Genomic DNA, 72,089 nt, shown 5'->3' on the forward strand with positions numbered 1-72,089 from the left:
TTTGCTTGGATATAATCCCAGATATCTTCCAATCATAATGTCTGAGGTGAATGTATTCTTTGATGAAATATCCATAGGTTGGTCAAAGTAGGTTTTTTCTATGTATCCAAGATATCCGAATCACAGGTTTCCATAGCAATTCACAAAATATACCACCTGAACTCTTCAATTTCAATATCAATTTAGTTGGTACTTGGCAGTGCTCAGTTTAGGCTTACTTTAAATATACATTTTAAATCTACAAGCATATTAGTAAGGAACCAATTTGTGAGTGGTATGCACAAAGATAATCTCTTCATAATCACTAATTAAGTAATATTTTTAATCTTCCAAATTTCATAATGGAGATTGTAGTCAATGCAAGTCTCTTTCATTGATTAATTATTGAATTACTGAATTTTCTTTGAATAGTAATAGTAAATAGCAGTAAATCACATGTGTTAAGGCTTACATATAAAATCGTATTACCCTGGAAAACAAAAAAAAAAAAAAATATTTTAACTATTTTTATATTGTTTTGTTACAGAATAGTTTTTCTTCTCAACAACATTATTTTTAGTGGACATACATATTGTTATGTACGCTCTTTCAAATGAGTGGGACTGAATCCTTTTACTAGTCTGTCACATAAACTTTGTGACCTAGAAGCTAAATCTGCCCCCAAAAAAACCTTTTTGTCTAATTTCACAAAAATACTGCATGGACTAGAGGGACTATTTCTTTTTTGCCTGTACTTTACACACACACACACACACACACACACACACACACACTGATATACCTAGCCTAGTTCTCTCATTAGATCAGAAGCCAGCTGTCACAAGTTATGAAGGATTCATTTCTGTTTTCTGTAAAAATATCAGGATGTCTGTATGGCCTGGCCATTAGTTGATGTTGTAGCTGATTGGAATGACTGCCCATGCCCTGAACTCACCCATGTCCGGTTTTCCCTGACCATATAACAACCCTTTCCTAAACCTTAGTGATGCCTCATAAATTCTGGCCTTCCCTGGCCAGAAAACGACCCTCTCTGAGTCTCTAAGATCTCCATAAATTCTGATGCCTGGGCAAGCAAAAATGTAAACTTGTGTTAGGCTCCTCAGAGTGTTGTTATCTGTAACCCCCCCCCCTTGTGTAATTTTTTTTTTTTGGCTATAAAACTGGGCCACAGAGAAGCCTCGCCGCTGTCCTTGGCTCCCACGATTTTGATGGGCAAGGCAGCCCTGCCAGTCGAAATAATAAGCTTGCTTTAATTTGATTTTAATTGGAGTCAGTGGTCTTTTCTTGCGTCGTGGTCTAACAACACACACAGGATGCATCATTTTAATTGCAATATAAGTACACAAACCTTAAATAAGCAGTTTATTATTATTTATTTATTTATTTATTTTTTTTACAAATGAATATGCCTATGTGGATGCACAGTCAGGCTAGTACTTCACCATCACCTGTGCTCTAACTCATCCAGGGTGCCTTCTCCCACATGCAGGCATTGTTCTACCTTGTATCCTCATATCTGTGGCCTGGACTTGAACTTCTGATGAGGAGATTAATAGTTTTTCATTCTTACAAATTTTATGGGAGGTATGTATTTGTATATCAACTTAAAAATATAATTATATGACAACAAAAAGTTCAACTTCATATGTTAAATTATACATATATATTTCAAACCAGCATTGTTTGCTTTGTGATCTAAAAGTTTTAGGATTTTTGTTTTATTCTTGGTCATTTGTTCTTAAAATAAACTCAAATTCAGAAACTGTTGTGAAGTTTTTCTCAGGAAATATCAAAGAAGGTAAACAGGAAACAATGTTTCTAAGGCCATCTTTTAAACTACATCAATGTGAGGATACTCTCAATAGCTGCTGTAGATAGGAAAAAAAATTAGTTATTCAGCAAAACTATTGAAAAAGTATAGCAGATACTAATTGGGTTTCTGTGCTCATTTCAGTTCTCAAAACAAACTGGCTTCAATATTTAAAATTAGGTTCTCTTATAGTCTAAAGAGGTGATAGTAATATTTCCCTTATCAAAATCATCTGAGCCAATATCATATTTACCATAACTTATAATAAAGAGCTCATTTCAGTTCTCAAAACAAACTGGCTTCAATATTTAAAATTAGGTTCTTTTATAGTCTAAAGAGGTGATAGTAATATTTCCCTTATCAAAATCATCTGAGGCAATATCATATTTACCATAACTTATAATAAAGAGCACTAGGAATTCAGTTATGTAGTTGATAAATTATGATAAATCCAAGCTGAGTTTTGTTATTTATAGCTCCAAGTATACTTCTGTGAAGACATGAAGCAAATGTTTGGTCATATAAGAATACAAGCTAAATCATTTTAGTTAATTGCAGAGACAACTTTCCCACCTATAATTTAATATAACATAAGCTCGTAGAGAGTATTGCTATTGGATCTGGAGGAAAGTTGTTTGAATTTAAATGTCAGCTTTGTAGCTAATATCCATGTGAACGTGTGCAATTTGCTCAATTTCTATTAGTTTCATCATCTTTTGCAAAATGGTTGCTATGTGAAAAATACCTATTTCATGTGATTGTTGGAAGCCTTCAATAATTCATGCAAATTAGCACCTGGCCTGAAAGTCATTAATATTAGCTATTATTATTTTCATTGTTGATTTTGCTATTATTACAAATATAGGGGTTTCTAACAATGTGCAACATCAAAACAATAATAATAATATTTTAATACTCACCAGAAGTCTCAATTTTGCTATATTCAATGACTAAGTTGATAAAAATTCCAGAGGAATTGGCAGCCTCTATACATACTACCCATCTGTCTCTCTAGATTCTCTAGGCTTTATGTTGTATCAAGTCAGATCATCAGAATGGAACATACTCGGACTATAATACTTTTGCCCCCTTCAGAAATGTCTTCACAGAGCTCAATTTGGCACTATGCCCTTGGCTTCTTCTCGAAGGTCAGTGTATGAAATGCCTATATAAAGAATGCCTCTGCTCTTTTTGTAAAAGTGCTATTGAAGATACTGTCCATTCTCATGTTTAATGTTTCCTAGACAAAGACTTTGGTTATGAATTCTTCTTAGTGCTAAATTTAATGATTTCAGTATATCTATTCTTTTGTTTTAAAGTACCTCATCCTTTGGGGAAGCAGGAAGTTCTTTAATAATAAATAGAAGATTTCTTTCAACATATACAGTTCTAGAAAATGTTACCAGCTATTTTTTTTTTTACCTTCTTCATCAGGGAAGAACAAAATCAAATAAATTAATTCCCCCTTTTCTGTTTCAAACTTAAAATGTTATCCCAGTAGACAATATTTGCATGTAAAAGGAGAGTCTACTAGAGAGAGAAACAAGTTGTAACACTGATAAATTTTCAGGGCACAGACACCTCTGAAGGCAGAGGGGTTCTCAGATTCTATCAACTCACATCATATGAATCTGAGCTTGGAAAGTGGCAGACCTCTAACTGTTGTTTGCTCTGCACAGTGTTTTAGAAGACATTGTGTGGGGCAGGTGTTACAATTAGCCAAACACAAGCATTCAGGCACCTATTGTCAGTCCCAAGATCCTTTCCCTATTTAATTCTTCTCTATTATCAAGGTCATGTTCATCAATGGTAGAATCTGACATGAAGAGTCCCTATTGCATTACTTTAGGCATAAGAGTTTCTTGCACATTTGCATAAAAGCTTGCAACACTTGGAGCAAATATTTCTGAAGAGCTAAAAAGGGCATAGTAAATAGGTTTATGCAACCATCCCTCAGTACTTTCTTGTTGAGGGCCACAGCGGAGTCAGGATGATGCATGGCATATTACCAGAAGGGAGTGGTTGAGAGGTGACCCCAGCAAGCCTTTGAGATGATGATGGTTATGTTAAGCTGTGTATTCATTGTATATTTGACCTTTACTGTCCGGCAATAGGGCGGCTCTTTCTCTGAAGCCATAAATGTTGACTGCATCTGCTTAATAGTCTTTTATGATTCATCAACCTTAATTTCCCATTTATTTTCTTCTTGCTCCACACTTCTCTGAAGCTTCTGTAAAATTCCTTCTGTTTCTGCAAGGACAGATTTATGTTTTTCACACTCTAGCTGTAAAAGTGTGTGCATTTCATCAATAATTCTTCATGAGGGGGGAAGAAGATACCTGTTAGTAATTTTGTTCCTTAAGCTGCTCAATCTGGGATGGAAACAATTTGTTTTCATCTTGTACCTCCTGTAACAGCTTTGTTTTGCTAGAAAGGTTGCTCTCCCTCTCTTTTAGCACAGCTTCTACTCTCTTCAATTCATTTTCCTTCTCTTTCAACACAATTTACAACATCAGTATTAAAATGTTGAATTTTACATTGTCTTTACCACTTTGATCTTCTGAACAATTTAATTGAGCAAAATGAGGTAAAAGATTACATGTTTATTTCATCTTCAGAAATGTAAAGGTCTGATCATTCAAACAGTTTTTTATTATAAAACTAAACTCTGAATGTGTCTATAGAGTTGGCTTTTTTAATGTTTTTCTTTAAATCAGTAGTCTAACAAGGATTAGAAAAGACAAAACTCTGTTCAGTGTTTCTGACAAAGTAGAAAGGGTGAAAACATAAATAAGGCTTTAATAAAACATAAATAAGGCTTTAATAAGGTGTCGCTGCTGCTGGCCTGTGTTGACCTAACCAGTGAAGAAACAACTGATTCCACTAGTTCAAAAATCCACCCATCTGAAAGTTCTCAGCAAGAAGATGGCAGCATGTTCTTTCTCCTTACCTGGAATATTGATGGGTTGGATTTAAACAGTCTGCAGGAGAGGGCTCATGGGGTGGGTTCCTACTTAACTTTGTACAGCCCAGATGTAATATTTCTACAGGAAGTTATTCCCCCATATTACAGCTATCTGAAGAAGAGAGCAAGGAGTTACGAAGTTATTACAGGTCATGAAGAGGGATATTTCACAGCTATAATGTTGAAGAAATCAAGAGTGAAATTAAAAAGCCAAGAGATTATTCCTTTTCCAAGTACCAAAATAATGAGGAACATTTTGTTTGTTCATGTGAGTTTGTCTGAAAATGACCTTTACCTTATGACTTTCCATTTGGAGAGCACCAGAGGACATGCCCAGGAATGAATGAGTCAGTTACAAATGGTATTAAAGAAAAGGCAAGAGGCTCCAGAGTCACCACGGTGACATTTGCAGGAGGTACAAACTTACGGGATCAGGAAGTTACTAAATGTGGTGGCTTACCTGACAACATCTTGGATGTGTGGGATCCTAAAAGGTCCATCAGATCCAAATTCACCCCGCATGTTAACACCTGAAGCAAGAAAGGCATTAAAAATCATTGAAACACATATGGAAAGTATGCATTTGGATAGAATTGATATGTTTATTTTTCAGAGGAGCAGCAGAAGAGGGCCCCATTATTCCCCTGTAAGGGCCCAGCTAACACCGGAGGAAGAAACCACCAAGAGACTGACTTTATGCAATAAGCAGGAGGGGGTTTATTGAGATTCCAGCATGCTGGGGCTCCGTGCCCATTCGAGAAGGGAGAGCAGTCCAGAGCCGGGGTTGAACAATGCTTAAGTATACTTTTTTGGGGGGAGGGCGGGGACTTTACATACATCACAGTCTCCTTTAACAAATCACCATACACCACGGGAAAGTCAAACAACAATTTTTAGACTTGATTAGTACATACATTGGCTGGAACAGGGCAGGCTGGAGTGATAGGTCATTCCTAAGGAGGCGGTTATATTTAAACTGATTGGTTTAGGCCCTAAGGTGTGTACGTGCTGGACTGCACGGTTTCTGGGGAGGGGGTTGTTTTTACAGAGCAACCAGATGGTTAGGGGAGATTTCAACATACATTTCAGTGGCTTTTCCAGGAGTTGTTTTTAACTTCTACATGAATTGTAGGTTCCAGGAAAACAGAACTTAATTTCACTTCAGGAAATTGCAACTTAACAGAACTTTAAAAACTTCACAGAACTTAAAACAAATCTTAATCTTATCCTTTACATTTTAACTCAGGCTTCGCAGCTTAGAAACTTTACCCTTTCACCCAAAGTTTGGACCTCCTTGGGTTGGAGAAACTGGACTGTGGTAGATTTCCTAGTGATCACGGGGTCTTCTGTGCAACTTAGATGTGATATTGTGAAATGTTTTCACATATGAGTTTAAATGTTTTGAGTAGACTTCTGAACTTTTTGCAAGTATTGTTTCTACCTATGTGGAAAGGTAAGTTTTATATAGATGAATTAATATACTGGAAAATTGTTTCAGAAAAAAAATAGATTTTATAGTATCTAATTGTTCAGTTTATTTAGATAATCTATTCTATTTCATTAATATTATACTTAATTCTTCTAAATAATAAAACATGATTTATTTGGATAATTTAATATAACCAACGTGCTATTAAATGATTATAGATTAACAGACTGTAAATATATTAAATCATCACAGTGAGCCTTTGGCATGCAAATAGCCCTCAGCCATTCTCAGGTACTAGGGGCCTCCAGGACCTGCTGCTTCTTTTCGGCTGGACTCTGAGGGCCTGGGATCCATGCGGGGCCTGGAGTCCAGGGGGACTAACACACCCAGGTGCCCCTCACTTGGCGTCCAAAGGAAGGGTGGCATCCTTGGGATTAGGAGCACCACACGTTGGGCCTCATGCCCAGCCACTCTGCCTGGTGCCAGGCTAGACCCACCCCTTCCCACCCTGGCACCTCGGCCTCCCACCAAGGGCATGCAGCGGCCTCCCCAGAACCCAGGGTAGCTACAGAACCCAGTGCCCACCCTCCTGTAGGTTTTTAGGGCCACATGTCCCCTGTGACAGAACCAGCCTGTGCCAGCAGGCAGCCACGCCCAGCCAGGTGTGGGGACAGAAGCCAGGACATGGTCACTGTATTCACCACCTCTCCTAGGCCTTGTGCTGGGAACTGGACACCCGCTGGGCCACATGGGATGGGTGGCAGGGTGGACAGCCACCAGGGAGACAGGACAGTGCATGTGCGGTCATGGTCCCCCGGCCTGGGAAGGTGGAGGCCCATGTGGGTGGGCATTCCCCCTGTGCCCTACCTCCCTGAGCGCTGGAGACCGGGCCACACATAGGACCTCCAGCCCCGTGAGCCTCTGCTCACCCCGGGGCCACAGCCTGTGCTCCAGAGGGAGGAGAAACTGTCAAACCCTGAAGCTTCAACCAGGAGCCATGGATGGGGAGGCTGAGGCAGGAGGAGTGCAAGGTGGAGGCCAGCCTCAGCAACATTGAGGCCCTGAGCAACTCAAGGAGACCCCGTCTCTAAATAAAACCCAAAACAGGACTGGGGACGGGGCTCAGGGGTCGAGGGCCCCTGAATTCAATCCCAAGCACCAAAAAGAAAAAATATGCAGCTTTCAGGAATGCGATGCGGAGCAGCCATGTGCCACCCCTGTGTTCCTTGTCGGCCTGCTGTGGTCACCGCTTCTCCCTGTGCATGGGAAGAGGCCTGATAGAGTTATCAGGAGGCCACACATGGGCCCTGGGAAATGACAGCTCTGAGCTTTTGTTCAGAAGGGACAGAAGGACCAGAGGCGCCCAGCGCTGGCCCGTGGACCAGCTCTGACTCAGGGCCCTGCTCACGACAACTGTTCCCAATCTTCTGGGGAGCGGAGCACTTGTGGCCCACCCAGGGAACGGCCATGCCCGTCCCTGTGAGGGACCACGATTTATGAGGCCCTCTCCACCCCAATAGGCCCTGATGTCCCGTCCTTTAGGGGGCTGTCTAGTGACATCAGGCTCTGGGCCTTGACTCCCCTCAACCTTCATTTCCTCCAAAGTGGAAGAAATGTCCCTCCATGTCAATACCAAGACTATGGCATCTCCCCTGTGTCCTCAGCATACACACTGGTGACGGTGACACTCGGCTGCAAGGTCCTGCCTTGGTTCAGAGCAAGGCCTGGCCCTCCCATTGATCCTGAGTGGGGATGGTCTGCAGTCTCCAGCCTCCAGGAGTCACATATCTCAATTAAAACCCTCTGGGTTTCATCTGCACAGAACAGGGAAGCCTGCTCTTGAGTGTCCTGAAGAGCTGGAGCCATGCCTACCCCACAGCGGAGGAGGAGATGGAGGGGAGAAGTCTTACCCTCCTTATTAGGAACTCTATGGATGATGTCTAAAACCCGGCTTAACACAGAAAGCCTTACAACAGACATGTTTTCAAAATTATAGAAAAATGATCAACTAAGCCAGGATGATGGGGAGGCTGAGGCAGGAGATCCCAGCAGCTGGGGAGGCTGAGACAGGAGGAACACAAGGTGGAGGCCAGCCTCTGCCACTTAGCAAGGCCCTAAGCAACTCAGCGAGACCCTGTCTCTAAATAAAATATAGAAAGGGCTGGGGACGGGGCTCAGGGGTTGAGAACCCCTGGGTTCAGTCCCTGGGACCAAAAAGTAATCACCAACGACCACCCCCTCAGTTGGGGGAGGGCTGTCCCCTCCATTAACATGGCGCCTGGCACCGGGTGGCCATTTGGGAAGCGCTGATACAACACAGAACAGACAGACAGACGCAGGCCAGAGCCATTCCCTCAGACCCCAGACCCCAGGCTCTGGCCACGTGCCCAGAGGATGCCCGAGAACCAGCTCCCACCCAGAGCCAGTGCCTGGGGAGGCCCCTCCAGCCGGAAGCCAGCCCAGGAAGGAGGCCTCATCTGTGGGTTTAAAGCAACTCAAACAAAATCTGCTTCAAGTCTCAGCTGGTGTCTGGGCGCTCCGTGGAGCACTTAAGATCTAGAGCTGATTGTTTTTCTGGCAATGACAAAGGCAGGTGGGGAGAGGGGGGTGTCCTGTTTCCAGCTGTTTCTGGAACCTTCTGGAATGGTCTGGCGGGAGCTGGAGCCAAGGTGGGAGGGGGCTGCCGGGGCCTCAGGGCTTTGTCATCCTTTCCTCCCTGAGACCTGCTCACCTGGGTCAGGAAGGGCACAGCCCAGGGGAGAGGCCTGTCCCCTCATCCCTGCACATAGGCACTGAAGCACTCAGACAGGACACGTTCACCGGCCTCTCTGGCTCCACTAGGGTTTGGTGGGTTGACGTGGGAGTGGACCCAAGGTCAGCTCCTCTGGCCCTGCAGGGAGGCCTGGAGCTGGTGTCCCCATCCAGAGAACTGGATGGTAGAATGTGCCTGTGGGACGCAGTGAAAATCACGCCTGCACATGGCCAGCCCAGGACATAGTAGGTGCTCACTAAATGGAAGAGGCTCCAGATTTGGCTGGTTCTCCACAGGGACAGGGTCCCCTCCCTGGGGTGCTGTGCTTCCTCCTGTGGCCTGTGTCCAGGATGACGACCACAGCGAGGGTGAGAAGATTCAGCCAGAGTGACGCCTTGTGCACCCTGGGGGTGGGGACCTGCCACCTGTCACTCTCTCAGGGAGTCATCTCATCCAAACTCCTCCAGGCTGCCCTGGTATAGCCACGAGCCCCCTTCTGTGGAGAGCAGGAGGGACATGACATCCTTGTTTATTTCTGTTGTGACAGTGATGCAGAGTGGTGGCCAGGAAGCCACTTCTACCCCAAGAGGTTCCCACACAGGTGACCCTGAGTGACACGTACATCGGCGCTTTATGTACCTGCCTCATGGGCCAGGTGCCCTTTCACAACCTCCCTGGCCACTGCCACCTGCCTTCTGTCCCAAGGAGATGGGGACTGTGTCGCAGAACTGCTACAGGAATCCAGCCAGAGTGTGTAGAAAGCCCTCAGAGAGCAGCTGATAGGAAGCAGAGGCCACCAGAATGCCAGCTCTTGTCACTGAGATCTGTGGAGATGACGCTGTGGGTCATTTCTATCTTCCTCATTTTCACTTTTGTCCTCTTGGTTTCTCTGGTCCAGGGGATCAGACCTGAGGGTGCTGGGCACTGAGCCCCACCACAGCCCTTTTTCTATTTTATTTAAAGACAGGGTCTCGCTGAGTTGCTGAGGATCTCGTTAAGTTGCTGGGGCTGGCTTTGAACTCGAGATTCTCAGCCACATCAATGTGCACAGCAGCTCAATTCACAACAGCTAAGCGATGGAGCCAGCCTAGGTGCCCTTCAACTGATAAATGGATAAAGAAACTGTGGTCCGTATACACAGTGGAATATTACACAGCCTTAAAGAGGGATGAAATGATGGCATTTGCTGGTAAATGGATGGAGCTGGAGACAATCATGCTGAGTGAAATAAGCCAGTCCCCAAAACCAAAGGCTGAGTGTCCTCTCTGATATGGGGACAATGACTCAAAATGGGGGGGGGGGAGAATAGAAGTTCACTGGATGAGATGCAGAGGAGTGAAGGAGGGAAGGGGAGGGGACTGGGAGAGACAGGGGAATGAATAGAAGTCACTTTCCCATGTTCACATAGGAATACATGACCAGGGATACCCCACAGCAGGTCCAGCCACAGGAGTGTGATGTGACACCCCATGTAGTTGTGACATGGCAGGATGCATGCTGCTGTCATGGATAATTAAAAAAGAACAAATATAAAACAAAGAAAAGAGATTAAATTTTTAAAAATAAAAGAAATCACAATCCTACTGCGTAAGCATCGCCGGCCACTGGGGTTCCAGGCGGGCCCAGCAGGCCCAACTCTCCTTTTTCTGTTATCTTCCCAACTGGACTGAGACGGTTATTTGATGATAAATTTTAAAAACTCCATAATAAGAATCATCGTGTCCTAAAATACTCAGGTAAGAAACCTGCAGAGTCTCCACCCACCAGTTCACCATCTCAAACCACCTCATAGATGAGCCTCGCCTGGTGACCAAAGAGTGTCCCCACCTGCCCTGTGAGGAAAGGACTCTTGACCTGTCTGTGGTCCCCACTGCCTGCCACCAGTCACAACTGTCATGATGACACTGGGTTGTCCCTAAGGGTGACCTGTTCAGAAACTAGCCACAGATGGGTGACCTCTGTGAGCTGGCTGACCAGGCTCCCTGAGGGCTTGGGGAGTAATTCCATGGGAAATGGGGCCAGCGGGCTGGGCACTGGGGTGAAGGGTGTAATCCCAACATCTGGGGAGCCCTGGGGACCAGTTATAGGTGTGAGTGGGCTGGTCCAGGAGGACACATGGAGGAGGTCAAATGCCTAGGCCAAAGCCAGGCACAGTGCTACACGCCTGTAATCCAGCAGTTTTGGAGGCTGAGGCAGGAGGATCGAAAGGTGGAGGCCAGCCTCAGCAACTCAGCAAAGCCCTAAGCAACTCAGCGAGACCCTGTCTCTAAATAAACAATAAAAAGGGCTGGGGACTGGGATCAGGGGTTAAGGGTTCCTGGGTTCAATCCCTGGGACCAAAAAAAAAAAATTCAAATCTGCGGTCCCCAAGGCCAGGCAAGGCAGGCTCCACAGGCCAAGCTGGGGAAACGCTAACCAACTCCAAGAAGTAATTTTCAAAAGAAGAAAAAGTCAGGTTTATCTTTAGGTATCACCTGTGCACGCCACCAAATCAATATCCTCAGAAAGTAGGTTAGAGACAAAGGAAAAAATTTGACTCTTCCTGGAGGCCCCAGACTGGAAAAGGGATATCTCAACACCAGAGATATTGGGAAGAGAAAGTCAATTGTCCCCACAGCCTAGCGGTTTTTCCTTCTGCCAAGAGAGGATCCCCCCATTCCTGGAGTCCTCCCTACCCGCCCAACCAGGGCCACTTCAAAGTGGCAGGAGCCTAATCGCACAGCACAAGAAAATAAAAGACCTAATTAACCAAAACAAAAAGTCAAATAATCCAGGGGAGAATGGAAGCAGAAATCTCTATTTTCAACCATTCGATTTCCTGTATGTGTATAAACTGTTCCTCGCCAGTGCCAGTTTTCTTCCAGTGCAGGTGTGGCTCAGGCCAGGCAAGGCCGTGGCTTCTGGAATCAGAAAAGGTGGGCAGGGTGGCCCCCATCTGTCATTCCATCCGCTTGTGAGGCTGAGGCAGGAGGATTGCAAGGTGGAGGCCGGCCTCAGCCACGTAGTGAGACTGTGTCTCTAAATAAAATAAAAAAATAGGGCTGGGGATGGGGGGTCAGGGGTTGAGGGCCTGTGGGTTCAATTCCCCCAAATCCTCAAGGTCAAGAGAAATATGGCATCAAGCTCTAAGGCAAGAAAGCCTCAGGCCCAACCTGGTGGAGACTCCATTCATCAGGGCTTCAATTATGGGCTGTTTCCGGGGGACACCTGCCCAGATCCTCCTCCAACCTGCATGGAGTGATCTTGGGAAACCCAGGAGATGAGGATGGCAGACCAAGAAGCTGCTGGGGAAAAAGCTGAAAAACAACTAATTTTAAATGATCACAGCTTTGCCCCAAGTTGGGCCCATAGCTTCCGACTTTGGTCCTGACCTTCCAGCCAAGTGGGGGCCTCCACCACAGAGGCTGTGCATTCTTTTTGATTCCTAGCAGGACTCCAAAAATATTCTTTGATTGAACATTTGATATGTTCTGTTCTCAAGGTCGAAACCCAGGGAGAAGAAAAATAGGCTGCAACAGGATTAAATATGACTACCTGAGTCCATTTGTCTTTCCTGTGGCTTCCTGATGGAATATTCTGCAGGAATTGAGACTCAAGGCTGCAGTGGGGACATGGGGCTACTCCCACACTGTCACCCAAAACAAAGCAAAGCAAAGTCACCCGCTGTGCAGTGCCTGGAGAAAGTGCTGCCCAGGAAACTCGATTGCAGTCTCCTAGGGACAGTGGAAGACACCCTACTTGGGAAGGATGACGGTGGTGGGCAGAGTGTGATCAGGTGCCAGAAAACTCACTCAGGTTTGGAGGGGCAACTGCAGGAGGCTGCCTCCAGGACAGGGAGGCCCTGGAGCAAGTGACTCTAGGGTCAGGCCTTGTGACGCTTGATGGTGGAGAACATCACAGAAATGACACTGGAGAAAAGAAGCTTCTGGTTATGGAGGTACCTTTTTAAGATATTTTTTGTACCAGGGATGGAACCCAGGGGTGCTTAACCCCTGAGCCCCATCCCCAGCCCTATTTTGGATTTTATTTAGAGACAGGGTCTCACTGAGTTGCTCAGGGCCTCTATAAGTTGCTGAGGCTCGCCTCCAACTTTCAATCCTCCCCCCTAAGCCTCCCAAAATGCTGGGATGACAGGTATTTGCCACCCAGCCAGGCTCCTTTCTGTTCTTGAGCCTCAGTTTCCCCATCTGTAAGATGGGCCTCTGTCTCCTATCACTGGAGGTGTGTGACCATATCCCATGGACCTGGGAGGTGATGTGTGACCAGCCACCCAAGCAGCCTGGATTGAGAGGAGCCCCCAAGCCCGGTCCCTCCAGGAAGAGGACTTGGCAGTCTGTCAACAAGGAGACCCCCTGGCCGGTTCCCCTCCCAACCTGATTTTCTCTCAAAATTGGGAGCCATCTTGCCACAAAGCCATGAAAAGCTAATTTCAGCTTTACAATAGATTACTGCAAATTCTGAACCTGCTTGGAATGCCTGCCTGTGCCTTGAACTCACCCATGTCTGGCTCGCTGACAGGATAGCAGCCTTCTCTGAAACTTTAGTGACCCTCACAAATCTTGGCCTTCCCTGGCCAGATAACGACCCTCTCTGAGGCTCTAATGACCTTCATAAATTCTGATGTCGGGGCCAGCAAAAAATGTAAACTACCATTTGTGTTCTGCTCCTCAGAGTTCTGTTATCTGTAACCCCCCTTCGTGGAACTTTCTGGGCTATAAAGCTGGGCTGCAGGAAAGCTGTGAGGCTCTTGTTCCCACGGTTTTGGGTGGGAGAGGCAGCCCGGCCAGTGGAAATAATAAGCTTGCTTTAATTTGACTTTAATTGGAGTCACTGCTCTTTTCTTTTGTCCTGGTCTAACTCCACGTTATTCACATGGCTTCTGACCTTCAAATTCCCTGTGTACTCTAGCCCTTGTGATTAAATTTTCCTGTAGTTTACAACAAGTCTAGTCCCATTATTATTTTTCTTTACATCACCACATAAATGTTTGCTGGAATGTTCAGAATGATTCTACAGGTCATTATAATAAAGTGGTCTCACATAGAGGGGAAAAAATCTTTAATTGGGACACCTTAACTATACTATTTTACTTAGAAGAGAGTCATTATTTTTTAATGTCACCTGATTTCCTAATTTTTCCTTTTTTTATTCTTACGTGAAAGACTCGCAAGGGTAAAGCGAAATCTTTTAAAACTGGCCTCCAGTTTTTGGAGATAAAAACTACAAATAAGGCACTCCTTCAAAATTAAACATGGGAACAAATAATCAATCATTTTGAAACTGGAGTTTTGAGATGAAACTTAATTCCCCATATAACCAGTCTTCTCTGGGATCCTGACTCACAAATTTTGAAGAATAAAATCTATGGACACTCAGTGAAAACAAGAGTAAAAAGAATATGATTTATTTAAGCAGGATAAAATAGAACTCCATGATGTGAGAGAGGACATAATTGCTGAAACACCCATTTTGGTGTGGCAGCTTTGGAAAATAGGTATGGTTTTGAGAAGAGCATGAGGCAAAATCTACTTAGAAGAGATATTGAAAAAAGCATCCTGGCTACCACCTGGGTTTACATCTGTTTTTTTCTGTTTCTCATACTTCTTCCTGTAACTTCCACCTAGGCTCATCCCTGGGACAAATGATTTGGTTGAAGGTATTCCCACAAGTGAGCCTCAAGGTTTTTTTACATTTGAAATAGGCCTTAACGATGCTCATTAACATATCTATCCATGAGCCTCCAGGTGTGGTTGGCAGCTCTCCATTATCTGCTTGATCATTTTACTATCCATTCAATTTATTTATTTATTTATTTATTTATTTATTTTTAAATTTTGCTCTTTAATTGGTAACTATGTAGAGTAAGAAAGACAGTTCACTCATGAGGTGTTGGAGAAGTAAACCATAATAATAATAACCCACTTGAATCAAAGTGAGAAATATGATATATCAAGAACTATGTAATGTTTTGAACAACCAACAATAAAAATTAAAAAAAAATTAGAATAACTTAACTTGTACAATGACACCAGGTGAAGATATTATTCATAATTGGCTAAAGAGACAATAATCAATATAGGAAGCAGAAGGGAAATAAGTGACAGAACTTCAATTATTATTATTGACTCAATTTATCCTCAATCCAGGTGAGCAGGGAACTCTGGCTTTGGGAATGTGAAGTGAGAGCTGAAAATTTAGAGATTTATTCTCTGACCTATGAATAGCTAAACCAGAATTCTGGATATCAGACAGCTGTTCTGGACTTTAAATACTGCTCACCCTAGATATAGAGAATTCAGGTGGCATGAGAATGGTGAGTTCAAAGCCAGCCTTACAACTTACTGGGGCCCTAAGCCACCCAGTGTGACCTTGTCTCTAAATAAAAATATAAAAATGGGCTGGGGTTGGGTGTCAGTAGATAAACATTTCTGGGATTAATTACTGGTCACAAACAAACAGTCATATGTATAAAAACAAAAACAAACAAACAAACAAAAAAAAAACCCAAATCAAACAAACAAAAAAACTCAGGAGGAGCAAAACCATGGGTTCTTAAAATCACAGCTTCTTTCCTGAAGAAACACAGGCAATGGAGTAGGTCTCCTATCTTGATGACTCTTTCTGTCTTCACCACACAATCTGGGGTCAGGCCAGGCTAGTGGCACATCACAAGTGGCACAGAGATTCCCATGTAGGAATTCAGGAAGACCCTGAAAACACCATACAGTGATGAGAAAGAATGCCAGGGGACTCCAATGCTGATATGAGCTCCATAGACTAGTCAGAGCCAACTGAAGACTGAGTTGCCACAGAGAGTCCTTCTGGCCACCAGACACTGGAGAGAACTCTGAGGAGCACCTGGCCACCAATTCCAGTTCCCACCATTGCCAGTCCCACTGGCTCCATATAGCCTCACTACCCAGTCTCAGAATGTGAACACACCCTTACCATTTCCTGGCTTCCAGTGTGCTTACTTCATTTTTCTTGATAGTTTCTTTCATCTGCTGTGCAGTGCAGAAACCTGGGGCTCCTGATCTAGGACTGGAAGCATAGAAATGGTTTCAAAAAATGGCAGGCTCCAGAAACAGGAGAAACAGAAGATGGTGGAAGCCCACCCCTCATCACTGGCTGTATGAGGACTGGACAGTTCTCACCTAAGAGACAGATTGGAAAGGGCTCAGGCAGTTCCTCCAAACAGAGCCTAGTAGGCCAACTGTTTGAGTGACATTAAACTGGATCCAACACAGAAACAATTGATGTCAGAAAGACAGGGTCTTGGCTGCTCTTTTTTTCTGTAGATAAAAGACTGGGGGGGGGCTAGGGATGTGGCTCAAGTGGTAATGTGCTCGCCTGGCATGCGCAGGATGCTGGGTTCGATTCTCAGCACCACATAAATAAAGATGTTGTGTCCGCAAAAACTGAAAAATAAATATTAAAAAATTCTCTCTCTCTCTCTCTCTCTCTCTCTCTCTCTCTCTCTCTCTCTCTCTCTTAAAAAAAAGACTGGGGATCAACCATGTGCAGTGGTGCATGCCTGTAATCCCAGCAACTGGAGAGGCTGAGGAAGGAGGATTGTGAGTTCAAAGCCAGCTTCAGCAATGGTTAAGAATTTGGTGAAACACTCTCTACATAAAATACAAATATGGCTCAGGATGTGACTCAGTGGTCATGTGACACTGAGTTAAATCCCAAGTAGTAAAAATGAATAAATAAATAAATAAATAACACTGGGATCAGAAACATGGATACTCACTACAGAGCCTGATGAATACAGATTGATGGATGGATTGATGGATGGATAGAAACATAGATAGATTCCTGGGGCAGCTCCTCTAAATCTCCTGAGATTGATTTTCAACTGATATTACAATAATGCTCCACAGTCCTGAAATATATATATTTTTTTATTTGTTGTGAATTGCAATAAGTGTCTTAGGATGGAATTCGTTCATGGCAGTGTTTTCTCACAATACACAGACCCACCTAGACAGAAGTTCATTTAAATTTATCAATGTATATATGGTTAAATCAATTTGTGAATACATATGTATATATTTTTATTTAAAATTCACAATTTCAAAATTTTCTTTAATATTTCTGTTCTCTGGTATTATGAGAAAATATCTTGAGATTTCTACTCATAAGTAATTCCCTGAGGCAGCCATATCCCTACTCCCCTAAAAAAATGAGGCTCAAATAAATTTTAATGTTTCTAGTATTAATTTTAAAATGAAAAAAAGATGTGCGGTGCCAGGTCTCTAGATCTGTCAGTGTCCCAGACTGTGGAGTATAAGCAATAAAAAAAAATTATTTGCAATTTTGCCTTGAGACTAATGGGAGGATAATGCTCTCCCCCCCCCCCTTGGTATGGGGTACTATGAGAATATGAACACAAATTACAGGCATAGATATAGATATAGATAAAGATAGAGATAGAGATAGATATTTTTCTGTAGCTCAATACAGCCCATCAAGAGAGTCAACTTTAAATTTAAATTAAAATAAATGAAATCTGTATTTCTGGGGTCAAGCCCTAGCAGAGATCCAGGGGTCCTGAAGGATGAGTGGCTTAGGCGGAAGAAGAGGAGACAGAACTAGAGTTGCAAGTGACAAGGGGCCTTCAGAAGTGTGTGCCGCCCCTAGAGGGCCCTTTATTTTATACCTTTTTACAGGTGTTTTTTTTAATGTAGTCAATGGATAGCTTGAAAGCTCAAAATTTCTTTGATTTATATAATTTCTGAGAGTTACAATCTTTTCAGACATATATTAATTACCTAAGATGTTGAGTATATTGTTTAAAATACTTTCCTATAACATTTGACAATCATGATTAAGCTTTTATATTTTCACCTCAATCACTAGACTACACAACTGGACTACAGGTAACTTGATCTACTATTAATTTTTAACTTTAAAACATACCTATAATCGTATCATTAACCTTTAACTTTAAAGCTTACCTATGACTATTGGTAAGATTTCTTACTTCTAAAGTCCCAATATAACACACTTAAAATAGTGAAATTCTATTACTTAAAAGCCTACTACTCTGAATTGCCTCTAAAATATATGTATATTAATTTTATATTATTCTATTTTTAATTTCCAAGACAATTTCCTTTTTTTCATATGACCTATTTAACTGCTTTCTTAAACAGTTTCTTTGATCCTTGATCAAAGTGCAATGATTCTTATGTCTTTGTAATCTTTAACAAAAGAGCAGGGTATTCACCTCAACCCATTTGCCATTAATATTAACTATGTGTTTCCCATTTTTATCATGAATTCCTGTGTAAGGCCAAGGGGGGTCTGTTAGTGGGGGGAATGTATGTTGCACAGGTTGTAGCTTTAGAATGGGGGGCTTAGTGTAAATTGTTAAGCTTTTCTCAAGAACCTTAATTTACAATGTTTCCTGGTATATTTCTTGAGGAATAACACTATCGTTTGTATCCTGAGAGATATCAAAACACATCTCCAGGCATGTCTTAATTGTATCCTTAGTCTCATTCTGGGAATTTTCCTGCAATTTCAGACAACACATGGTTTTATTATTGATTGATGTGTACCCTATTATCCATATCATGAGTATCATAAAAAACACACATAACCGTCTCCATGGTTCCAGTTTCCAGATGGTGCATCCCTGCCACATTGTCCCCCATGCTGTGACCCTGTCAGATGGAGGGAACATCTTCACCACACTATCTATGATAAATCATCTGTTTTCCATATGACTTCTGTGCAACTTGTGGTTAAATCTTGGCATCCAGTCTATAGTGAGTCAATTCGTTGTCACTGGATAACAAGTCATTCTACAACTTATTGGCTCACTCGACCCCTGAGCCAAATCCCCAGCAATACTTTATATTTTATTTAAAGAAAGACTTTCACTGATTTGCTTAGCACTTCTCCCTTGCTGAAGCTGGCACTGAGTGCACGATCCTCTTGCTTCAGTCTTCCAGGACTCTGGGCTTACAGGAGGGCACCCCTGCATTCAGCTCTGTTCACATTTTTAATGCCAGCATTCCTTTTGCCTTATCAACTATTTTTATGCTATATTTCAAATGGATGCAGTATTTCTTATTTTTCTCCAAGAACTCGATGGCAGTTTCAAGATTTTTTGCTTTCTCTTTGTGAGCATTACACATGAGAGAAAAGCAGATACGATAAGTTTATTAGAAGTTATGTGAAGGAGGGAAAATGTGACACTTTGAAGGGAGAGAATGTGTGCTCTCTGTAAAGAGAAGAGCATGGCTCTCTTGCACTCCAGTTTTATTGGAGATCTAAAATAAAAAGATTCCAAAGAGTCCTGTCCAGATACACTTCTTAACTTTGGACTGACAGCAGGATGACATCAAACTCTCAAGTATCCACTGCCATGACAACTTTAGCTTAATTAGCCTCATGTTTATGATTTTTAATTGCATTCTTAAGAATAAACTCTTGCAGATTTTATGGTTAGTAGGAATTATCTTTATTTCTATGAGTTCCAGAATCTGGTCTGTAACAGGGTCTCAAAATTCTCTCCTTCAGGGTGATGTGTGTTCCCCTTATGAACATTATTTTGAAACTGCATTTCTCCTGCACATAATAGTTTGATAAAGAATGTGACACATCCTGTCCAGTTAATCCAGAAGGGTGCAAGTAAGTTGCTTCTTGGAAAATAAAGTATAGAATCAATATGTTGTGCCTATTATTTATTCATTTATTTATTGTACTGTGTGTTGAAATCAGAGCTAGTCAACCACTGAGTTACATCACAAGCTCCTTTTTTATATTTTATTTAGATAAAAGACTCATTGATTTGCTTAGTGCCTCACTGATAAGTTGCAGAGACTGGCTCTAAATTCATGATTCTCCTGTGTCACCCTCCCAAGCTGATGAGAATACAGGCATGTGGCACCATGTGCAACCTACCATTTACCTTAAAGGTAATTTAGTTCTTTTACCAAGTTCAGTGAAAAATACTACAATGAAAATATAAATGTAGTGTTTTCTGTGATGTAATTACTCCAATATTTTTAGATACATACCCAGAATTACTAGTACTGAATCATATGGTGCCGCAGTCTGGCTGGGCACAAAATCACGAGCCACCACACAGCTTGTAGATTCAAACAGCAACTCTTTATTCCCAAACTCACACCAGCCATCTACAATCATGTTCTGGGGAAATCCACGTTCTCTGCCCAAATCCACCACCACTGGGCTCTGTCTCCCAAAAAATACTGTCTGAATCCCGTGAGAACTCAAGGGGAACTCAGGCAGCAGGATACACCCTATTCCCAGCAGGAATAACCTTAAACCTGGAACCACCCTAAACCCGGATAGTCCTAAACCGGGAACGCCCTAAACCCGGATTATCCTAAACCGGGAACACCCTAAACCCGGATCCACCCTGGTCCTTGAGCAAGGTCACCTTAGATGCACTGTCACTGCAAAATGTCCTATTTCCACGAGTCCTTCCACTAAGCAACATGGGGTATGCTGGCAAGGAAATTGTCATACCTACTTGGCTAATGGCTCCCAGCAATATGGTATTTTCATTTTAAGATATTGAAGAACCTTAATACCATTTTTAAAAATAGCTTTATACAATTTATATTCTCACTATCATTTTTAAAAATAAGTCTTTATATCCATGCTCATATGCTCTGGAGTACTTACTATCTTTCAGATTTTTATTTTTTGCTCCTAAATATTTTTTTATCTGTTTATTTATTTGTCATAGATAAATTACTTTTATTTATTTATTTTTATGTGATTCTGATAGTTAAACACAGTGCCTCCCATGTGCTAGGCAAGCACTTGACTACTGAGCCCGAACCCCAGCCCCTATCTTTCAGATTTTTACCATAGGCATTCTGACAAAACTGCATAGGGTGTAGGAAATCTTTCATTTGACTGATACATTAAATTTCTGATGTAACTGTTTTATATTCTAGGCTGTCAAGTAGCCAGAGGAAGATTGTGCTGTGAACATTTTCTGTGATGAAACAGGAATCAGTGATTTCTAACACATTTTAACACTACTGCTGAAAATTTTATTTTTTGAAAGTAGTTACAAACAATGTAAATCCAGCTGTTTATAATGTATGAATATTTGCACAAGCTCAGTCTCTATTGCTTATAGAAATTAGAAGTTTAAGATACACTCCCTGGAACAGAAGTCCCTAATTTTAGATGCTCAGTACATGGAGAAAGTCCTTCTGAAAACAAATGGTAGGCCTGGAATTATGACGGGTGAACAAGTGTAGGTCAGGGCTCCGAAAGCGCTCAAATCTTATTGAGTCTATCAGTAGTTTGCTTAATTTGCCCCTTTTGTACTAATAACTGAATAGAGAGAGAAGTAATTCTTCCCACAAGAGAAGTTAGCAAAACCACTGGGAAATCTCTTTTTTGGGACAAATTGACATCTTTGATATTTAACTTCACTGCCCTGACTTCAGGTAGTGAAGTAAATGAAAACACACCAAGTAGAAGATGACCACTTTGTCGTTTTTATACTTATATATTATTTCTTCTCTAACCACTGGGTAAATTAAGAAGAAAATCACAGAAAATTTTAAAGTCAGCTTATATATGATCTCAATCTCTTCTTATTTAAGGTGACCCTTGACTTTGGGGGGATTTTTCTCACATATGTGGCACTCTACTCAACAACTCAAATGCCTAGGTGTATCCCAGCAATTTCCACTCATTTTGCTGTAGGTATTGTTTTCAATTGTCCAAAGTATCTAAATCTTAATTGTCCAATGTATCTGAACTTATTGATGACTTTGTCAAAGAAGGACCCATACCATGAGTAGATGTGCAATCAATGAATCAGTAGAGGGAGGGAGGGTTAAAAGCCTCATATTCTGCTATATTTCTGTTATGGTCCAGTTGTTGGTGTCCCCCAAAATCTCACATGTGAGACAATGAAGAAAGGTTAGCAGAAGAAACGATTTGATCATAGCCTTAAACGCATTAGTGAACTAATCCCTGAATGAATTAACTGTGGTAACTGAAGTGATACTGTGTCACTGGAGGAAGTGGAAATTGGGGATTTGGCTCTGGAGTATAAATTTGTATATTCCCCCCAAACAGAGTCTCTCTTTACTTCATGATCACCATGTAAGTTTCTTCCCTCTGCTACACCTTTCTGCCATATTCTGCCTCACCTTGAGCCCTGAGAAATGGAGCAGTCGTCCATAGACTAAGACCTCTGAAACCCTAAGTCTGCAAATAAACTATTATTCCTCTACTATTTCTATGGTCAATTTATTTAGTCACAGTGGTGAAAAAGACTGATTAAAACAACTTGTAACTTCACCTCATCTGAACATCTGCTTTTTGTGATGAATTTGAATGCATTACCTTACATATTCTGCATGCAAACTCTCAGGGAACTGTGACCCAAGCTCAAATATCTAACTTTAAATTGTATCATCCACTTACTTCTAGTGTTATTTTGGACATGGTTAGGCTTAGACCATTCAATTGCTCTTAACAATACAAAAAAATTACATGTATATGAGTTTATCTTTGTGTTTGGTTCATACTATGACTCCTTGCTCTTCATTATTGTATTAGAGTTTTTTAATATACATCAGTGTCTCTTAATGATGCTACTAGTTTACTTTCTTCTCTGAAGCAGAGGTTTTGGGGGTATTTCATATATACTTTTCCTCCAAAGTATTTTTTTCTTTAGTCTCTTTCCTTTAAAAGAGAAGCATGCTAAAATTTCTTTGTTAACATTTTTTTTTCATAGTTGTAGTTATAAATAATACCTTTATTTTATTTATTTATTTTTATGTGGTGCTGATGATTGAACTCAGTGCCTCCCATGTGCTAGGTGAGCACAATACCACTGAGAAAAACCCCAGGCCCACATGCTAAAATTTTGATGAAAAATAGTACAGATTACATTCATGGAAAATTGTTTTCTTTCTAATGATGAGTCATATCTAAAGACATGTGTGTAATTGGGCCTTTTGTGTCCTTGTTCAAGTTTTTATATTCTGATAAGTTCTACATATTGTCTTTTAAAACATATATGCACTTGTGTAAAGTAGTATACGATGTGACATTCATATAATACTGATGTGGTGTTTTGTCCTGCTGGTTAGGCTGAATGTAGTGTGGACAAAATGTGTGTCAACCTTAGAAACCATTTGACTCACACTTTATTATTTGTATCTTCTTATGTGCACATCATCTTTTCATTCAACTTACAGATTTCTACTCTATGGACCATTCAGCTCTCCTTTTTATGTATTTTGTCTTATAAGGGCCATCATTTCTCTATTTTAATACTACTGGTGGGGAAGAATCCTGTCCTTCAATAGGCACACAGATTATAGTGGAGGCTGCAGCCTGGCGCAGGCCAGAGGTGAGCGCGAGGCCCAGCGGGTAGACGGAAGGGGGCGGGTGTCTAGGGCGTGGCCCCCACTGGAGGAGAGAGTGCCTGCCGCCCAGACCCGTGGGGGTGAGAGAGAGGCTCCTGCTCTCCTTAGGGCAGCGGCTGAGCTGGGCAGGTGGCTCCGAGAAGGTGCATTCTTTGAGGGAAACGCTTTGCAGCTGCAGCGCAGGTGGGAGACGGGTGAGGGGAGGCAGGACTCGGGAAGTGCCTGGAGTGTGTGGGGGTGAAGCCCAGAGGGTCCAAACCGCGGGCTAAGCCTCCCGGAGGAGGAGGTGGAGAAGAGGGGGAGGACATCCCCAGCCCATGTCAGCGCCTGGGGCAGAGGGTGAGGGGTGCTGCAGGACCAGGGGCTGAAGGGAAGGAGCTGCCCCAGGCAGGGCGGCGGAGACGTGCTTGGGGCCAGCTGGCCAGGCCACGGAGGGCGCTGGGAGTCAGGGGCCAGGCCGCAGAGGAGGCTGGGAGTCGGGGCCTGGCCGCAGTGGGGATGGGACCTGGGGCTTGGTCGTGTAGGGGGCAGAGAGCCCCGGTCAATCCGAGGAGGGGGCAGAGGGGGCGGGGAGCCGTGTCCTGGTGTGGGAGGGGAGCCAGGGGCCTGGCTGTGGTGGGGGCGTGGAGCCAAGGGGCCCGCGCCACGGTGGGCCAGGGAGATGGGGCCTGTCACAGCGGGGGCGGGGAGCCTGGGGGCCGTGGCTGGAGGGGGCTGTGGGGGCGGGGAGTGGGGGAGCCCTGGCGGAGGTGGGAGCAGGGAGCTGGCAGGGCCTTGTTGGGGGCTGAGAGCCAGGGGCCGGGCCGTGGTGTGGGCAAGGAGCTGGGGGCCTGACCGCCATGGAGGCGGGGAGCTTGCAGGGCCGTGCCCTGGTGGGCCAGGGAGATGAGGCCTTGCTGCTGTGTGGGCGGGGAGCAGGGGGGGGCGGCCAGGGCCTGGGCTGGGTGGAGGCGGGGACTGGGGGCCAGTCCCATAGGGTGCAGGGGCCTGGGGCAGGGCTGCAGGCGGGGCGGGGAGCCAGGGGGCGGGGCTGCTGTGGGGATGGGTACTTTGTTACTTTGCTGAACTCTTAAGATCTTTTCAGCTCAAAATTGTATTTATGGAGTTTTTGATGTCTAAAAACTGTTTCTTATGAAAAGAACCAATTACTCTCAACTTATCTTTTATTATAATTATTCCTTTTTACATGGGATAGAAAAAGAAATTATTAAACTTATTTGAAGACTTCCGAATAACATTTGGTTATGCAGTCTGCCTATTTTAATGTTACTATCACTTGCAAAATTGAAAACTGTGGAGGAATTCTAAGTTAATGGAAAAATCTCTAAACTTCTTTAAGGATGTTCATCTAAAAATGTGGTTTTAAAATTAGGCATTTCACCATCTGACACAAGAAGAGAAAGAAACCAAATTGTAGAGAATCGGATGTGATTACTGTCCTTGATGGCATCTGCCTGCAAATGGGATATTCTGTCAAGGTAACAGCGGATATGATTGAAAACAAGATGTCTGCTGCCCTTGGGAGGACTTACTCACAAATGGGATGTTCTGCCAAGTGCGCTAGGAGGGCGCTGAGAAAAATTTTATTATCTGTTCTTAACAAAGAGCAGAGTTCAGCATGCTCCAGGCCGAGAGTAGATTAGCCATGAAAAGGGGGTCACTTCTGATTAGAAAGTAAAACTTCTGTGTGCTATGTTTAATTAGCTGAAAGACCTGGTTTATTACTGTTGGGAGGCTGCCTTCTTTGTTCACAATACTATAAAAGGATTGCTTGTATACAATAAAGGACTTTTTTCTTCTGCTGCTTGGCTTGCTCTGCTGCTTCTTTCTCATGCTGACCTGCAAGTGAATTACTGCAACACCTAATAAAATACTAGCAAACTCTGACAGAAACTCTTTCCAAAATTAGACTTACTAATCTTCACATGAGAGACTCCATTTTCTACAGAGGGCTTATTCTTTAATATACAAGACTCCCTCTCCTCCCCACTAAACTTACTTATAAAATTACACTGGTTTCTTGGGGCTTCTGCCCAAGTTTCTTCCTTATGAACCACTGACATTTCTGCAAACCTCCTCTAAATATTGTGAGAGATAGAAGTGGCTTTTTATTTGGAAAAGTATTCGTGATTGAGGATTATCAGTGAAACCCCTTGAGGCTTTATTGAATCATGTCAACAGCTGTCTGTAATAATGCATACTTTGCTGGCCACAACAGAATGTATAAAACAATGTTATGAATTGGAAAAAAATGTTTTTTTCATAATTTATCAGCATTATTATGCCACAGAATAATGCACTCTTATCAATAATACAAAGCTCTTTGTGAGCATTATGTGTTGTAGGTAATAATTCAGTCTGTTCTCTGGCCTGCCAGGAGAGTTGTAAAGCAGAATGTATTAGCTCACCTTGTGATAATAAATCACTTTAGTATGTCCGTAGTCGCTAGCTAACATTCACTTCTGAGGTCTTAAAGAACAGTGCTCTAAATGGTTCCGGAAGTGTTTATACTGGCTCTGACTCTCCTGGGTAATATTTCAGTGAGTGATATGATCAGATAACAAGTGGCACTATTTCTCAAGTATCCATATTGTGATATCTCCTGTAGTTTTATTGCCTGGAGTAGTTGATTTTGTCTTAATTGGATCTGGAGTTCTTTGTGTCTATTTTTAATATGATTTTTTAAAAATGGTTTATAAACTTGTGCACTTGTTCTAAGTGATATCACCCTTTTTTCTTAGTTATCTTTGCATGGATCAGAAATCAATAAGTCCTCACTGTTCTTGTTTTATCCTCTTGAAAAAATACAGACACCCGTATAGGAAATGTTTCTCTTGAAACTGAAATAGCCATCAATTCATCACCACTTCATATGTTCCAAATGGTAACAAGACATCTGCATTGGTAGCAAATCACAATTGATTATATAAATAGAATTTAGAGCAACATGTTTACATAAACTTTGTGAGAATAACCAAGCTGTGTGTATTAATTTCTCCTATAATAACAGTAAAGGTGGTGATTTGTGCATAGGAAGAAAATCTCTGACATTAAATCATTCTTTTGGCTGAGAACATACAACTGAATTTTAACGTGTTACAATTTTCTCACAGGAAAACAAGAAATAAATTTATAAGAAGCACTTTATTGAAGGTAATAGCTTTTCTAAAAGAGGTAAAACATTTCATTTTGTTTATATTTTCTTAAAACTGCGTAGACTAATTCTGATAATGTACTTAAGCACTTTCTTTTTTTATATACATTTTTGGATGTTGATGGGCCTTTATTTTGTGCATTTATTTATATGAAGTACTTAGATGGAAACATGTGCCTCAAACATGCTAAGCAAGTGTTCTACCACTGAGTTACAATCCCAGCTCCAGGCACAACCCCAGGTCTTTCAGCTCTTTCTTGATGTGTAGAATTTCTCACCCATGCCTCTGCTGTCTTGATCTAAGTATCCATACATTTACTTCACACTGATACAGTGATTGGATTCACAAACACAGTACCATTTACTGCAGCATAACAGCATGGTTTATGACTTAGTCCATTTTAAGCATTCAAGCTAATTAGAGTCACACAACTATTATAATAGTGCCTTTTAATCCACTGGTATATTAACCTATATAAGAGGGGTGGGCTTTTTATATACAAAAAAATCCTGAAAAATAGTTGGACTGAAACAGGTGGAAAATAATAGTTGAGGCCCACTGCTCTTTTGTGTTGCACTAATATTAATGCAGAGACCATTAGGAGCAGCACACTAGCTGAGCTGAATAAAGTTGGCCAATTTCTGAGAAAATCAGAATTCATATAATACAGGGCCTTCTAGACCACATCAGGTTGACTCATTTGGAAAGCAAATGTGTAAGCCATGCAGCTCACAAGACATGACATGGCTCAGTCACATTCCACATGGCTTGTGTGGCCTCTGTTCAGCACCAGAAGACCCTCAACACTGGCTCCCACAGAAGAGATTGCTGCAGTGAATTATTGGGATTAGTAAAGTGTAGTGAACTATGGTGACAGCAATTTTGAAGAGAGATTCCTTCTGTTTGCTTCCAGCAAAAAGACAGTAAGGAAAATATGAGTGAAAAAGTCCTTTTCCATGAACTCCTCCTTGTTTTGCTTTGTGAACATACCCTATAGAAGGAAATAGAATTCTGACTGTGGGGGAAAATCTGGACCTCCAGTGATTGTTATAGAAGAATAGGAAATGTTGACACCAAGGGAATGCTATTGAATACTTAGCATAGAACTGCCTACTTCTTTGAGAGAAGGCTCTGTGGTAAATAGAAAATGCTGGTCATATCCTTTCTTTTGGATTCATGAAGCCTAGAGTTTTATTTGATGTTTGAGATCCATTGTGCTTTGAAATGTAATGCTCTTAGCATCCCTGCCATAGGTTAATATGAAAGGTGATTTAAAATACTGTGGTGGGCTAACCTCCATTGATTATTTTGATGGGAAACATTTTGTAATAAAAAAAATTAAAATACAAATACTCTTTAGTAGGGAATTTTATACACCATTGAGTGGAGGCTTTCTTAAAATGATTTTTGTCGGACTGCCCTCCGACAGAAGTTGAGGAGAATCACTAGACCAGCTAGTGAGTGTCTATGGGCTGAGGGAGAGGGTGAGTGTCGCGACCCAGCCCGCCACCCTGCTGGCAAAAATCACACCCAGTTGGGAGTTGAGGACTTATATAGAGAGAGGAGAAGGAGGGGGGGCAAAGGCAGGGGCCAATCAGAGATTGGAGAGTCCCCCAGGTTGGGGTAGCCTAGGCACCCCAGTTACAGAAACAGAGCCCCGTTACCCTAGTTACAGAAACAATACCCCATTAGGTATGTGTGCCCCGTTGCTGGGGAGTTATTCTTTGTGTTTGTGGAAGCCATATCTTGGGGCCATTCAGGCACGTATATGGAAGCCATTTCTCAAGCTCTAACTGTCATGTACATGGAGAATCACAAAACCAGAATCACAAGACTGGGGATTTCTTTTTCCCCAGCGATTGCACTTCCATGGTCAGCAGAGGTCCCAACAGATTTTATTCAAACACATCTTTTATTTCAAATATATAAATAACTGGCTTTTTAAAGTCCATCATGTAAAAAAAATTCAGATACTTTAAAATAAAAGTAAACAGGTAATTCACACCATATTTTCTACAAAAATTTTTATTTACCATTGTGTTTAGAAAAAATGTAAAAGAATTAAATTATTTCACATACATATAAAAAGTTAACCTTAGGTAAAACATATATACATTTATACATAGTGTTCTGGAGTGTACACACACATTCTAAAATATATAAAAGATTTCATCAACTTGGAGAAAAATTCCGTAAAGTATCTAGTATTGATATTATTTAATGAACTTTCATGGAAAAGTAATTACAAAATCATGTCTAAACTTATGAGAAATAGTTTCATGTGTTGATCTCTATCCCAAGAAAATAAGTTTTCAGAAGTTTTTAGGAGGATAAATAACCTGTGATTCTTCACAGTCTTATCATGCATTCACTACTTTTCTTATTTCTAGCCTGGATACTGTCTCTAGTACTTAAGACATTTTCTTCATATGTAAATTACTTTTCCACTTCTACCTATTTTGATTTAATTTCTTAAACACTCTTTGTATTCTGTTTTACTCTCTCTCACTCAAAAAATTGATTTAAATGAGAGAATATATTAGTTTTTAACAAATTTATATATTTTACTTGCTTCAAAAGTACTTGCTTTTTTTCATAATATGTTACAGTTATTACAAACTCCACAGTGGGATATATAAAACGTTTTCAACATATACAAATATGCTTTTAATATATTTTTTGATTTTTAAATATTTTATTTCCTCTGCATTCGCTCACAGTCTTTTATATATTAACTTTTTAGATTTTATTTTAATTTGTTACATATGATAGTAGAATGCATTGTAATTCATATTACACATATAAAGTACAATTTTTCATATCTCTTGTACACAACATAGAGTCACACCATTCGTGTCTTCATACATGTACTTAGGGAAGTGACATCCATCTCATTCCTCTGCTTTCCTATTGCCATGGCCACTTTCTTGCCCTTCTTCCCCACTGCCTTATCTAGTGTTTGTCTATTCCTCCCATGCTTCTCCCTCCTCTCCATTACAAATCAGAAATTTTATTAACAGAGAAAATATTCAGCATTTGGTTTTTTGGGGAGGGACTTACTTCACTTAGCATTATACTCTTAAACCTCCATCCATTTACCTGCATATGCTATGATTTGATTCTCTTTTAATAATGAGCGACCTTCCATTTTGTATAAAAATGACATTTTCTTTATCAATTCACCTACTGAAGGGCATCACAGCATAGTACAAAGATGCGGCTACATCAATGTTTATAGAAGCACACTTCAAAAAATGCTTTTAACTACCAGGTTATATATGAATTTTCTAAAAATCTGATATAAAGATATAAAAATTCTACTTTACATGGTTTCTATTGAACATTGTGGATGTGTAACGTGTTGAATATTTTCTTATACATTTGTTATCAGAAATACTATTATTTCTTCTAATAAAATGCTTCTAAAATGAAAATACTAAATGGAGAAGCCAATAAAGTAATAGCCTTGCCTCATAACTTATTAGGTGTAAGACTTTGTGAATATTTTAGTATTTTTTTAGGTGTAAAATCATAGCTAGATTTTAGTTTAACCTAATGTTAGCTTTTCTCACTTAGTAACTTTATAAACTATGTTAAACTCTGGGAATCTTATCAATTTGATCATCTATCAATCATTAATAATTGCTCTCAGATTTCCTGGAAAACTTGAACATGCCCAATATGATTTTCCTAACTTATATGTTATGAAAGGATTATTCAGTTTCCTAATATAAAGTAGCCTTTAAAAACAGCAAGAGCTCTATACCATGTAGACATGTAGTGGTCATAACTATTGAGAACAGAACTACATGAAGCTTGGTTTGTATACTCCATCAGTTCAAGTTTTATTAACAAGGAATAAGACAAAGTTTTTGTACCATGAAGAAGATCTCATAGCAGGACAGGTAGACACTGCAGTCACTTATCTCCATGAAGTCGCAATATCACATCTGCTTATCACATCCACTACATTTGCAAAAAGGCATCTCATTACATCAAAACTGGTATATGAGATGTAACCTCACTGAGAGTCTCACCAAGCCCAAAAAATTTTGAACACCATACATGGGAGGAAGGAAGCCAGGACCAGACCAAACAGAAACTGCTTGCATTAAGACCTGTAACCACCCTGGTGATGTAGCTGAACCCAAAGAAAGATCAAAGCACGAGTATTAGGGTTTAGAGATAAGCCTGCAAAAGGCTTAATTGTTCTAAGGCAAGGAAGCAATGTAAACCATAATTGTAACTATGCAGTTATAAACCACAATTTTGAAGAGAAGGACAGAAAAACAGGCAGAAGAACAGAATTAAAGAACAGGATAGAGTTTTTAACTCATAATAGAAGGCTTGACAATCCTTACCAAAGGGGTGAAGATGTTCCAGAAATTGTCCGTTATGAAGATAATTTATGGAAGGAGTGAGTTTTTTTGTTTCTGGAGAAAATTTGGGCAGAAAGTGTAGAATAAGAGAAGGACCAGCAAAAGCACAAAAGTCACAGAAGGAAGTCTAGTAAGATGTTCAGTTATAGGGCTGGGGATGTAGGTCAGTTGGTAGAGTGCTTGCCTCACATGCACAAGGCCCTGGGTTCAATCCCCAGTACCACCAAAAAAGGAAAAAGATCTTCAGTTACTAATTTTTATTGTGTTTATCATGATGTCATGTAGAATTACTATTAGTATTATTAAAATCAGGAATTGAACCCACAGGTGCTTAACTACTGAGCCAAACCCCAGCTTTTTTTTCTTTGATACTGAATCTTGCAGAATTTCTGAGACTGGTTTTGAGCTTGCAATTCTCATGCCTTATCCCCTAGAGCCAACCAATACTACAGGCATTCGCCACCATATCCAGCTTAAAATTTTATTAACTGATTTTATTTTTATATATCAGGACTTCATCTGACAATGATTGTATTTTCTTTTACTAATGTTTGAACTCACTCTTTTTGTAAATATTATATCATCTTGGCATGAGTGGAATGACTCTACAGTTCTTGAAGTGACTCCCTAAGTATGGTCAAGCATAATATCAAATCTTTGATATTGTTCCTTAAGAAATTTGGAAAAGAATGTGGCACATTAAGTGAATATTTTAATAAAATTAAAAAGCCTTGAAAAATATGTCCCAGAGACTTGTGCTTCAATCCACTAGGAGTAATATTTTAGATTGTATAGTTGAGAAAATAAATGCTGTTTAGAACCCACATCTCAATGATTTATTTAATCAGTGTTTATTTCCCACTCTAAAAAGTCTAAAGTGAACAAAATCTAATGGTCACACAGGTCTCCTGGGTGGCTTACATCTCAGGTAGTTCTCAAAACTCTGGGATTCCTGCATTTTATGGGTTTTATGGATCATTTTCCCTCTACAATTTGTTAGTATCACAAGAGTACATGTCCCTATTAAAAATATCCATGTTAGTCTCCCAGGCCTTAGAAACCTTCAATTCCTGGTGGTGTGCTCTGGGAGAGGCATGCACCTTCAGGGTCAATTACAGCCTTCAGCAAACTTGTTTGTGCTACTTTCCATCTTGAAGACTTTTTCCCATCATAAATTATACTCAGAAAGTTATTTTGTGTATGGAGAAAAACTTGAATTTTTCTTTAACTTGCCTCTTGGCTGACTGATGTCTCTTAACCAGTGATGAATTTCTATTAATAATTTACATGAATAATAAATGACAAAGCATATTTCATAAGATAAAATTATAAGAAGAATAGAATGAGTCATTATGCCTTCATTAAGATTGCCAAATGAGAAAGAAAATTAATGTGTTTTAAATATTTGTCATTTAAAATTATTGTACTTAAAATATAGCAAATTGGGTAATTTTATAACTAAGTTTCTTTATCTTAATACATATGATTGAAACTTTATAACTTAAAGATTATTTTTTCAAACCTGAGCTCAATGAATTACAACTCACTAGGTGCAAAAATCAAAAATTAGGCAGAGAATTTGTATATTAAAAACAAGAATAGGGCTGGGGATGTGGCTCAAGTGGTAGCACATTTGCCTGGCATGTGCACAGCACTGGGTTCGATCCTCAGTACCACATACAAAATAAAAGATTTTGTGTCCACAGAAAACTAATAAATAAATAAATACTAAAATTTCTCTCTCTCTCTCAAAAAAGCTTAAAAATAATTTAAAATAATAGATGGCTATTATAAAACCTGGAAGATAATGTTGAAATGATTCTTCAGAGAGAAAACAGAAGATAAGTCCAGAAGAATAAATTTCCCTAACATATTCTAAAATGAGAATATGTAAGAGGGGAAATAAAACATGAAAAAGGAGAATTTCCTACTGCTGAGTGGAAATGTAAATCTTCAAAGAGTTTAGTCTTCCAGAAAGGAAAAAGTGGTCATGAGTAGTGGTGCCAAACCCACAGTTGTCCCTAAGTTACCATCAGTCTCCCTGTCTAAAGACACGGGAGAAGTTCTTTCAAGTTTTTTGAGATAAGGTTTCAAACTAAAATTCCAAGCCAGTCAACCTTTCTTTAAACTAGGAGGTAAACATAAAGACCATGGTGTCTACACAGACTTCATATCCTGTGATATTACTGTGTATGTGTTTTAAACAATTTCATCTGTTGCCTTATAAATTTTTAAAAATGACTGTATTCTGTAATGGAGTCCTTTGTAAATTACCTGATAAATATTGAATAAGAAAAAGTTATCCACCATAGCTAGAATATCAATTAGGACATGGTGAAAGGCATTAAAATTAGCTAATCTAGTGAACTAGAGGTGAAAGGGTCCCAGAAATGAATGTAAATATGCTAGTTTACATTTAACTTCTGGATTCTTACCATGTATCCATTAAAATATAAGATTTGAAGAAAAATAATTCCCTAGACAGTGTGTACTAGTCTGCCCTTTGTCTTGGCTAAGGGAGGTCAGACCTCATAGACCACCTCCATTCCTCCTTGAGATAGCCCTGCATGCTGTGTGGTCCTGCACTGGCTTTGGCCTTGTTCTTCAGTTCCTACTGCCCTGTAGCACTTTTTGCTCTGACATTATTCAAATAGTGCTTTTCAAAGCCTCATTCTGGGTGGTTCTACACATTCTATATTATGAGCAACAAACAAACGGTGATCACTAATTATTGATGAACTTCTAAGGCAAATTACTACTAAAAATAGACAAAAAGAGATTTTCTTTAACTGTTTTAAGACCTAAATATAATTACTCAAAAATTTGTTCTTCATTGTTTTTGTTTTTGGTGTCACAGTGGAAAGATGTGAGAGAGACACATGGACAGACACAGGGGATGTATAAAATTTTCTGAGGTTAAACCTTGTTGTGCACACCCATTTCTCAAGTCTTTCCTTGGAATTCTGATTTCTTTTCTCCAATATACTAAATCATTAAGATTTGGTAAATTAGAATACTTATTAGTTTTGACTTTACATCAAAATTGATTCTAGATATTTTCTTGCCAAGAATTTATTTATTTCATGATCCTCAGATTTTTGAGGCTTACTTAATATTCTTATCATCTTTCTCTTATGCTTGCATTACTCAGAGACAAAATTGCTGTAGTCTTTCATATGTATTTCTTAAGGGTAAAAACTTCAGTGTATTTGTTGGGTATCAAAAGTATTTTAATTTAATCTCATGGTAAAGTAACTCTAAATACTCCTTTCAATGTTTCTACATTTTCAAATTGAGGTTTCTTTAGAGCATATTTTACTGAGTATGTGTGTTTCACAATAACAGACTCAGAAATTTCAGTCACTAAAAGCCATTTATTTACTGAGATATGTACAATTTGAATTTTTAATTTTTGTGCAGCTACAATAATATTTGATAATAATATTTATGATACTTTCATGAATAAACATATATTACAAAAATAGATGTATTTCACTATTCCTTAATAAAAAATGTACATTGTATCATTATTTAAATGTTTGTTTTCACCTGAGTATATATTACCAACATTATTATAAAATAAATCATATAAGATTTATTATTTTATATTTATTTGTGACATATTTTGTTATTATGTTATTGTTATATACATATTGATGGTTAATATATTCTTAAAAGGAAAATGCTATGTAATAACTGTAGCATTCATACTTTAATTTTAAAGAGATTTTTTAACTACTCTTTTAAGACATATTTTCTTTTATCTTCCTAAAACCTTCTAGAATGTGTAAATTTATAAATATATACATTAAAGAACAAGATTACTATGGCAATAAGTAATATATCAAAGTGACAAAACCTGATAAATTCAGTGCTAGAATTAACACTGTTTTCCTGAATTGTAGGTCAATGATGTCTCTAATGCAGATAGTAGCAAAACATTAAAATAACTAAATAATTGTAATTGAAATGATTCAGCAAATTATTTGACATGCCCATATATGTCCTCAATTTTAATCAAATATATATTAGATTTACTTCATAATATCTAGGTTAATTTATTCCTTTATGATCATTATCTCTTCTTTGAGAAATGATCTCTAATAAAGATCCTCATTTGGCCTCAGGATATGTGTACAGTAAGAAAAAAAATCTCAAGAGTTCTCCCTATTATATTCATAATAAGTTTTTTACATATCCCCAAGCCTTTCACATACTGGTCAGTCACACACAGCAAGCAATATGAAAGTTCATGAAGTTTTGCAGTATAACATTGTTATCCTTCCAAGCTATTTCTAAGACTTCCTTGTGCTTTATTGAAAACATCAAGGAAAATAAATATGTCTTTTTAGACCCAGAACTTGAAATGACACTGGACTCAAGAGATCAAGTTTATGAAGACAAAAGTTATGTGTTTTGGCTTCTATTTATCTGCAGAAGAGCTGTCAAGGTGAAAGGGATTGTGTGAGAATGGCCTTAGGCCTGAGCCTAAGCAACTCCTGTAATGCCAGATTCATAGGACCCCAATAGACGTGCAGGAGCTGAATCTGATGCAATTACACAACAATGTTTATATTAAGCTCAAGCCTGGACTCACAACCATTTCAGATGCAATGGTCCCAAAGAGTGAGTTGTGACCCTTTGTCCAGTGAGGATTAATAAGATTTTTGGGGATACCGTATTCATCACAACATCACACAGCCAATCATTTCACATCACAGGAAAGTCAAACAACAACTCTTAACATTGATTAGCACAGTCATTGGCAGGAACAAGTTGGGTAAGGGTGATTGGTTAGTTCAAGTGGTGGATGCATTTGAATTGATTGGTTTAGGCCATGAGGGGTTGCAAGAGTGCATATGATAAGCTTGCCTAATCATGTTACTAATCACCAAAACTACTGGGAAGATCACCTGGTATTTCAGGTATTTTCTCTGTCTCACACGTTTTGTGGTAGCTAGGGGGTTGCTATGGGTCCTAACCTAGTGTAACTGAGTCAGGGTCACCTGGCATGGAAGTTCTCTCCAGTTATTTACAGAAAAACAACTCAGCAGGGTGGGTATGTGCCTAGGAGCACTATGGGTTTTTCCAAGGACAAGGGAACTCCCCCATTTGGACAGGCTTTGCTCTCAGGTAGAGGCTGATTTCTCAAAGATGGAGTCACATTAGTTTCTCACTCCATTTAAAAAACTCCAGTTTGAAACCTGAGGTCATTATTAGAGGTCATTTATCACCAGGCACACCCACAGAGCCCTCTAATATGGCCTCAGACAAATTACTTCCCCTAACCCTGATAAACTGAGTAAAGCCTCTGGCAGGCTTTCCTCTGCTGATAAGAGTGAAAAGTGAGACTATCAGGATGGAGACCACCAGACCAGATATTTCTGACCTCAGGGTAAATGATGTCATGGAGCAATCTGTTGGCACCTGATAAGAATTACAAGGGGTGGTCAAAAACCCCCAAAATTTAGTATAAAAAAATAGAGTGAATAAACAGGCATTCAGCCAGCCTAAACAAGTATGCACTCGAGCTGGAGAGCCTGATGAGAACCTGCACTGACATCCCATCACTTGCTATCATTCTCCTGATTCTTTGTGTGATCCTCACTGCTCTCAAACTCTACCACCTTGTCTGGAACTTTGTGAGAGATGCAGCTTCTCCCTGTGACCCTCTCCTCAACTGGTCATCCACTCCACACCAAAAAAAGCCTGTTTTGTTTCAGGACTTGATCACTGCTTTCTGAGTGAGTGTGCATCTGCAGGACATAAAGCCTAAGGCTTGAGACTTTTGAACTTAGCATTCAGAGGAAATGTCTGTCACTAGCCTGTCATAATTAAATGTGTTTTTCTTTTTTTTAAATGTGTTTTTCAATGCTCAGAATTAATCTAAAATTATTTTCTGTGAATTAATTAATCTAGAATTGCTTGCTGTTAATTGATTGTCTCTATTGAAGTGCCTATTATTAAGGATTGTCATTTTCCTCATTAAGAACCTATAGAGTAAAATGGTATTAAGTAATTTGAGTGAATAAAGAATTGAAAGCAGCAGAAGCATGTGGACATTCTTTATTTGTCCCCTTGACTGCATATGTCACAAATTTGCCCCCCTGGTGATAGGTTGTTATTATTTTTAAAGTATCAAATTAAGGAATTCTTATCACTAAAGATTATTTTTATCTTCAATTCTAAATGTTGAGTTAATTTTTGGCATTATCTCTGTCCTTTTACTGTTATTGTTACCACTTTTTACTGGTAATGAGGCCTTGCTTCCCCCATGCTGAAATATAATACAAGAGAAGCACACCAAGGCATGTTTAGAGTGGAGAATTGAAGCATTATTAAAGGACAGCAGAAAACACTTCTCCCTGGAGAAAGAAGAGGACTCAATGAAGTGACACCTCCTTTCTCCACAGAAAAGCCCTCTTCACCATGGCTTATTTGGGGACTGTCAGTCAAAGAGTCTCTGCAAAAAAGTTCAATGTAGATAAGCCCTATTTTTGTGTCACCCTGTTTACTTGGCCACTGGCCTAGAAGATACCAGCACTCCAGGTACTGCACACCCCCTTACTAGTTTTTCACAAAAGTATCCAGTAGAGTACTTTGAAGAAATTTGCAAACAAGGCATCTGTCCATTGAGCTGAGCTTCACAGAGATGTCTACATTTTTAAGATAAGTTACAAATGGGCTCCATGGTAACAGCTGGTAGGGGAGGGAAGAAAGGGGAGAAGAAGCTCTCCCCTTCTCAAGTGTTGTCCTTGAAGGGTTAATTTGCCCAGAACAGTGAAAGAAAAAGCTGCTTTTATGTGAATTTCTGCAGACTGTGAACTTCTGAGCCCCTTCCCTTACATGCTGGGTATAAAACTCTGAAACTCCCTGAACTCGGGGTTCAGGGGATTGATTGATTACAACAAAAACTGTGCCCTCTGAACCTGGTTGCAGCCAAATAAAACTGTTTCCTGCTATCCTCAGTGCCTTGCCTCGTTTTTCCCTACAACAAACTGGGGCACAGTGCTGGAGGGAGTTCTGTCACATGTGGTGAGTCAGGGTCTGCAGGAGAAAACACCAACTGGGCTGTTACCACATACATCTTTCCCATTTCAGGGTAGCAACCTGATTCTGAGCATTGCCTCGAAACCTCTTCCCACAACAAAATGCCTATACATATAAGAGTCTACAGGCTGCACCATGTCAGTCACATGTCATTTTGAAGCCAATGGCAGATCCACATATCCCCACCACAGATGTTTTATCACACACTTGCACTCTACTGCTCCAGGCCCAGTTCCCAGCGGGGTCCAACTCACTGGCATCTCTGTTCTACACCATTTTCATGAACTCCAGTCAAAAAAGGCACTCTCTGGCTCAGTCATGATGAGCAACAGGAGATCCTAAGGTTCTCCAGTGCTTCCTGGTAATGGGAATTTCAAAAATTTCATGGTGTCATGTAGCCATCATTCAGGGATGAAGTAGGTGGCACTGTGGGTTTTGATTCATTCAGGAACCAGTAAGTGGTGAGGAATCTCCTTTCAATGAAAGCTCTGAAGAAGTCACAAAGGCAAGGCTTCCCAAAAAGCAGCCAAAAGTTCACGTGAAGCCAGGCCCATTGGGATCTAAAATGTGAGATCCATGTGTGTTTTGGCTCTCAACTATGGCTGACAAGGCTTTCACAAAAAAATCATATGATTCCCCGTTCTGTGGAGAAAGCCACCCTGGGCCTAAATCTCAGTTTCCAAGGGCACCTCTCATGCTTGGCCTTCCCAAATCCCAACACAATTCATGGCAATACTTCTCTGAGGTCAGTTCCAGAACTCAGTCTCTAATGGGAATCACACCAGACATCAAGCTGAGGTTGGCCCAGTCATCTCTTCCAACCACCACAAAAATGATCACAATTCCAACAAAAAACACTCCCAAAAGTCCCTCATCTTCTTCCATATAAACACTCATCATAACATTCTGGCTGGAGGTTTCCATATGGGAAGCAGTCCTAGATGGTGTCCAAAGTAAGCTCCCATGCCCTCATTTGCCTAAAGCCATGGTGGGCTAGACACCCTTCTTGAGAACCATAATAGATAAAATGAGCCTGCAGTTAATACTGCTCTGCTTCTCAAATTAGATGCCTACTGACTGCTGGGGATAGATTCTTTATGTGTACTGGAGTCATAGAATAAACCAACCACCTCTGTTCTAGGTACTGCAGGGCTTGGAACAAACCATATGACCCAAAGGATTCCTATTCTCACTTCAAGGAGGTCAGGAGTCTTACCAGAGGAAGGCAAGAGACTTCTTCCAAAATTACTGCTTTTATTTTGTCATTTTAGTTTTGCATGGACACATGGCATCTTTATTTAGTTTCATGAGGTGCTGAGAATCTAAGCCACAGCCTCACACATGACCAAGAGGCTGATTAAGACATATTCCCTTACAGAACACTTTACCTAAAAGCCACAGATGAGGCCTCTTCATTTCCGATTGAAACTGTTTTCTTGAGGATTCATAAAGGGGTGGCCTGAGACAAAGACCTTCCTGACATTCAGGGGAACAGATCAATAGGTAAGAAAAAAGCCTGGGGACAGACTTTTCCACAAGATGAACACTATGGCACTGACAGCTCCTGATCATGCTACTTGGGTTCCTATATAGTCAAGCAGGGTTTCTCCACTGAGAGCCTTACCAGTCACAATGATTTCTGAGTTTTCTGAGATGCTTGGAATTCCATTCAGCAATCCAGTGCATGGCTATGTCACAGAGCTTGGAGGTGATACATATCTTGGACACAAAACTACAAGCCCCTTCTGAAGAGTGGCCAAAATTCAGAAAGAATACAGAAACTTAGGAACATAGTAGGTGTTGCTTATCTGCAAGGCAAACAGCAATCCATTCATATATTCACCAGGAGGAGTTCTGGGAAGCTTTCATTTAGACAGGCACATACACTGATGCATTTTTTTTTTTTTACTGTCTACTACCACACACACAGTGGGATACATTGACATAGAAACACTCACCTTTAACAAAAGGACTCACTAGTAAATTCACTGTTTACTATTGAATACCAAACAAACTGTATTTCCTCTGTATTCTCAGAACATGAGACAAAACCAGAAATTCAAACACACACCCACAAAGACACACATACACCACTCTGGAGTTAGTCTGCCTCTATCCAAAGTGTCCTCTGACTAGTGGGAGACAGTATGTTCCCCAAGAGTGGCCTGTCCTGTGTTAGCTCTGGTCTTCTTGGCCAACTCTGTGAAGTTGTCAGGAGCCAGCAATGAGCCAGTACCTTCCTTCTTAGGAAAGGCCCCTCTTCAGAGCTTTCCTGGTATTTGGCCATCCCCACATCAGTAGGTGCCAAGAAAGAATGAATGACTCTGTCCTTGGTAAATCCAAACAAGTGAGCCCACAGGGATGGGACTGGCTCTGGGTGCCTCGCTACATGGATCCCAAGTAGAGAGTTCTATCACCAAGGAAGTGAGGTGAGGTCACTTCCTTCAAGGAAATAAATGAGGTCACTGCCTTGGCAACCACTTTGTTTTAACAGTGGTTTTCAAGAGTCCCATGAGATGGAGGCTGCCCCATCCTCCTGTGACATTTTCACAAGTTATAAAAGTATATATACCATTAGCACCTGGGATCAGCTATTCCCACAGGCCTGGTTTGGTCCATATTGCCTTCATTGAGAAGAGAGAGGCTGATTCAGACACATCCCTTCATCCTGACTGGGTTAATTGCCATGGAAGATGACTTTACACCTCTCAGGTCCTACATAGCTGTCTACATCTTCTGCAGGGATCATTTTTACATCTACCTTTGAGGTTCTCAACAGGTGTAGCATCTTGTACATACCTGTATTGCAAGATCAACTCTGTACTTGCTCTTACATGAAATTAGATTGAGGAAGCAGAGTATGTTTAGGGTTAATATCATGTTCAATTTGGGTTAGGAGTCATTCTGCTGGATGAGAATACTGGTATTGAGAAACTGAGATTTTTATCAGAATGTATAGGTGAAATGTAAGTACAAAACAGAAAACTAGGTAAGATCTGAAGCACAGAAAGGCATTGGGCCCTTGATTTGGATACATAGTTTTGAATTCACTTCTGCACAGATATATCATATAAATCAATATACAATGGCATAGGATCTGGCAGTTTGGATTATTGAATATAGAAGAGAACATCCATTGAAATAGGGATAGTAGTGTTAGCATTGCAGTGTAGGTTTAGGATGAAGAGTGAGTTTAGCATTTGGAAAAAAATTTCTTTTGCAATAGGGTTTCTGTTAGAGAATGAATGTAAATATCAGCACACAGGAAGAGTCAGCCACAAGAATGGACTTGGGAAACTGTAGGAAAATAGATATCAATATAGATGTAAGGTGATCGGGAAAAGTATAAAGTGAGTGATAGGATTAGGGATATATTCAACAGGGGGGAGGTTGAATATATAATCTTAGGAAGAAACAAATATATAGTCACCATTAGGATTGAAATTTGAAAGCATTAGACAACATAGATATGGATGTTTTTAGTAATCCATGCTGTCATTAAAATTAAATCATTAAATCATTAAAATTCTTTGGTAGAATCATAAGACTGGATTCCCCCTATAGTACATATTCTTCATCTCATTTTTGAATTTCCCTGTGAAATGTTCCAGTGTCCATTCATTGTATTCAAGATAAAACTCAAAGAATTTATCTTGTTCTGAAAAGGTTTTCTGAGCATATTCCTTGACATGAACTGAATCGTCCATTACCACTAGTCGACACCAGTGCTGAATTAGATAAGCTGGCTTCACAGGCTCTGACCTGGAGCACCCAGGCCTTAGACAATTTTGTTTAACTGCTGGGCCGGTTTCATCCTTTTTCTTCTATGTCTGCCTCTCAAAATTGACTCTTCATTTGTGACCAAATTCAAAATCCATCTTCTTGAATTGGCTTTGTAAAACTACAGAGGCAAAAGGAGCTTCCCCCTTTCTTCCCTCCTGCTAGCAGATTGCTAGAAACTCTGCTCAACAAATACATCCATTCAAGCCCCACGTGCTTTGGGGATTTTACCTCTTAAGGCACAGAATGATTGTTGGCTCCTATTAAATGTTCACAAACTATTTGTTGAATGACAGGTTAATATGTTTGAAATTATGTTATCTTTCCCCAAACTGACACTGCTGACAGGTTCCATCTTCTCACATAATCACAAAACAGGTCCCCATCAGGGCATAAAGCCTGAAGTCTTTCCTCCCCTACACTGTTGTCATAATGATCTCTCTGAAACAGAAATATGGATGTGCCATGCCATTTTAAAAATTGCCATCATCCCTCCCTCATTTAAAGGCTGAATTCCATAGGATTCATGTGACTTCTAAGGTCTCATGATTTTCTCTTTTTTCTGCAGCCAATTATCTGCAACTTGGAATTATGTGCTTCCCATCAACATCAGGGAGTTGCTTCTTACACAAGTGCCCCAAAGTCCTGCATCATTCAAAAGTTTCATTATTTAATAAAATTTCTTCCCTGTGAATAAATCTAAACTGTATAGATGTCATGGCATTCTGGAACAGTAGATTCACCTTGGAGGAACACATTTCACTCCACATGCCTCTGCCCAGAAGCTCTGTTATTAGTTAATAGCAGACATTTTCTTAAATCTACAGAAGAACATGTGATAGTGGATTGGTGAATTTCTTCCTTTTATTTTATTACATTCAAATCCTGTTTCAAAGTTTGAGATTTGGAAACATTACCCCAGACATTTGCCTGAGCCCTAGTAGCACTATTTAATAAAGATTTTAGTTATGTTTTTATAGTGTACAGGAAATTTGTAGAGTCATGATTATGATTCACATGCCCCACCAAAATTCATGTTGAAATTTAATACCCATTGTGGGTTATTAAAAAGATAGAAATTTAATCCTTGTATGGGATTCGGGAGGTAATTAAGGTTAAATGAGGTAATAGGAGTAGAATTGTAACAAATGGGACTCTTCTTTTAACAAAAAAAGAGGCAGAGAAACCTGAAATGGTACATTCTCCCTCATCCTGTGATGCCCTACACCACTTTTAGAATCTACAAAAAGGCTCCAACAAAATGAATAACTTTTCCATTTGATTCCCAAAACCATGAGCTGGGAAAAAAAAATAAAAAACTTTACTCTTTTTATAAATTACTTTGTCTGTGGTATTCAGTAATAGCAACAGAAAATGGACTAAGATAATTATGCACACTAAAATTATAGAAAAAAATTCAACAAATGCATTCACAGAAGTTTGAAGATAAACTTTGAAAAAGGAAAGGAGAAATTTCTCTGAATCAGCTAAAGTGGTAACATGAAATTGTAGAAACTGTTAACAAGGTTAAAGTTAATAATCTTTTACATTTAGGAAATTTTTCACCTTTCAAATTCTATACATAAAGTAATAATTTATTAATACTTCTTAAACTTTGTTACTTTAAGTCTGCATGTCTGGATTTATAGAAAATAAAATGGCATTGTGTTTATATTTTCCTAGTACTTCTTGCTGTGACGTTGTTCCCTACTGCCTGGGGTTCATCTCAAACATCCCACTATGCCACATGTCATCCACATTTCCTGTGATTCCTCTGTCACTCAGCAGGTTTTCTTCTCCATGCTGGGTCCGTTATTTGTTCTTGTGTAATGTTTCCCCATGCATAGCTTTGCCATTAGCTTCACACCCACCCTACAGTGAGGATCATTCACTCCTTCTTGCTCTTTCCATGGTGAATGCAGTGTGTGGACATATGGATTCAGATAACACTGTTCCATAATAGAGGTCGCTTGATACAAATGTGTTAGTCAGATTTTCCTAACTGTGGAAAACCCTGAAATAGCATCGCTTGCTGGCTTGGGGCCACTGGGGTGTGTGGGGCGCAGAGCCTCAGAGCCAGTGAGGGCGGAGGGCGAGATGCGCTGGAGGCCATGGCAGGTCCAGGCGGGCAGGTGGGCTTGGTGAGGAGTGTCAGTGGCTGCCACCATGTCCAAGGTATGTGTGCTCCGGAGGGCCGGTGGTGGCAGGAGGGAATGAGAAGTGCTCCCTCAGCAAGGGGTGTTCTGGAGTGGCCGGCGGTCGCGCCCTCCTCGCCCTCTTTGGTGCGTTTGGTGGGCAGCTTCCAAGCTGTGTCCTCAAGATGCTGTCCATGCTCTGGCACCTTTGCTTCCAGGGCAAAGCCCGGACCACAGCAGCCTTCACAGCTGCTTCCGGCCAGGGCCCACAACTCGCCCGCCAGCCCACCTGCACCAGGAGCCAGTGCCCAGAGTGAGGGGGCTGCAACCACACAACGCCTGCTCTGAACGCTGTGCTGCAACGCCTCAGCAGCACCGAGCTCTTCCCAACCACCTGGGCTGGGCCAGTACCGGGCGGTGCAGACTGAGCCCTACCAGACGTGCACAAAGGGGCCACGGCGAGGTCACAGAGCAGCTGGCGCACCGGGTACACCCCTAGAGTACACCCCGCAGCACAGCTGTGATGTCAAGAGTACTAGGTCAAAGAACGCACTGCAGGATTGGGAAATCCGAGCATGATGCTCAGGAGTCTCTGCTGTGGCTTTTATACCTAGTTCATGAAGACCTCAATCCTTCTGTAAATCACAGTGGCCATCCTTCTCTGAAGCCTCCATAAGAGACTGATGTCATACCCTAGGGACCATCTTTTCCTGAGTGTAGCACTTTTGTACAAGAACTTTTTCAAGCCCAGTGCAGATCTTCTTTGACATGTACTCATTGTCAGAAACAGAGCAACACTTTAGATCTTTTCCTGTGCATTTCTTTGCCAATTTCTCTAACCCACATAAGACCTCTCCATTTCACTGTAGTGTATCAAGGGAAATGTCCTCATTACATGAGGATTGCTGTGGCTGTGCCTCTGTTTGGGACTGTTGCCAGACTTCAGGAAGCAATATCTATGAAAACAAAGATCCCCACTGATCAGATTGTGTTCACAATCTATGATGGATTCCACCTTTCCTTTTGTGTTACAGATGACATGGAGACAGGCCATGAAAGTGAAGGCATTTTTGCTTTGAGACTCCAGAAATATTTCGACCTGAAGGAATTCTCAAATAGGAATTCACTTAAACAACAATCTCAATCACTTGAAGTTTGGCTTGGATCATCAGACTGTCTTCCTGCACATAAACAGCAGCAAAGCAGGGGAAATTGGATCTGCCCACCACCAGAGCAGGCAGTGACAAGATTGTCCTGCTGGTGTGTAACTGAGCCTGCATTGGGCAGCACAGGAAGACTGTCTTTTATGCTGCATTTAGAGAAGATGATAGCATGGGACCTTCTGCAGAAGAAAATTTTGGAGAAGATGAAGTATTTCCTGTTTGCACTCAAGTGTGTCCATTCAGTTTGCATGTGGTCAGTTTTGTGGGAATTACATACTTGCTGCCCCAGGAGGAACAACCCCTGTGCCACCCAACAGTAGAAAGAGCATTAAAACCTTGTGGACCAGGTGGAACTGCTCATGTGAAGTTAGTGGTAGGATGGGACAAGGAGACAAAAATTTCTTATTTGTACACACTGAAGATGAGTATATCCCAGATGCAGAAAGTGTCTGCCTGCAGAGGGAGCGGCATCAAACCTCAAACCTGCACTTTATCCCAGTGTTTCCAACTGTAAGCCAAAGAGGAATGACTGGCCCCAGATGATGCCTGGTGTTGCACACACTGCAAGCAGCTGCAGAAGGGGAGCATCACACGGAGCCTGTGCACTCTGCCTGATGTGCTATACACCTCAAGAGCTTTCGAAAGGAAGGAGACAGAAATGTGAAACTTCAGAACATGGTCAAGTTCCCCTTGACTGGCCTGGACATGACTCTTCATGTGGTCAAGAGAAGCCAGAGCAGCTAGAGTTTGCTATCCCATTGGTCCCCATGGAGGCAGCCCTATGGACTCAGGAGGGACCCTGAGGACAACATCTATGACCTGTATGCTGTGTGAAATCACCATGGCACCATGCAAGGGGGGCACTACCCAGCATACTGGAAGAACTCCATGGATGGCCTCTGATATTGACAGTGGCTTCAATGACAGTGATGTGCAGCAGCTCTTGGAGAACAAGGTGTGCACGCAGACAGCCTATATAATCTTCTACAAAAGCAGACAGCCATCCCATTATGGTTGGCTAACAGCTCAGTAGCCGGCTCCACAAGTTCTTCCCTGTGCAAGCACTGGGTGAGCCAGCTTCCAGGGAGCAAGCAAGCCAGTGTGACTTCAGCGGCCTCCTCCAGAGGCACCTCCCTGCCTCGCTCTTCAAGTCCATGGAAATGACCGGGGAAAGGAGTGAACATGATGGTGGCTTTTCAAGTGATCCATTTTTGAGGAGTGTCCAGTGCCAGAGCTTATCCTCCAGATCATCTGTGACCAGCCCCTTGGCTGTTAATGAAAATTGTGTGACACCTTCTTGGTCCCTGTCTGTGAAGCTGCAGATGTGCTCCAATTCTCCTTCCCACTTCTCAGGTTGAAGCCAGATTTAAAGATAGGTAGTTAGTGTAGTTAGGTAAATCGGGTCTAATATTGAGTAAAATTGAAAATGAAGGCCATGTAGAGAATGGAGCCACAGAAAGCAGAGCAGCACTTGGGAAATTGAAATGTTAATGTTCCCAAGGCCCAGATCCCATCCCAAGGAAATGTTAATGAAGCAGCTCCAAGCAAACAGGGAGATGCTAATCCAAACGTCCTTCCTGGCCAGATTACTCCTTTGGCCCACCTGCTCCCCACCCTTTGGGCCTTCCCACCTACAATCCATCACTGAAAGGTAATAGAACAAAGGACAGGAATGCTGACAGAAATGTGGGAAAGCTGAATGAAGACCTTAGTTATAAAAGAGGGAAGACCTCCCCTCTTCCATGGATTCCACCTCTTGGGTCTCCTTCTTCCTCTGGGAGAAGTCTTTTCTGCTGTCCTTATTTAAGCTTCTACTTTCCACTCTAAACTTGCCTCAGCGTGCTTCTCTGGTGTTATACTTCAGCATTGGGGAAGCAAGGACTCATCACCAGTAAACAGCGGTAACAAGGGGACTCTCCAATTCATAGCTCTGCCTCCACCTTAGAGAAGATCCGGGAGGCAGTGGATGACAAGGTCTCCATCTCTTGCCTTGGCAGCTTGAGGAACCTTTCCAACAGTTACCAGGAAACAAGTGATAGTCGCAGTTGACAAGAGCACAAGGCTGTGAGCTGAGTCCACCTGGCTGTCAAGGAGGGCGTGTTTAGAGATGAGTCAGATACCCAAAAATTGAACTCCAGTGTTCAATTTTAGATACACAGAGCAAAAACTTAGCCCAAGGGGATCACTTACCACCTGTCTCCAATGCATTTGATAACAATAACCAGATTGCTTACATGGATCATAGTGATCTCATGGACTGCTCTCCAGTCAAAGAAGTGAAACCCCCAGGCCACCCAGGCTTACTCAAAAATAGAACCAGAGAGCACAACCAAGAGGTCTCCCAGCTCCAAAGGCATTTCTGAGCCAGGTCAAAGCTTGCAAAGGGGAGAGCATCTTTGGCAAGCCAAGAATCATCTCTTTCAAGTACATCCCCTTTTTCTCCTGTTCCTTCCAAAGATTCTCTAAAGCCTTCTTGCTCTTGAAGCAAAGCAGGTTCTTCCAGGGCCCATGGAAGGCATTCACGCCCTGCTTCTACCCAGCCTAAAAAGAAGTTATCCCCCCAATCCCATGATTCCTCACCATCTCCCTCACCACAGAAGCAGAAGTCAGCTTCTGCCCTCGATTACACTGTCGCCTCTACATCTGCCAAAAAAGCCTCATGCTCTGCCAGCAGGGGCCCCTTCCCTTCTGGGAAGAACAGGACTTCAGAGTGAACCGTGAGTAGGGAGGGCTCCAGACAAAGCCTGGGTTCCCACAGAGCCAGTGTCACCTCCATCTCCAAACCCAGCTCCTCTTGGGTGAGTCAGGCCAGAGCCGGGGAGGGCAGAGGTGAAGGCAAACATGTACAGAGCTCCTCTGTGGCCACCCTGCACCTTGCCCCCCCAGCCCAAGTGTGCAGTCTGGTCTGAATAGGAACAGCAAGTCTGAGGATAAGTGGCTGTCCTCCTTCAAGTCAGCCTTGAGATACAGGAGACTAGGTGGTCGATGGACCTTGGCAAGACAACCTTGCTGTCTAAAAAGACACGTGGGAGCCCTGTCAAGTCGGACAGTAAGAGTGCCAGGGATGACAATGCTGAAAAAGGCCACCAGCCTCCGGGCCCCCAGCAGCCAAATGCACATGCAGTTGGAAAGGAGCAGCTTGTCTCCAAGGACCCTGCCCCCACTGAACATTCTCTGCTCTCTGCTCACAAGGCCATGTCTTCCCAGCTATATTACAGACTTTCCCATCTCCCAGCAGCAAGCAGCCTGATGAGGAAGACTCCAAAAAGTTTCCTTCTAGCACGCAGACCTCTGCATGGACTTCTCAGAAACCTCAAGGTCGTTTCTGCAGCCTAAGTGTTCTGTCTGTAAAGATGTTTATTTATTTAGCAGCCCTCCTCTCCCACCAAAGCCCTCTATGCATTTGTTTTGTTACTTTTTGGTTATGTGCCTGATTGCGTGTGCATGCATGTGTGCGTGCGTGAGTGTATGTTTGTATACAAGAAGAAGTAAGTTGTAAATTGTTAAAAGAGTCACCTTATTCTGCCATTGAACCAAGTAACAGCCATAGACAAAACATTGATACCAGGCTAACTTGAGTCATTATAGACAATGCCTGGACAGTCCCTTTACCAATTGTATATATTTCTTTCTAAAGAACTCTAATGGCTCTCACTGGACACTAGGGTCTTGAAACCTGTGAACCAGTTAAGCTATCATTAGTGTTTGGAAGGGTGGATTATTTGACTTGGGTTTCATCTGAGCAGCATTTGTCCACACTGTGGATTGTCGAGTAGCACCAGGAGCACTAAAAACTGGGACAATAACATATTAAACAAACCGAGGGAAAAACTGTTGCTTTCAGCACTTGCACTCCGTTTACCAGTCTTTGTAAAGGGAAATATTTTATCACTAATGTTTCTCAGGTATTTACACTCAGCTAGTCCAGGATGGATGTGTATCAGTAAATGGATTAAAGAGAAAAAAACCTGAAATAAATCAATTTAGAGGAGAAAATTTTCAATGTGGTTCATGGTTTCAAAGTTGACAGACCATGGTCAGTTGGCGCTGTGGCTTTTGAGTCTATGATGAAGCACAGAACGTCATGATATGGAAGACATCAGGAAGCAAAGCTGTTCATGGCAGCTGGGGAAGCAGAGAGAGGAAGAGGAGCCATCAGGCTCCTAATATTTCCTTTAAGGGCGTGCTCCAAATAACCTGACTTTCTCCCACTAGGCCCCACCTCCTAAAGGTTCCACCATATCCCAATAGCACCACTGGCTGGAGACCTGTGGACATTCAAGATCCAAAATATAGCAACGGGTATTTTGTACTTAAATATTTGCTAACTCTAGAGGTGGAGATCATGGAGAAGAGGAACTGGTACCCTAGGTCTATAACGAAAAGCTTTGTACATAACTATGCCCAATGTATGTCAAAAAAGTGCAATTTGCCTTATGCAAAAAAGACCTCTTCATTTATGTCATACTTCTTTTAACTCCCAGGTTACATATCTTTGGGCTAACGTACTCAACCAGAAGAAAGTGGATTTTTTTTAATGCTAGATTAGTTAAGTACTGATATAATTAGAATGTAAAGATATTTTTATTTGGGGTTCAGTTGTTTCAAGTTAGATGGCTTGCCCAGGAAAACAATGCAGGAGATTTTGTCCTCCACTTCACCCCAATTGTATGGAAAAAAAATATTATTTTTTAAATTAAAAGTTGAACCAACAGGCAATCTACAGCAGGTATTGAAAAGTCATGATGAGACACAAAATTGCAGTTGTTTTTTTGTGGTTTTTTGTATCATTGATTATTGTGGAATTTGATTTGAATGTTTGAAATATAAAAACAATATTTAAAAATAAACATAAAATATTCTTTTGTATTTTAAGGTAATTTGAAGGCTCATAGCCTGTGGTCATAATACACAGTATAATTACCTCATATTTTTTAGCAGAATATATGGAGGATGAACCAGAAGATTTCTGAAATTGTGTATTTTTGTGGCTGGAAAGTCTTGAAAGGTACATCATTGTTATTAATGGAAAAGACTGACTAAAAACAGCAATGTTCTGTAAGTTGTATGTAAGTGAACAAATCCTTTATTAACCAAAAATGCCCTGTGAAACCAGGGATGGCTGAAATACATTATACCGAGACTCTGGAAATCTCAGTTCTATTTTTTACCTTTAACTAGTAACTTTTTCTAGCTCAATAAATCTCTCTCTATTTTTTTCTTGCTTTTCAAACCAGAGGAGCAATACTTCTTTTTTTTTTTTTTAACTTTCTGGATTGTTCTTCAATTTGACTGAAATAAAACATGCAGAAATCTTTCGGAATGTATTGCAAAGCATACAAATGGAAGTGAATAATCTTTGATAACTTTGTGACTCTATTTCTTTCAAATGCTGTTCTAGCTCAAAGTGGGTAATTTATCTTTGTTCAATTACCTTTGGTTATATGTTCATTATCTCCCTACCATTCGGAAGCCACACTTCATCCATTATTGGTCTCTTGTTTAAGTCTTTAAAAGTTTTTATTTGTATATTGTTGTGTGTTGATCCAATTGATTTTTATTCTCATTTAGTGTAGTTTCATGTATAATTAAACTGGTATAAATGTCTCCATATTGGAGAGTGTACAATGCCCCAGAACTTGTTATTAGCCATATATTATTGTAAACTCAGTTCTTCATGAATTATATGTAATATTAATAAAATTGTGAATGATATTCAATATGATTTTTGTATGGATTCCATGTATAAGAATCCTTATTGTAGCTGGTAAGACAACATTTAATCATAAGAAACTTAATCTTTACATACAACCTTATCAGTTTACCTCTTATTAATTGGTCCACAGAAAATAAGACTCTGAAACATAGCTCACTGATTATTTTGTCATAAGTATAAGACCACACTCAACCTTGACTCCAGATCCATTTCTCGGATTCCTGCCCTGAAATAACACTACCTATAAAATAACAGTGATGTCAGAAATTTACTAATGTACATGAAAACACTGATCATTGATCTCACTCAGAGAAAAATGAAATGTCTCCAATGAGGCTGATGTCTAGAAGGCTATTATGCACACACAAGAAAGATAAAGCTCTTCTCTCATGCAAGAGCTAACTTTAAGTTTGTGGAAATTCAGTCTATTCAAATCACTAGGAAATGTTAAAATGTTAAAAACTTAAAATGTTAAAATTTGTAATTCAACATATGAAAATCTGGGGCTTATTTTCTTTATCTATGTCTTTCTTATAACTCATAATTTCACCATAAATACAAACAGAAAAAAATATATAATGATCTGGCTTATGCAAATTATATTCCACTTTAAGTTTTATTAAAATGTGTAAAAGAATTAAGAGATGCTACAGTATTATTTACTCAGTAGTATGTTTTACTGTTACATAAAACATTTAGTCAAGCGGAACAATGTGATGTCTGTTATTTAACAACAGGATGAAATACATGAGTGTTAACATATAAACAAATATTCAGTTATAAGGACATATTGAATACATAACGTAAATATAGGTAAAAACAATGCACTATAAATTGGGAATGATGGTCCATGCTTGTAATCCAAGCAAATTGAGAAACTGAGGAGTTTCAGAACTTTAAATTCAGCCTCAGCAACTTAGTGTGGTTTCAAGCAACTTAGCAAGACAGTCTCAAAATTTGAAAAAGTGGGGAGAGGGCTTAAGAATGTGGCTCAGTGTTTAAAAATCCCTAAATATAAACTGAAATACAAAAAAAAATACAGTTTAAAATGTTACAATTCAGTGTTAAACATCAAAAAAATAGATTTCATATAATTCTTTTCTCCAGTATTCAAAAATGAAAATTGTAATTTTTTGATTTAGAAAACAAAAATTATATGCTTTCAAAGATGAGATTTCTGCACTATGCATATATGATATTTATGACTGATATTTCTACCAAATAACTTGATAATGCTTAAAAAATTTAAGCAAAAGTTAAAGACAACTACTTATTTTCTATATTTAAATGAGTAATGTCTTTTACTGACCCTCATATACATCAAGGTGTAATGTAAAATAATGACTTTACTATACTCTCACATTTGTCAAAGTGTTTATTATAAATGTTTCACTTTTATATAAGGCATACATTTTGGACAAAATCTGTTCAATGTTCACTACTGGTATGAGTTTTCAGATGTTCAATGAATTCAAAATTTGAATAAGTTTTCAAAATATTATTTAACTTTTTAGGGTTTCTGGGCACAATGAATTCTCCAAAAATCAGTAGTTTTTAATAATCATATGGTTACGAAATATTTTTTTCCATTTGTATTTTCTCTAACCAGTATGTATCCACAGGTGCTGAGTATTGGTGAATAAATTTTGGAGGCATTGTCACATTGTCAATTTTCACATTTCAAAACTTTGTCTCTTCTATGGTTATTGTGGTGAGGATTAAATGTTGACTCTTTCTTAGAGGAATGGTTTGATGGTATCATTTGTAAATCTTCTCTCCAGTGTGTTTTCTCTGATGTCTAGTAATGTATGATATATAATTGAAAATGTTTCTACATTCTCTACATTTATGTCTTCTTTCCAGAATAAATAGCTTAGTGGTGAAAAAGAATTGATTTCTTATTAAAAGCTTTGCTACATTTTTTCATTAGTAGGGGTTCTTTTCTGTATAAATTCTGTTGTTAATGAGGTTTAGTTTTTCTTTAAAAGTATTATCACTTTATTTATATTTCACATTCACCAGGGTGTCTTCTGCTGTGCTGAATAAAGTTTTATTTTTTATTAAATGTTTGCCAGTTATTCACATGTGTAGGGCTATTCTCCAGTGTGAGTTCTGATGTGGTGAATAAGGCCTGATTTATGGCTAAAAGTTTTGCCACATTCCTTATATTTATAGGGCTGTTCTCCAGTGTGAATTCTGTTGTGGCAAATAAGGGTTGATAATTGAGTAAAAACTTAGTCACATACTTTGCATTTGTGAGGCTTCACTACAGTGTGATTCTGCTGTGCAAATCAGGTGTGACTTTCGAATGAAAGCTTTGCAACATTCTTTACAATTGTAGGGCTTCTCTCCAGTGTGAGTTCTTCTGTGGCAAATAAGATCTATTTTTTTGACTGAAAGCTATTCCACATTCTTTACATTTGTAGGGCTTCTCCCCAGTGTGAGTTCTCTGTGGCAAATAAGGTGATTTTCAACTGAAAGCTTTGCCATCTTCTTTGTATTTGTAGGCCTACTCTCCGGTGTGAGTTCTCCTGTTGCAAATAAGGTGTCAATTTCTACTGAAAGCTTTGCCACATTCTTTGCATTTGTAGGGCTACTCTCCAGTGTGAGTTCTGCTGTGGTAAATATGGTCTGTTTTTTGACTGAAAGCTTTGTCACATTCTTTGCATTTGTAGGGCTTCTCCCCAGTGTGAGTTCTCCTGTGGCGATTAAGATGTGATTTTTTACTGAAAGCTTTGTCACATTCTTTGCATTTGTAGGGCTTCTCTCCAGTATGAGTTCTGCTGTGTTGAATAAGTTGTGATTTTTGACTAAAAGCTTTGCCACATTCTTTACATTTGTAGGGCTTCTCTCCAGTGTGGGTTCTCCTGTGGTAAATAAGGTCTGTTTTTTGACTGAAATCTTTGACACATTCTTTACATTTGTAGGGCTTCTCTCCAGTGTGAGTTCTACTGTGGCAAATAAGGTGTGATTTTTGACTGAAAGCTTTGCCACATTCTTTACATTTGTAGGGTTTCTCTCCAGTGTGAGTTCTGCTGTGGTAAATAAGGTGTGATTTTTGACTGAAAGCTTTGTCACATTCTTTGCATTTGTAGGGCTTCCCCCCAGTGTGTGTTCTGCTGTGGTAAATAAAACCTATTTTTTTACAAAAATCTTTGTCACATTGTTTATATTTGTAGGGCTTCTCTCCAGTATAAATTATCTGGTGACGAACAAGGTCTGAATTTTTATATGATTTCTGGTGTTCACTCTCACTTGTAGTTTTCCATATTTTCTTTTGATGTAAATAGTCAAGATTACAACTTCTATATTTTACACTTATCACTTTATGAAATATATGTTTTATAACCTTTTCTGGTGAATATTCTTGGGTGTCTTGAGAAGTCATGACTGAAATAAAAAAAATTAAAAAAAAACAATACCTACTAGAGTGGGATAAATATACTTTGCATACATAATGTGAAATTAAGGTAAAATAAGTACATCAGGAGTGTAGCAGATTAGTATGTTCAAAGTCATCATGAATTAAAAAATATATCAGTTCAATAAAAATGTACAAACACAATTAACTTGAGAATATTACCCAAATTCTTTTAGAGACCACAGTATCCAAGAGGAGTACATCATTAAGAAGAGTAATATAACAAAGAGAAGTAAAGTATGCTATTTTTATCATCCACAGCCTTTTGTCCTCCATAAGATAGCATTACATATTTAGGAAATATCCAGCAGCTATCTTCACTCTCAGTAGAATAAGAGAAATGTAAAACGTATACAAACATTTGTGGCTTTTTCAAAGAGTGTCCAAAACCTGGTTTTTGTCTACCATGACATAGAGATGTGAAAATAACTAGTAAATTTTGAGTGATAATACCACAAATAGTCAATAAGGGTAAAGAGGCTATGGACTCTTAAAACCAAATATGAACAAATTTTACTAAGAAATATACACATATATGTCTATAAAATTTTCCATAAAAACATTTTAAAAGACTATAAAAATCTTGCATAGTCTATGCCATAATACTTGGCTGAAGTCAACACTTGACAATCAAGTGTAATAAATTGATTTTCATATTTGTAAATTCATGTGATATGATGATTTCTTTCATTGACAAATACAACTTTATTTATTTACTAAATATATCATGGTATTTTATACTATATATAAAAGATAATATGACTAAACAGAATGAATTAACACAATCATTATTTCATATAATTATCAGTTTTGTTCTTACAAGGTATTGTATTCCTTCAACTAGTATTTATGAAGAACATAATACACTCACCATTTGATAAAACAAAACTCTTGACCCTCTTATAATCAATAAAACAAAACTATGGAAACTTTGACTATAATATCAACCCTACACAAAACACAGTATCTGGTGAGCACAATTTTACTCACTAAATTACTGACTTCTACATGTGAATCAAGTGCTCCTGCAACTTAATCTCTGCCTGCCACATTTGACTTAATGCAAAGTCCTACATGTATTTCTTAAAACACTTTATGAGACAAAATATTTTCATTACTAACTAATAATAGTATATAAGTACAATATTTTTACTCATTTGATCATTGATGGGCACATACATTGAGTCCCTACTTTTAATACTGAGAACAATGTTTGCACTAAACACAAAAGCAGATGTATCTCTTCAATTTTCTGATTTAATTGTTCATAGATACATATTTAGTACTGGCATTTCTGGATCTTTACATCATCAAACTTTTAATTTTTCATGTGTGGTGCTTGAAAAAATTCTATATCACTGAACTATAAGTCTTTTTAAAATTGTTTGAGTCATGCTGTTTCTAAATTTCTGTGACTTCCCTCAAACATGAAGTACTTTTGCATGGCCTCCCAATTAGCAAATATTACAAGGATTCAGCACTGTTCTTGTGTATTTTTTATTTTTTTAAAAGTTTTTATACATTTTTTTCCCAAAATTGACTATATAATCTACTGTTGGCTCCTTTAATGAACAAATAAAAAACAGTACAGCAAATATAAACAAAGATTACAATGGCTTAATCCAAGTAACAAAAGAAGAAGAAAAAAACATTAAGAACTGAACATTGGGGTACTGACCATTATGAATTACTCAAAGAACACTAAATAACTATTTAAAGAAAGTTTAGAGAGTAAAATTGAGACCAAATAGTAATATAATTGGGCACAAATTGTGTATGTTTATAATTTTTAAGAATAAATGACATGGGGATTCCTAGTGTGCAAAGCTGAAATGTTACCAATGTGCGAGAGGCTTATCAAGCAGGACCAATGTTAAGACAAGTCTAAGCAACTTGTGAAATACTGGAAAAACTCAAAACTTATAGGATATATAAAGGGAATATATATATATATATATAGGGAAATGTGAAAAGAATCCAAGCATACCACAATAAAAAACAATGATCCAGAAATTAAATCATTAATCAAAATAGAAAATAATAAGAAATATAGAAAACAACTTACAAAATAGAAGTATAATGAGCTATTCACTTCAAAATATTTATGATTATTAATGCATTGTTGCAAGTCACAATACAAAAGAAAAAAATTGACTAACAGAATTGAATCTAAAAACAACAACAAAAACAAAAAACAAAACAAAACAAAACAAAACTGCCAATTCAGTTCCAGCAGAGAGCATGGAAAGAAACCAAACGTAATCTGCTCCTAGAAGCCCTATTTGTTTAAAGATGGATAATGCCCCTGCCTTTACATCTCATCCTTTTGCACAATTTTTAGTCAATGAGATATAGTTTTAAATAATGAAATTTCTCATAATCCTTTTGGACGAGCTATGGTTGAATGAGCAAATTGTATCCTAATACTTGCCTTTTAAAACAGAGACAAACAAAGATCTAGCCTCTCTCATATTAATATGTATTAAATATTGTTTTATTTACAGTTAAGGTGCTCAATATACAACATAAAGTTAATAATCAAAATTGGTCATGTGCATTCAATAGACATTTTATTCTCAAACAGCCATTCCAAAAAAACAAAAAATGTAATATATAAGATTCCACCTGACCAGCATGACAAGATCCTATGCCTTTGATCATGTGGGGAAAAGCATGAACTGCTATACTTATGCCAACATGTCCTGTTTGACTCTAGCTTGATGTATAAAATATAGGAATGTTGAATGTACATCAGAGACTTCACAAGCTGATTAAAAGTTTCATTTAACCCTGGAAGATAAGAGTCCCTTCAAAGAAGAGAATAATCATTCTCCTCAGATGAGGAGAAACATTAAAAGACGAACACAAGACACTATAATTCCACTTACTTGGAGGGATATAAAACCATTAACAGCCTTAGCTCAAAAGGTGTTGGCTCAAATAGGTTAGAATGTACTCCAGATAACTTAGTTACTGCTTTGATTGCTAAACTCACACAAAACTCTGTAAATGTTTTGGTCTCAATAACAATGTTACTCATTTTTTGTACATAAGCTGTGGGAAATTCAGTACTGTCAGATCCTGGACTTCTACAACCCATTAAAATATCTTGACTCACTTGAATGAAATTGTTACTTGCAAAAATTTCTCACGGTATTCATTCTTTTCTTAGCAGAATAACTGTGTCCTTACCATCCACATAGTATTTAATAGGACACCATCCTATGCAATTTATTTATAAAAGATCTATACTTCTTGATAAAAACTGTGATAATTCAGTGAACCTTCACACTAAGGCAGAATTTGATGCTTTGACATTCTCCTTAGAGGGTTTTCCTGGACTAGGTCTACGGGTTTACAAAACTATTATGAAACTCACCTATCCTATCATAAAAAGTATTAGCCATGCCTCCATGGCCGTTAATATGCTTAATAAAGAATAAAAACAACATTGTCAAGCCATACTTGACATTCATGCTGCAATTGATTGTCTGGTATTGCTACATCATAATGGATATCAGAAGTTTAATAACATGTGTTCCTTCAATATAAGTGATAATAGTAATTTTATTTCAAAAGAGTTAGATTACCTTAAAGATATCATTAATAAGGTCCAACATGATGATTGATGTTTAGCCTTGTTAGATTGGATAATTTCATGTTTAATCAATTTGATCTGGGTCAAAAAATATTCATAGGTGGATGTTTACTGATGTTGGCACTTGCTGTTTTCAATGGCTGCCTTATTTTTTGCCCCCACGAGCATTAAGAAGATAAGTAATATTATTTATTCAAAAGGCCTTAAAAAAGGAGGGGAGGCTGTAGGTATTCTGACTTTGGAAATAGACAGGAAAGGGTAGGGGTGATGATAACTGGAAACCTGAGTTCCACAATAGTAATGCCTGGCAGTTTCTCCTTGAAGCTATTAAGACAACTCTACAGGTGCACTATCTAGTTTCTGTGGTAATGTCCTTAGGGAGAAGGGGCTCTATGTTTGTAGTAACTATACCTTATCTTCATTAGCTAGCACTTGGGGTTAAAATAACACTAGGTTATAATGTAGTCATGGTAACAGAAGCTATGTAATTTTGGGGTATACTATGTGCAGCCATGAGGAGGAGTGGCAAGTTTTTTTCTTTGTTCCTTTTCACTGTGAGTGTGTCTCTCTCTTCTGTTTGCTTCTTTACAGGTTTCCTCACAAGATTTGTAACAGATCATGATGGCCCTCAGCACAAAAGGTAAGTTTTGGTGGTTAATCTGAATAAACTGGGACATCACTAAAGAAGAAAACAGAGGACTACAAAAAATTTGAAAATGTAATAAATGTAGGGCAGTATGTGTTCAATGATTACAATCAAAAGAAATAAAGCTAAGCATCTGAAAATTTTTTCTGCTGAATAACTACTCTGCCAACATTTTTTAGTTTGGTTTTCTCCATTTGAACGTCTCAGCTGTGTCCCCTGTTATGTGTAGACTACAATAGTTACATCACTAAATTATGCTAAGTACTACTTATCTAAAGTGGAGAATGTACAACACACCAAGAAAGAGAGAGATTAAAGAGTAAAATAATATAAAGAGTACAATATCTGTACTAAAAATGTCCTTTTTATTTGAAACACAAATCTGAAACTCATAGAGAAGTTCCCAGAAGATACAACAGAAGTAAATTAAATAATAATTATTAATTAAAATTTTAAAGGGAAATTAAACTTACCAAGGAAGGCAAAGTTTCTATAGTTCTCTAACATCACATCTTTATATAAGTTTTTCTGAGCAGGCTGAAGGCATTCCCACTCTTCTTCAGTAAAATCAATGGCTATATCCCTGAATTTTAACAGGTCCTGTAATAAGAAAACATAAATAAATAACACATTGACCACATGAATATTTGCACAGTCTGTAAGGTAATTGAAGTTAAAATGACAGTTAATATACTATCATGTAGGTGGTGTTTTGGAACACAATGATACTATTATCTACTTCTGCAGATAAACTGATTTAAGTTCAAAAAAGTATATATACTCTGCATTTATGAAACACAATATAAAACTCAGGCATTACCACAAAATATATATTTTGTAATTTTTTATATTATAATCTATATTACACACATTGTTCAGATGAGAAAATAATGGTAATTAAGAAAGGGAATGATCAAATTTTAATCCACAACCACTAATCAGAGATTTAATAGAGTGTAGAATCTCATTTCTTATTTCTCTGATGGATCTGGCTATTCTGAATATGTAGTGAAATCTCTAGTAATTCCAATACCAATGATATAAGAGAAATTTTGAAACTTAACAAGGTAGACAGACCACTTAATGGAAATATTTAACAATGAATTTAATTTCAAACATTTTATGGTATTTAGTATGTTATTAATATAAAAATAGCCAAAAAAATCCTGTTTGGATTTTCCTTTTTATAATTTTAACAATTTATAACATACAAAATAATAAATACATATATATAAAAACTTTGATTGATGTATATATTGTATGATGTTTATAATAAAATATACATGTAGCTTTACAAACAAATATAATTTGTTTTTTTTATTTTAATGGTTCTTTCTAGTTCTACCTGATAGTAAAATCAATTTTTATGGCATTATGCAAGCATGGGATATATCTTATACTAATTAAAATCCTGTTCTTTTTGGTGGCTATCATGGTAGGCTGAGTATATGTTAGAGGATAGAAATATTAAAGACATATATGTCTTTAATATTTCTATCCCTTTCCCTTTTGTTTATTTATTTATTGTTTACCATTGTGCAATCTACTGATCTTTTTTTCTTACCCTTCCCCACTTTATGAGATTTAGATTTCACATATCAGCAAAAACTTTCAACCTTTGGTTTTAAAGAAATGGTTTGTTTTACTTAGCATAAAATCTTCAGATTCATCCATTTACTGACAAATGTCATAAAATCATTCTTCTTTATGACTGATTCATAGTTTATTGTGTACATAAGCAACAATTTTTTATCCTGTCATCACTGAATGGACCCATTCATCATTGAATGGTTGTATTTATAGCTTAGCTATTGTGAATTGTGCTGCTATAATCATTAATGTGGCTGTGTCAATGTAAGTATGCTGATTTTATATTATTTGGGTATACACTGTAAAGTCAAAAAACTGGGTAAAATTGTGGTTCCATTTCATTAACAATATCTATACAGGATATTATGTTTTACTTAGACCTCCATAGAGCTGGAAAAAAATGGAATTCATCTAAACCTGAGGTTGAAATAAAACATACAGAAAAAAACTTAGTAAGCCATAAAATGACTAGAATTTATTATCAAATCATCCATTCCAATGAAAAGTAAATTTTATAAACTAAAAGTAAAGAAAATCTTAAGCAAATGAGCAAAATTAGAAGCTATTAAAGGTGAACATAGCACAGAGAGAGTTACCAATATCAATGTTGGTGCTTTTAAAAAGCAAATGAGCGCGGTCTAGTGATGGACAACTTTAGTTCCAGTGACTGAGGAGGATAAAAAAAAGGATCATAAATTCTAAGACAATATTATATACAATACATATAGTATTGAACAACTTAGTGAGCACTTAGCAACTAAGCAAGACTCTGTCTCTAAATAAAATATAAAAAAAGGACTGAGAATGTGGCTTCATGGTTAAGCACCCCTGAGTTCAATCTTCAGTACAAAAAAAAAAGCAGATACAACTTAAAAAGCACAAGCAAATTTGAAAATTCAACAAAGAAAAGTTATCTGAATTATACAGTATATAATTTCAAATATATGCATATATAATAATTTCTCACTTGATGGAAATACACTCAGGAAAATTTATCCTAAGAATCTTTTGCAATTTTCCAATTCTCTGAGTGTAATGACAAGAATCTAGATGATATAGACTAGTACATGGCTAAAACTTTTGATATATCCACTGTTGTACATAAAGTCTACTGCTGACCGAACTACTATGATGCCACATGATTGATGTTATGAAGTTAAATCAATCAGGGTAAACCTCATAATAAAATAAATGGTGGAACTTCAGAAAACAACAACAAAACTCTTAATAAGTCTCTTGTTACTTAGGCAGTTATACATAATGAAGATTACTGTGCATGGAAGAGAAAAAATGGCATTCATTTCAAAGAAAGATGCTAGGATATTGGGAAAACATTGTGATAATAAAATGCTATTTTATCCCTAAACTCAGAAATTATAACAACATATTTTGACACATTAAATGCTGAATATAACTTATTAATAAATAATACTGAAATATGTAAGAAAGTACAAAGCTCAGGGTTTCATACAAAAGATAGGGTGCATATGGTGGTGCACACCTGAAATATCTTCTATTCTGGAGGCTAAGACATGAAATTGAAAACTTATGGCCAACTGAAGAAATTGAGCAAACCCCATCTGGAAATAAAATTTAAAAAAGAACTGAGAATATGCTCAGCAATAGGACACTTTGGTTGAATCCCTAATATCACAAAAGAAAAAAAAAGAGTTTATTTGTTTTCAAAATTATACAATATAATAATTTTAAACTTATGAATTACAAGATATTAATACAAAAAAATCTATTCATCAAATTATTACATTAAAGGTGCAAAAGAGACAAGGTAAAAAAAAATAATTTCCTCACATATAATCGAATGCTTATAAGAAGAAAAAATAAAACATATTGCAAAAGAAAAACAGAATAAATTCTTGAAGAGCCACTTTAAAAGGGATATATCTAAGTGTTAAATAATCATAAAAACTCAAAATCATATCATATAGATGAATTAAATAGTATTGATGAAAATGTGGAATAAATACATTCACAAAAGAGGAAAATAATAATTTAAACTTTTATTATCCATTTGTAGAAACTATTTTGTAATGAAATGTATATGATACACTCACACAAGAAACAGAGACTAAAATTAAACCAACTGTAAATGAGAATACAGCCATATTCCTCCAGAGTTGAAACCAAGGTGCATGGTTAAAGAGAAAGAAATAATTATTAAATTTTATAAAAAGTAAATTCTAGGAGCTAGAATTTTTTTGATGTATTATATCCAGTTTGACAAATACTATAAAATACAATGTATGTTTTTTGCCGGTGTCACATGAATATTGCATTTCATGAAAGTATATTTATAAAAGGAATATGCAGTATTTTAGAAAATAAAAATACAGAAAATCACATAAAAGACTCAAATATTTAACATTTTTACAAAAGATAAAACTATTATAAAAATGACCATTTTCCCAAGTTAATCTATAATAATAACTGGTCAAACTATTTCCATGCTTTACTTTTTGTTAAAGAAGAAATCAAAGCAAAAACTTCTAAGATTTTCCTGGAAATTTAAATGTATATAAAATATGCCTTATTACTGGAACAAAATGCCCAAATCCAGTGTTAATATGAACAGAGGAAGATTGATTAGGGTTTGAAATATATTATTTAACTCTAACAAAAAGTGTATGGTGTGTGTGTGTGTGTGTGTGTGTGTGTGTGTGTGTATGTTTTTTCTCCAGATCCAAAGATTTGAGTCTATTATTTAAATTGATTAATGGTATATTTCTAATTTTATGACATGGCCATAGACCCAACGGCCTTAAGAGAATGGGCTTGAAATCAAGATGAATTGTTTTGCTATGCATGATGTCATATACCTGTAATTAGGGTATTTGAAATTTTGCTTTTTTAAAAATACTATTAAAGCACAAGAAATAGAAACAAGAGTCATTAAATGGGATGAATTCAAACTTAAAACATTCTTCTCTGCAAAAGAAACAATCAGTGAGGCAAAAAGTGATACCAGAGAATGGGAGCAAATTTTTACCACATGCACATCAGATAGAACCCTAAATTCCAGAATATATAAAGAACTTAAAAAACTTAATACCAAAAAAACAAGTTTCCCAATCACTAAATGAAATGGGCTGAGGAACTAAAATAAGTAATCAATCAATCAAAAAAAAAAATCCAACATCTCTAGCAATTAAAGAATTGCAAATCAAAACTACTCTAAAATTTAATCTCACTCCAATCAAAATGACAGTTATTAAAATACAAGCAAAAATATATTTTGGTGAGGATGTGGAGAAAAGGGCCCACTGTTACACTGTTGGTAGGTCTCTAAGTTGGTGACACCAACCTGGAAAAGAATAAGGAGATTCCTTAGAAAACTTGGAAAGGAACCATCATTGACCCAGCTATCCCACTCCTCAGTTTAGACCAACAAGAGCTAAAAACAGTATAATACAGTGGCTTATCCACATCAATGTTCATAGAAAAACAATTCACAATAGGCAAACTATAGAACCAATCTATATGCTCTTCAATAGATGAATGGATAAAGAAAATATGGTTTATATACACAGTGAAATATTACTGAGCATTAAAATAGAATAAAATTATGGAATTGGGAAGTAAATGGATGAAGTTGGAGAATATCATGTTAAGGCAAGTAAACCAATCCACTAAACCAAAGACCTAATGTTTACTTTTCTAAGTGGATGCTGATCCAAAATGAGGGAAGTGGGAGGTAGCATGGAAGAACTGAAGAAACTTTGAATAAGACAAAGGGGAGGGAGGTGATGGGAGAAGGTATAGAGGTAAGTAAGATAGTGGAATGAGATGGAAATTTTTTGTACACAAAGTAGAGGTACACGGGTTTTGTAACTATAATTTCAGTATAAGAGAAATAAAATTTTGTGCTCCACTTGTGTACTATGAAGTGAAATGCATTCTGCTCTAATAGCAAGTTAGAACAAATTAGTAAATTAAGTGATTTTTAAAAATTCAGGAGAGAGACTTGCCTTCCCCTAGACCTGTATATAAACATATATTCTATATATAACATGCACATTTTAATGTATATAATTTATAAACATTTTTTCATATTTTTATCATTTATTTTTTTTAAAAGAAGTAACAACAGAAGCATTACAATTCTTATTCCATGTATAGAGCACAATTTTTCATATCCCTGGTTGTATATAAAGTATGGTAATACCAATCTGTGTCTTCATACATGTACATTTGATAATGAACTCTATTACATTTCACCATCCTTGCTAATCCCCTGCCCCCTTTCTTTTCTTCCCATCTCTCTGCTCTATCTAAAATTCATCCATTTCTCTCATTCTCTCCCTCCCTACCCCATTATGAGTCAGCCTCTTTATATCAGACAAAACATTTGGCATTTTTTGGAATTGGCTAGAATCACTTAACTTTATATTCTCCAATGCTATCCATTTACCTACAAATGCCAGATATGATTGTGAACCTAGAAAACTCAAAAAGCTCCACCAGAAGACATCTAGAACTAGTAAATAAATTTAGCAATGTAGCAGGATATAAAATCAACACCCATAAATGAAAGGCATTTCTGTATATTAGTGAAAAATCTTCTGAGAAAGAAATGAAGATAACTACCCCATTTAGAATAACTTCAAAAAAATAAGATACTTGGGAAGCAACTTAATGAAAAAGGTGAAAGATCTAAACAAGAAAAACTACAGAACCTTAGAAAATGGAAAGATCTACCTTGATCATGAATAGGCAGCAATAATATTATCAAAATGGCCATACTACCAAAAGCACTATACAGATTTACTGCAATTCTGATCAAAATCCCAATGGCATTCCTCATATAAATAGAAAAAGCAACCATGAAATTTATCTCAAAAAAATAAGTGACCAAGAATAGCTAAAGCAATCCTTAGCAGGAAGAGTGAAGCAGGTGACATCACTATACCAGACCTTAAATTAGACTACAGAGCAATGGTAATAAAAAAGCATGGCATTGGCAAAAAACAAAAACAACAACAACAACAACAAAAAAAAACAGACTGGAAGATGAATGGTACAGAATAGAGGACACAAAGACTAACCCACAAAATTACAATTATGATATATTAGACAAAGGTGCAAAAAACATGCACTGGAGAAAAGATAGCCTCTTCAACAAACCACTATCTCTAACCATGCACAAAACTCAACTCAAAGTGTATCAAGAACCTAGGAAATAAACCATAGACTCTGCATCTAATAGAATAAAATGCAGGCTCTAATCTTCATCATGTGGGATTAGTCCCCAATTTCCTTAATAAAAACATATAGCACAAGAATTAAAACAAATGTTCAATAAATGGGATGGAAACAAACTAAAAAGATTATTCTCAGCAAAAGAAACAATCTGTGAGGTGAAGAGAGAGCCTACATCCTAGAATGAATTTTTTACCCTTCACACATCAGATAGAGCACTAATCACTAGGGTACATAAAGAACTCAAAAAGCTAAGCAAATAATAATAATAATAATAACAACAACAACAACCACCACCACCACCACCACCACCACCCAATCAAGAAATGTTCCAACAATCTTAACAAAGTATTCTTAGAACAGAATATACAATCAATCAACATTTTTTTCTATATATTTGATTGGTTATGGTGCTCCCTCTACAGGGCCAAGCATAGTTCTGGTGCAGTTTCTAAGGAAGGGAGACATGAGCAAGAAGTGTTATCAACTCTCCTTTATAAATTATCAAATACAATTTTCTATGTCATTTTCTAAACATTGCTGGACATGGGAAATATAGGCTTGAATCAGAGAACATTTTTATTAGAAACACAGAGTAAAAGAAAGAGAAAAAACAAAAACAAAATTATTTGAACCACATTGAACCATAAGAGAAATGGAACCTGGAATTCAGAAAAGATTCAAACTTTTGTACTTGGGAATGTGGATGACATGGATGCCTAAAGTGAAAAGGTTATTACAAACTTTTGAAAGAAAATTCATGTGAGTAGCATATAATGGTTAACCAATTATAATCTGCACAATGTTTTCAAGGGGCTTTGTCAGCTGTGCACTATAGTGTAACATACAGGTATTCATGGCCTCCATGAAGAGCATTATTCATCTGTGCCTCTGAAATTATTCCCATAGTACAGATGAAAAAAATATGGGTATCTGGATAGTAAATGGCAAGTCAACAGCCCACAGAAAACTACCCAGAGACAGAACTGTATAAAATTTCTTCAAAGACCATCAAGGTATTGTTAGCTCCTGACACAGGAATGTCAGTCTGGGGAAATATTATTTTCTCTCCATTTTGAAGAGAGTGCATTGAGCATACATTTCAGGGGAAATATAAATACTTTTTTTTTCTTTCATGTTAAGAAACTCTTCAGAAATAGAGCTTACAAGAAAGATTTCTTAGAGGGGTAAATGCCTGGAGATTACAAAAACAACAACAACAACAACAAACAACAACAACAACAAAAAAAAATCAGTGGCCCTGAGTGACTCAGTAAGGAAATAAATCTAAAAGGATTATTAGAAACTGAAAAGCAAAAAATACCTATTTCTAAAAATAAATATATTCATTAGTTTCTATCTCCACAACATATCATTAAGTAAACAACAAATTATGTATGAATATTTCTGGGATTGGCCAAATTTTATTCCATATGATTTTATATTAAACCCCAAAATCCAGATAATAGAATTCATGATTCACTGCCAAAATATTACAGAAAAAAAAATTTAAGGACTGGATGTTTAGTAAATATGTCATTTAACAATTTTATTACCATATGATTTTAAACAAATTTATGCATTTTCCTGCAGCTATAGTGTAGAGAAATTTCTTAATTATTTTTCCTGTAGTAATTAACAAAGATAAGCCCTAGAATCCACTTTAAATTACCTACCCTTACAATCATACAAGAAACCTATAATAAATGATGAGGAAAAAAAGGCAATTTTAAAAAATAATTTAAACCTTTTTCTTGAAATCAATCTCTAGCTGCATTTTTGTATCCTTTTCTTATCTTTTAAGCCAAAGCGATATAAAGGACAGAAGTTTGAACTGCAAATTTATACATGAGATATGTTTATTAACTATAAAAATTCAAAATCTTTATAAATTTAAGAAATACACAATAAAAACCTATCATGGGAAAAATTAAGTAATATTGATGAACATTTAAAACAAATGAATAACAATTAACTCGAAAGGAGTTTAAATTAGTATCTATTTGTGGAAACTATTTTGCTATTGAACATATATGATACTCCCCATCACAGAGACTTACTGAAATTAGAGCGTATGTGATCATGAGAACATAAAAGTACTCAATGATACTCACCCAAACACTTGAAGCCCAAGGGCATGGCTCAATACAATATACTTCTTGGAAGGGATAAATAATAATCTGTAGGAAAAATGGTCACTAGGACCAGTCACATTTCATAATATATCCAGTTTAAAAAAGAGCATAAAACACTATGTATAAATTTTACATAGGTGCCTTATGCAAGTAGTATTTAACATGTGTACATTTTTAGAAACAAAATATGTATAACTTATGAGAAAATAAAAGTCACAAAAAGCACATAAAAGACTGAATTATACATCCCATGTATAGAAGATAAAACTCATCATTACAAAGGTGATAATTTTTCCACAAATTAACCCACAATATATCTTACCAAAATTACTATGTACAAATATGAATATATCACAGTGAAGTCTACTTTTATGTGTATTCTATGAAGCAATAATAAAAAAAAGAAACTATAAATAAATATATGATAGAAGAATGTAGGAGAATAGGGAAAGGGGAACTACTGGATACTGAAGGGGAGCAAATTATATTTCATTTTTTATGGTTATGTCAAAATAAACTTGACTATTAAATACAACAATAATGCAATAATAATTTTAAAAATCAACAAGCTTTACTTTAAATGAAGTAAGAAACCAAAGCATGAATTTTTAAAATTCATCTACAAAGTTATATGAAACTTTAGCCAAAAACTTTTTCAATTATAAGAGAAAAAAAAGAACTTATCATGACCTACTATTCATATTTATTGTGAAATTATAATATTACAATAATCATCAAAGCATCAAAATAGAAATAAGATTTCCATATGAATACATATGTATGTAACAACAGTATGCTTTATCGCAATAGCAAATTCTAGATAAATCAAACCATAACAAAAATAATCTCAGCAACATAAATATAAACCTGTTAGGGCAGTTTACTGGTGAAGAGTCCTTGCTTCCCCAATGCTGAAGTATAACACCAAAGAAGCATGCCAAGGCAAGTTTAGAGTGGAAAGTAGAAGCTTTATTAAAGGACAGTAGAAAAGAATTCTCCCCAGGGAAAAAAGGGGACCCAAAGGTAGAATCCATGAAATGGATTTTTTTTTAACTAAGGTCTTTTTAGCTTTTTTATAGCTAAGGTCTTCCTTCAGCTATCCCGCATTCCTGTCACATTGTGTCCTTTATTCTGTTATCTTGCAATGATGTAATGTAGGTGGGAAGGCCCAAAGTGTGGAGGACAGGTGTGCTGAAGGACTAATCTGGGCAGGAAGGGCTTTTGGATAAGCATCTGCATGTTTGCTGTGAGCTGCTTCATTAAAATTTCCTTGGGATGGGCTCAGGGCCTTGGGGACATTTTCAATTCCCCTTATCCTGGACTCCATTCTCAATTATGGTGTTCATTCTTGATTTTACTGTATATTAGACCCAATTTACCTAACTAAACTAACTACCTATCTGTAAACCTGGCTTCACTACCAAGGATACGGCTAAGTAGTACAGTATCCCTCAGTTCACCTAACTTTAACAAAATAATAATAATGAAGAAAGTAAAAATAAAAGAATGTCAAAATGAAAATTAAGGGAAATTAAGTACCCCAAAATGACAGCTCCTCTCCTGCAGGAAAATGGCCCTTGGAGATTTGATTTTGATAATTATTCCACCTGTCAATCTCCAGCATCTGGGCTGCAAGAACATACCTGCCACATAGTATTTTATGCAGATGCTAAGGATGCCCTTTGAGCATAAGGAAGACAGCAAAGAGTCTCTGCTACTGACATGTTCCCCACCTGGTTGGAAAGTAGGACTAAGGACATAGTGGCCCAATGGAGGACTTAAGCTTGTAGACTCCAGAGACTGCCCAGAGTACCAATCTGTTAGCTCCTGTTTTCAACACAGCCAGTCTTGTGGTTCCAATAGTCTTTCTCCCCCAGCCTCCCTTGCTAGGCCAGTGCACACTCACCATTTCCTGGTTCTCAGGAGTAGGGTTACTTGGGATCCTCAGTTCCTGCACAGCAGAACAACCTGTGACTCTGAAGTTTCAGGCTACAAATGGCAAAAATGGAGGACTCAGGAGATAAGAAGTGAAAGCCCACCCTCCTCCTCCCTGATGATAGACAGGATTGGACAGTTCCTACAAAATGCTCTTGATTGGAAGGGGCTTCAGATCATGCACACTGAATCTGAGAGAAGTGAGCCCTTTTTTTGTGACAGGGAATATTATCCAATACAGGCATGAATAAGGGCTAGAATCTCAGGTCGTTGAGTGCTGCTTTTTTTTTTTTTTTTTTTTAAATCTGAGAAACATACCCCAGAGTCTCAGGCTGCTGTTATTTTAAGGCAAGGTTTTTTTTCCGTAAGTGGAAACTAACCCAACCAACAGAACATTTTCATTTAAATTTACATATAAGGTCATTTCAGTTTATGGATTATAAATGCTTGTATATTATTCAGGAATTAATATAAAATAATGATAATAACTATCAAATTTTATTTATTTTTTTTTTATCTCTGTTCTTTTTAGGTGACAAATTGAACTTTGAACTGGGAAGAAACCCCCTAAAGTAAAAATGCCCAATAAAAACAACACATAAGTGGATGGGATTGTGGCTCAGCAGTAGAGTGCTCACCTCCCAGGTGCAAAACCCTGGGTTCAATCCTCAGGACCACATAAAAATAAATAAGTGAAATAAAGGTATTGTGTCAAGCTACAGATAAAAAATACATTAAAAAACATAAGGTAAAAGATGAGAAACCAGCCTCTACCTCAGAGCAAAGACTGTCCAAGGAAGGGGGCATGACCCTTTTTCTTTGAAAGACACTCAGAGCACCCCTAGGCACATACCCATCCTGCTGAGTTGTTTATCTACAAATGACAGGAGAGATCTGCTGTGCCTGGTGTCCCTGACTCAGTCAGGGTAGGTGGGGAATCATAGGAACTTCCTAGCAGCCACCAATCAGCATGAGACAGGGAAAATACCTGGGATGCCAGATGACCCTTCTAGTAGTTTATGGTGGTTGATAACATTTTGGGAAACCACATAGTTCAGCACATACTCCCCTTGTGGACTAAGCCAATCAGTTCAAATGAATTCCTATCTTGTAGTAACCAATCACCCTTACCCAACTTGTTCCCACCAGTGAATGTGCTAATCATGTTTTAGAATTGTTTATGATTTTCCCAAGGTGTGTGATGATTTGCTAAGAGATGCTATGATGTATGTGGGGTACCTGCCTTCCCCAAAGAGTGTATAAAACTGCTGCAAACCCCAGTCTCAGGGTCTCTAAGCCACCAGTTGCTGTGTGTGTGGAGGACTGAGCTAGCTTGCAATAAACACCTCTTTGCTGCTTACAAGGATCTTGGTCTCTGGTGGTCTTCTGGGGATCCTGCATTTGAGCATAACAGTCTCTCCTGAAACCAATGGGAAAAGAAGACAGGACTCCAGTTCTCTAGGACTGCAGTTTAATAGCACAAAAATGTTGCAAAAGGGGGGTGTCTTGAGAACTTACACAAATAACAGGATTTTGACAAGCTTAACACAAGGCAGGTAGTAAGCTAATGGTCTAAGTGGTTCAGCACTTAGGGAGTAAATTTAGATCACAACATCAGAATTTATGATACACCACTAAAGTTTCAGAGTGAGTTGTTATTTGGTCAGGGAAAGCCAGAATTTATGAGTAATCAATAAAGTTTCAGGGAGGGTTGTTATCTCATCAGGGAAAACCAGACATGGGTTAGTTCAAGGCACTGGCAGGCATTTCAAAGCAAGTTTACAAATCACAGTAATTTATAATGAAGCAAAAATTAACTTTTCATGCCTTTGTGACAAGATGGCTCCCAATCTTAAAAGAAAATTAGGCTGGATTTTTCACTTGCTATAGCCATACAAGAATGAGCATTAAATTATTAATATTAATTACTATTTTTTAAAAGACTGAATGAAATAGAAACAATATATTTGTTATTAAATGCATAAAAATTTTGATTAATATATTGATAATATAAACATGGAAAATTTTGACAATGATAAAAAGAAATTTAATATAAGGGCTTCAATATTATAAGTTCTCATGTTCAGTGGGTCAGTCCTTCAATGACTTTTTCATTTTTTAGGTTATTTTGAATTACACTTCTGCAAATGTTTGTTAAGTATACAAATTTAAATTTTGTATTTTGTAAAGGAAAAAAATGGCAGGTTTGAGCTCCTGTTAGGATTTTAAAACTTATAAGCCATGTGGGGCATCTTAGCACTTTTTTATTTCATATTTGCACACAGTCCAATTCTAGAGAGGAATGAGTTGGAGATATAGTCTACTGTATTGAGCAAAAGAAAAATTGCCTTAGGCTATTTCTAAACCTTTTAACTTTTCTAACTTTTCAGAATTTTTGGTAATTTAAAAAAATTATTTATTTTAAGAAATGAATTGTTTGAAATTAATTGTTTATCTTTCTGCATTATTTTTCACTTTCATTGATTTTTTTAGAAGAAATAACAGAATTCCAAAAGTGTTCCATGTAAATTTAAAGGTATATTTCTAATGATCAAGATAGAAAGCAGAAGCAAAACATCTATTTTGATGGTTCTGCCTCAAACTAGAGAGTTACTTAGTTATTTATGCTATTATTCACTAGGTTCCTGAGGTTGCAGAAATCACCAACCAACAAAGAGAAAAGTCTTTTTAGTTTGTTTCTCACAACCAATTCAAGCTAAAATACACTAGTGTCATTGTAGTTTTAGACCAAAGTGTGTTTCTAAATTATATATATACACACACATAAATATATAAATAAATATAAAATAAAATATGATATTAGAT

At 38.2% G+C, this 72,089-nt stretch overlaps 2 pseudogenes; both read left to right on the top strand.

Moving 5' to 3' along the window:
• Window positions 1–4,638: 4,638 nt before the first annotated feature.
• LOC124075924 (tyrosyl-DNA phosphodiesterase 2-like) lies at window positions 4,639–9,347 on the top strand (annotated as a pseudogene).
• A 34,474-nt stretch (window positions 9,348–43,821) lies between these two features.
• Window positions 43,822–58,383, top strand: LOC124075925 (ubiquitin carboxyl-terminal hydrolase 31-like; annotated as a pseudogene).
• The last annotated feature ends 13,706 nt before the right edge of the window (window positions 58,384–72,089 follow it).

Source organism: Marmota monax, unplaced genomic scaffold, assembly GCF_021218885.2.
Source record: "Marmota monax isolate L192 unplaced genomic scaffold, Marmota_monax_Labrador192_F-V1.1 WCK01_AAM20220418_F8-fsc01145, whole genome shotgun sequence".
Taxonomy (NCBI): domain Eukaryota; kingdom Metazoa; phylum Chordata; class Mammalia; order Rodentia; family Sciuridae; genus Marmota; species Marmota monax.